The 71,179-nt window shown below is 40.9% G+C and overlaps 4 protein-coding genes across 8 annotated transcripts in view; 2 read left to right on the top strand and 2 right to left on the bottom strand.

The window, feature by feature from the left end:
• Positions 1 to 17,679: 17,679 nt before the first annotated feature.
• On the bottom strand, positions 17,680 to 29,225 carry aasdhppt (aminoadipate-semialdehyde dehydrogenase-phosphopantetheinyl transferase). The gene is made up of 7 exons (XM_015951691.3): positions 28,639 to 29,225; positions 28,445 to 28,558; positions 23,029 to 23,149; positions 22,521 to 22,642; positions 21,794 to 21,955; positions 18,811 to 18,879; positions 17,680 to 18,269 (listed from the first exon to the last, which is right to left on the bottom strand). The coding sequence occupies exons 1-7, from the start codon at positions 28,780 to 28,782 to the stop codon at positions 18,111 to 18,113; spliced, it is 891 nt and encodes a 296-aa protein (XP_015807177.1). The 5' UTR covers positions 28,783 to 29,225; the 3' UTR covers positions 17,680 to 18,110.
• A 59-nt stretch (positions 29,226 to 29,284) lies between these two features.
• msantd4 (Myb/SANT-like DNA-binding domain containing 4 with coiled-coils) lies at positions 29,285 to 41,050 on the top strand. The gene is made up of 5 exons (XM_070543508.1): positions 29,285 to 29,533; positions 30,160 to 30,770; positions 31,768 to 31,863; positions 31,950 to 32,231; positions 39,689 to 41,050. The coding sequence occupies exons 4-5, from the start codon at positions 31,983 to 31,985 to the stop codon at positions 40,415 to 40,417; spliced, it is 978 nt and encodes a 325-aa protein (XP_070399609.1). The 5' UTR covers positions 29,285 to 29,533; positions 30,160 to 30,770; positions 31,768 to 31,863; positions 31,950 to 31,982; the 3' UTR covers positions 40,418 to 41,050.
• On the top strand, positions 32,238 to 34,421 carry LOC107380441 (P2X purinoceptor 7-like). Its single transcript, XM_015951692.2, has 4 exons — positions 32,238 to 33,748; positions 33,823 to 33,889; positions 34,016 to 34,167; positions 34,236 to 34,421. The coding sequence occupies exons 1-4, from the start codon at positions 33,534 to 33,536 to the stop codon at positions 34,399 to 34,401; spliced, it is 600 nt and encodes a 199-aa protein (XP_015807178.2). The 5' UTR covers positions 32,238 to 33,533; the 3' UTR covers positions 34,402 to 34,421.
• Positions 41,051 to 63,042: 21,992 nt separating the features above from the next.
• Positions 63,043 to 71,179, bottom strand: part of gria4a (glutamate receptor, ionotropic, AMPA 4a) — a 195,887-nt gene continuing 187,750 nt past the window's right edge. For 3 of the 5 annotated variants that reach the window (XM_015951696.3, XM_015951695.3, XM_054742742.2), the window contains one exon: positions 63,043 to 69,801. In XM_015951696.3, the coding sequence (XP_015807182.1) occupies positions 69,637 to 69,801 (165 nt within the window). In that variant the 3' untranslated portion in view covers positions 63,043 to 69,636. The remainder of the gene's footprint in view (positions 69,802 to 71,179) is intronic. The other 2 variants (XM_015951698.3, XM_015951697.3) reach the window with 1 other exon arrangement.

The following is a 71,179-nucleotide window of genomic DNA, read 5'->3' as shown; positions in this document are numbered from 1 at the left end:
TTTAAGGCATATTCATTAATGAATCCTAAAGCTAGCCACTATACAGCTGAAGGGAGGAAGTGCAGGTACTGCATCTCATCTCGAAGTTGAATCATGTTTGAATTTCATTTTGTCAACCTTCTGTCACTCATCCTCTCTCGTCCACACTAACCATTTCACATAGTCTAAAACATGGTTCTGATGCAAGAAAACAACTTCAGAAATTTTCAACTATACTTTTAAAAGAATATTTTAAGATATCAGAAATATTGAATTGTGAAGAAATTCAATAACAATTTCAACCAGATTTATTCTCAGATCCACTATTGAGTCTTTTTTATTCATCACAATGTTCATTTGCACTTTAATCTGATATGCTTTTGAAGTTTCAAGTTTATCCCAGTATTATAATTTTTTTCTTTATTCGTTTATTTCATTCAAAATAAGAACAAATAAAACATAAACAATAAGATATACATAACAAAAAAATCAAATTTGAAAGAAAAGGAGCAGAATGAAGAAAAACATCTTATAATTTCTGCCCCCTTTACCAGAAGAAATGATCTACCGTGAATCCTCTAATACAGGCCTGGGCCTGTATTTGACTCAAGCTCATCAAGCTCCAGGCCTTTATTGGAAGGAGGACCAGAATTAGAGGCAGGCCTCTATTTCTATTTGAGCAAAATGAACTAATGGTTTGCTGGAGTTTTTGACAATTAAAATTGCGCCCACATTTTCAAAGTTAAACACATTTCTTTTAACAACGGTAGTTTCTGCTTCAGCCCTCTCCCCCCTCCCCCTGTGCAGCAGCCGTAAACTCACTGATGCACCTGCAGCCTCTCAGAGTTCCTGCTGCTCTAAACATTAAAATAATTATTTCATTTTCTGTTCCTCACTTCTGATTACCTTCAATGGTGTCTGTTTGTTGCAACCACCAGGTACAAAAACTAACTTGTTTTTATTTGACTATTTTTCTGTCCTGTCTCTGTTTATTATCTTCCTGCATCTCCTCTCAACCCTAAAGAAAAACTGCTACCTGGGTTCATATATATTCACCTTATGAGTTACCTTTGAACTGCAGTTCTAAAAGATCTACCGACCGCAAAAACAGCGGAGTGCTCGCTGCTTGGCGGCCGCATCAGTGATCGGAACGTCACCGGAGGACAAGGTGATGCGCCCCGCTCCACAGCAGCGAAACGCATCAGGCGCAAATAAAAGACAGAAAACATTAAAGGAAATGAGCCGACATGAACGATTGCGTGTTAAATTAGTTTTTGAGGTGGCGACACCTAATTTGATAATGTTACTGAGGCCGTGCTCAGGACGCAGATGTCTGGAGCGCGTCAACTATCAGAGCTTTGCATGCGTAAGCTGGCTAAGGTTAGGATGGGGTGAGGGGAAGGTTAAATTGCAAGAGGGAAAAGGTCACAATTTGGTTAAATGTTCGTTTTATGGCGTGTGTCAGTACCGACGCTCTGGCACAGCGCTTTGCCCCCCCCCCATCCCCCCCCCCCCCTCCTCCCCCACCCCCGATGCGCAGGAGCTTGTCACCTGCTGACAGCAGGCAGCTGTCTTTTCCGAGGGCTGCATCTTGCCGGTCATTATCACATGACAGCGACTAGTCGATGACAGGCATAAAAAGTCACTATAGTGAAGTCGACTATTCATACAACCCCTATTGCTCCCCAGTGTTCTGCAGCATAATCAGCATGTTCTCTTTGAACTTGATGTCAAATTTTCGCCTCCTCTTCGTCTCCGCACCTGCCAAATCGCGGTCTGTCACTGGCAAATCAAAAGTGAGATGGATGACACAACCGCCCCCCGTGGTAATTGCTTGTTACCACCATCAACATAATATACCACATTCCACCCGGCTACAATAAAATACCGGCCATTATTCACCTCTGCCGACATCAGCCAAAATACGATACCCGGCCGTTAATTGAATACAGGCCAATATTAGAGGATTTACGGTATTTATATAAATTTCCATTTGTCAGACACACATACAGATTCATTTTAAACTTTTTCCTGTTCTAAATTGCAGAGCGATCATGATCATTGATTTAATTTACATTTTCATAATTATTTAGTACACATTATTTAGTATTTAGTACACTCAATTTGGTACATTTTTGAATATATTAAATGACTAAGATTAACTTCCCTTTTAAGGTTATTTAATAATTTAACACCATTACCTTAATTTTTGTTCTAAATCTAGGTTTTGCAAACACATCAGTTTCTTTCAGCATGTAATTACTAGTTCTCTTTTCAAATATCCCCTGAATGTTTGTTGGCAGAGTACCTAAATTGGCTTCATACATAGTTTGTAAGATTTTCCAGTCTTTTAAATCATGAAATTTCAGTAATTTATATTTAATAAACAATGGGTTCGATGGGTCTCTACAGCCACTATAATTGATGATTCTCAGGGCGCTTTTCTGTAAAATAAATAAGGGTTGTGTATAGCTTTTGTATGTTGCTCCCCGAGATTTCTACACGATAAGTCAAGTACGGAACAATCAGTGAATTGTACAATGCCAATAAACCAGAATTAGTCAGTAAAAACTTGACTCTGTGTAATATTCCTAAGGATTTGGCAATTTTACCTTTCATGTAACTAATATGGGATTTCCATGACAAGTCTTCATCAATAAGAACTCCAAGAAATTTAGTTTCTTTTACTCTTTGAATTTCAATCCCATCTATTTCCAATGACACATAACTGTTCTTTTTATCATTAAACAGTATTAAGATTCAGTGTCAATCTATTTATATCAAACCAGTTTTTAATTTTAATCAGTTCATCATTTATCACTTTAGCCACCTCCTCCATATTTGATCCTGAGTAAAACAGTGTTGTATCATCTGCAAACAGAATGGTACCAAGTGTCTTAGATACATTTATCAAGTTGTTAATAAACAAAATTAACAGTTTCGGTCCGAGGACCGATCTTTGTGGCACTCCACAGTTAATATCACACAGTTTTGATTTATGATCCTTTATTTGAACAAACTGTTTTCTTTCACCCTTTGATGAGCCACACCTCTTATTCCTAACTGACTTAATTTTCAAAGTAATATTGAGTGATCAATGATGACAAATGCTTTTTCAAATCAATGAAAACACTAACGAAGTCATTTTTATTGTCAATTGCTGTTGATATTTTATCCGTTAATTCCATTATTGCCATTGCTGTGGAATGTTTAGTTCTAAACCCATGTTGTTCATTGTTTAAAATATTATTTTTTCCGAGGAATTTATCCAACCTTGATACAAATACTTTTTCCAATACTTTAGAAAACTGGAAGCAGTGACACCGGCCTGTATTTATTGAAATTATGTTTATTACCACTCTTAAAAAAAGGAATAACTTTCGCTGTTTTCATTGCATCAGGAACATTTCCAGTAGAAAGTGATAGATTACAAATGTAAGTGAATGGTTCAATGACAGATTCTATGATGGTTTTAACAGTTATCATTTCCAGGTCCTGATAATAATTTCATTGAGTGCTAAACATCTTCTATCCTTTCAGGATTTTTCATTCTCACTCAAGTTTTGACTTCCCAGCCTCCTGCCCCTCCTGCTGCTTCTCTCTGTCATTTGTCTCCCTTCCTGTTTCTCTCAGAGGAAACTGGAGTAATCTAGCCTGGCAAGCCAGACTAAATAAATGTATTATTTAGTCTGGCCACGCTCCATTGACGGCTCTCGGTTGTGGGGCGGGTTCTACCGTTGTCTTTCAAATGATCTCCACATTCCACTGGACAAAGAATGTGACATCCTCTTGTTTCACTCTGTTGCATCATCCCACCCACCAGGCATATAGAGTGCCCTGATTGGCCCACAAAGAAGATAAAGCTCTGTGATTTGTTCACTAAGCAGATAGAGCACCATGATTGGCCCACCATTATGGACCAATCACAGCTCTTTATGTGTTTGAAACCCCTCTAGATAGCTGTGATTGGCCAGCCAGAGTCCTGGTAGGAGCTGCAGAGGTTCCAATGGAGTGTGCCTAGACCAAACTTTGCAAAGCAAGAATTTGGTCTAGTTCACTAGGCTAGGAGTAATCCTCCTGTTGCTCTTCTCATCTCCATCACTCCCTTGTGACTGCTGAGAGAATTCTGCCTGCAGCAGAGGACCACATTGGTGCAGATGGCTGCAAGCACACAAACACACATACACACAGATTCTCATTACAGTTTTCTTCAATTGCTAAAACGCGTTTTTCAAAACTGTACGTTTCTTTCAAAACTGCACACACAAAACCCCAAACATAACACACAAATTTCTAAACCGTGGCTTCCCTTTGCAACAAAACCCTGCCACCAAATACAAAAAAAATGGAACACGTGTTTTCATTTGGTAAACACAGCCACATTTTCACATGACACAAATATACCATTCATTGCTTAAACACAAGTAGCCTTTGGGTGAACACTACCAAGCATGGAAAGAACACTGAAGAGCAAAACTGAAAGCACATTTGTCGAAAGGGAACACAATGAATTATTCACTGAATGTATGACAGTGCCCACTTTTCTCTGAGACAAACATTAGACATCACACAAATTTTGAGACAAACAGCTTATTTTTACAGTTACTCCCCCACCCCCACCCCCCACCCCCCCACCCACACATACACACACACAAATTTTGAGACAAAACATTTTATTTTTACGGTTAACACCCCCCCCCACCCCCCCCCCACCCCAAGCATAATCATGGGGCATTATGCCGCCGGTCTCTGTCTGGCCAGAGCACCTCATCAACATCACAGGCGATGTCCTCCTAGTCCAAACAGCGTTGGAAGTACCGCCTCGAATGCCTCATGAAGCCCTGACAGGCCTCAAATGCCACATCTCTACAAGCCTCCTCCATGGCTTGAAGCAGTGGGACCTGGCTCTGTGGATTCCTTTCGTACACCTTCCACCTCCAGGCTGAGAAAAACTCCTCAGTGGGATTGAGGAAGGGGAAATAAGGTGGAAGGTATGAAATGGAAAACCGTGGGTGGTCCTGAAACCACTCATACACCTGGGTAGCCTTGTGGAAACTTACTTTTATGCTGCAGTCCCTGATTGCAAATTGCTCCCCAGACCCGAAAGTTTAGAGATTTGAATATTTGTGTGTTGTTGATTGAAGCTTTGAGAATTTATGTGGAAAGTGTGTGTAAACCTCAAAATTGTGTGTTGTGTTTGACCGGCAAGGTAATGTGAAACTGACATCAGAGTGTAAAGGAGGAAAATCAGAGTTCTAATTTGATAAGGAAATCTTAAGTAGTGATAAATTGAGTCAAGCGATTGGGAACAAAAGTAGAGGTTGTGAAAATTGTGACTCATTTTTGCTTTTTGAGTTTTAGCTATCGAAAAAAACTGTAATAATACTGGCTCTGGGTGCACTGTAGGTACCCAGGCTGTAAAAAGATAAATAGGTCAGTAGTAATTGCTCTTTAGTATAAGTGTGTGCATATTCAAGCATCTTTTTCTTAGTGTTTTGCCACAGCACATTTCAAAGCTTACTCAGGAATCAGATTCAGTGTTGCTGCCATCCGTCTATCTTTGCTGAAGCAGTTTACAGAAAATCAGACAGGATTAACATCCAAAGAGGGTACAAAAAAGTTCAGAATGACCAGAGCCAAACCAGAAATGTAAGAAGTTCTTACATTTCTGGATTTGGCTTTTCTTTCATATGAAGATTATAACAAGAGTAGAGAAAAGAGAGCAATGCATGAACTTGCATGGTAAACAGATGGATTAAAAACAGAAGTGGGAATGACAGGATCTCGTATACAAACACAGGCTGACAAGAAACAGGTGGAAATGCTGAAGGGACAAGTAAGCAGAGGAAACACAGGGACAGTCATTAACGAGTTAGGACAGGAACAGACAGAAATGCAAACGTGACGATGAGTTAAAGATGTCAGTGTCACTTTATTTACATAGCACTTTAAAAACAGAAACAGCTGCACCAAAGTGCTGGACAGCAGAAGTCAACATAACAGGAAAACAAGACAAACATGAATTAAAACAGCAATATATATATATATATATATATATATATATATATATATATATATATATATATATATATATATATATATATATATATTAGGGCTGGGACTTAATTAAAAATGTTAATCTAATTAATTACAGGCTTTGTAATTAATTAATCTCAATTAATCGCATTTTAATCGTTCAGGAAAATGTGCTCTCAAAGTAAAACTTTTAGTTAAAATTATGAGACAGAGAATCAAACATTAGATATGGTTATTACTAAAGCTTTTAATAAAAACATGCATTTTAATTATTCAAATGTCACTGTGTGATATGAAACAAAACCCAAATCAACTAACATTTATAATTACAAATAGAAAACACCTGCAAAGGGTTCCCGAGCCTTTAAATAGTCTCTCTGTCTAGTTGAATGACTGAAATAAATTTGACTTTGCACCAGATTCTAATTTTTCCAGTTTCTCTTGTTTGTATAATTAGGAGTTTGTATTAGCATTTCTACTCATAATGTAGAATTTAGAATTTAGTGTTTTTTATTTAGAATTCAGTATTTTTTAATTCAGAAATTGGTGATTTTTGATTTAGAATTCAGTGTTTTTTATTTAGAAATAAATGTTTTTTTTTCAAATTCAGTGTTTTTAATTCAGAATTTAGTGTTTTTTATTTAGAATTCAGTGTATTTTATTTCGAAATTGGTGATTTTTCATTTAGAATTTAGTGTTTTTTATTTAGAATTTGGTGCTTTTTTGATAATTGTGTTTTTTATTTAGAATTCAGTGTTTTTATTTAGAATTCAGTGCATTTTATTTAGAATTTGGTGCTTTTTATTTAGAATTTAGTGTTATTTATTTAGATTTTGGTGTTTCTTATTTAGAATTCAGTGTTTTTTATTTAGAATTCAGTGTATTTTATTTTGAAATTAGTGATTTTTCATTTTGAATTCAGTGTTTTTATTTAGAATTTGGTGCTTTTTTAGAATTGTGTTTTTTATTTAGAATTCAGTGTTTTTTATTTAGAATTCAGTGCATTTTATTAAGAATTTGGTGCTTTTTATTTAGAATTTAGTGTTATTTATTCAGATTTTGGTGTTTCTTATTTAGAATTCAGTGTTTTTTATTTAGAATTTTGTGTTTTTTATTTAGAATTGAGTGGTTTTAATTAGAATTTGATGTTTTTATTTAGAATTTAGTGTTTTTTGTTTAGAACTCAGTTTAAAAACACAATTGTTAAAAAAGCACCAAATTCGAATAAAAATACACTGAATTCTAAATAAAAAACACTGAATTCTAAATACAAACACTGAATTCTAAATGAAAAAGACCAAATTCTAAATAAAAATACTGAATTCTAAAAAAAATACTGATTTCTAATTAAAAACACTGAATTCTAAATAAAAAATACTGATTTCTAAATAGAAAACACTGAATTCCAAATAGAAAACACTGAATTCTAAACAACAAACACTGAATTCTAAATAAAAACACCACATTCTAAATAAAAAACACTAAATTCTAAATAAAAATACTAAATTCTAAATAAAAAACACTGATTTCTAAATAAAAAAACACCGAATTCTAAATAAAAAAACTACTGAATACAAAAAAACCCACTCAATTCTGAATTAAAATACACTCATTTCTGAATAAATATAAACTAAATTCTAAACAAAAACACTGACTTCTAAATTAAAAACACCAAATTTTAAATAAAAAACACTGAATTCTAAATAAAAAACACTGAATTCTAAATAAAAACACTAAATTCTGAATTAAAAACACTGACTTTGAAAAAAACACCCAATGAATTCTAAATAAAAAAAAACACAATTCTAAAAAAGCACCAAATTCCAAATAAAAAACACTGAATTCTAAATAAAAACACCAAATTCCTAATAAAAAACACTGAATTCTAAATAAAAAACACTGAATTCTTAATAAAAAACCACAGAATTCTAAATTAAAAACTACTGAATACAAAACAAAAAACACCGAATTCTAAATAAAAAACCCCAAATTCTAAATAAAAAACACCATATTCTAAATAAAAAAACACTGAATTCTAAATAAAAACACCAAATTCCTAATTAAAAACACTTAATTCTAAATAAAAATAAACTAAAATCTAAATAAAAACCCCTGAATTTTAAATAAAAAACACTGAATTAAAAAACACCAAATTCTAAATAAAAAACACCAAATTCTAAATAAAAAAACCTGAATTCTAAATAAAAAACTTTGAATTTTAAATAAAAAACACTGAATTTTAAATAAAAAACACTGAATTCTAAATAAAAACACCAAATTATAAATAAAAAACACTGAATTCTTAATAAAAATAGACTAAATTCTAAATAAAAAACACTGAATTCTAAATAAAAACAATCAATTCTGAATTAAAAACACTGACTTTGAAAAAAACCCCCAATGAATTCTAAATAAAAAACACGATTCTAAAAAAGCACCAAATTCCAAATAAAAAACACTGAATTCTAAATCAAAAATCACCAATTTCTAAAAAAAACACACTGAATTATTAATAAAAAACACTGAATTCTAAATTAAAATGAACCAAATTCTAAATAAAATAACACTGAATCCAAAATAAAAACACGGAATTCTAAATAACAAACACTGAATTCTAAATAAAAAACACCAAAACATAAATAAAATACACCATAGTTTAAATAAAAAGCACTGAATTCTAAATGAAAAACACCAAATTCTAAATAAAAAACTACTGAATACAAAACAAAAAACACTGAATTCTAAATAAAAAGACACCAAATTCTAAATAAAAAACACTGAATTCTAAATTAAAAAAAACACTGAATTCTAAACAAAAAACACTGAATACATAATAAAAACACGGAATTCTAAATTAAATAACACTGAATTCTAAATTAAAATACTGAATTAAAAATGAAAACACTGAATTCTAAATAAAAAATACTGAATTTTAAATAAAAAACACTTAATTCTAAATAAAAACACTGATTTCTAAATAAAAACACCAAATTCTAAACAAAAAAAACCACTGAATTCTAAATAAAAATAGACTAAATTCTAAATAAAAAACACTGAATTTTAAATAAAAAACTCAGATTTTTCAATAAAATACACTGAATTCTAAATAAAAAAACACTGAATTCTAAACAAAAAACACTGAATTTTAAATTAAAAAACAATGAATTTTAAATAAAAAACACTGAATTCTAAATAAACAAACACTGAATCCAAAATAAAAACACGGAATTCTAAATTAAACAACACTGGATTCTAAATTAAAACACTGAATTGAAAATAAAAACACTGAGTTCTACATAAAAAACACTGAATTCTAAATACAAAACACCAAATTTAAAAAAAACCACATTCTAAATAAAAAGCAATGAATTCTAAAAAACCCCCCACCAAATTCTAAATAAAAAAACACTGAATTCTAAATAAAAAACACTGAATTCTTAATAAAAAACCACAGAATTCTAAATTAAAAACTACTGAATACAAAAAAAGCACAGAATTCTAAATAAAAATCACAAAATTCTAAATAAAAAACACTGAATTTGGAAAAAAAAAACAAAGAATTCTAAATAAAAAACACTGAATTCTAAATAAAAACACCAAATTCCTAATAAAAAAACACTGACTTCTAAATAAAAATAGACTAAAATCTAAATAAAAAACTCTGAATTTTAAATAAAAAACACTGAATTCTAAATAAAAAACACTGAATTCTTAATATAAGACCACAGAATTCTAAATTAAAAATTACTGAATACAAAACAAAAAACACCAAATTCTAAAGAAAAAACACAAAATTCTAAATAAAAAACACCATATTCTAAATAAAAAACACTAAATTCTAAATAAAAACACCAAATTCCTAATTAAAAACACTGAATTCTAAATAAAAATAGACTAAAATCTAAATGAAAAATTCTGAATTTTAAATAAAAAACACTGAATTTTAAATAAAAACACTGAATTCTAAATAAAAAACATTGAATTCTAAATAAAGAACACCAAATTCTAAATAAAAAAACACCAAATTCTAAATAAAAAACACTGAATTCTAAATAAAAAAACTTTGAATTTTAAATAATAAAACACTGAATTTTAAATAAAAAAACACTGAATTCTAAATAAAAACACCAAATTATAAATAAAAAACACTGAATTCTTAATAAAAATAGACTGAATTCTAAATAAAAAACACTGAATAAAAAACACCACTGAATTTTAAATAAAAAACACTAAATTCTAAATATAAAACACTGAATTCTAAATAAAAACACTAAATTCTGAATAAAAAACACTGACTTTGAAAAAATAACCCAATGAATTCTAAATTAAAAAAACATAATTCTAAAAAAGCACCAAATTCCAAACAAAAACACTGAATTCTAAATCAAAAATCACCAATTTCTGAATAAAAAACACTGAATTCTAAATAAAGAACACCAAATTCTAAATAAAAAAATACCAAATTCTAAACAAAAAACACTGAATTCTAAATAAAAAACTTTGAATTTTACATACAAAAACACTGGATTTTAAATAAAAAAACACTGAATTCTAAATAAAAACACCAAATTATGAATAAAAAACACTGAATTCTTAATAAAAATAGACTAAATTCTAAATAAAAAACACTGAATAAAAAACACCACTGAATTTTAAATAAAAAACACTATATTCTAAATAAAAAACACTGAATTCTAAATAAAAACACTAAATTCTGAATAAAAAACACTGACTTTGAAAAAAAAAAACCAATGAATTCTAAATAAAAAAACACAATTCTAAAAAAGCACCAAATTCCAAAAACAAAAAACACTGAACTCTTAATCAAAAATCACCAATTTCTAAATAAAAAAACACTGAATTCTAAATAAAAAAACACAGAATTCTAAATAAAAAAGAACCAAATTCTAAATAAAAAACACTGAATTCTAAATAAAAATACTGAATTCACTGAATTCTAAGTAAAATAACACTGAATCCCAAATAAAAACACGGAATTCTAAATAAAAAACACTGAATTCTAAATTAAAAAAAAACACCAAAACCTAAATAAAAAACACCATAGTTTAAATAAAAAGAACTGAATTCTAAATGAAAAACACCAAATTCTAAATAAAAAACACTGAATTCTAAATAAAAAACACTGAATTCTAAATAAAAAAAACCCACAGAATTCTAAATTAAAAACTACTGAATACAAAACAAAAAACACTGAATTCTAAATAAAAAATAAAAATTATAAAAAATATTGTTTTTTATTTAGAATTCAGTGTTTTTTATTTAGAAATTGGTGACTTTTGATTTTGAATTCAGTGTTTTTATTTAGAATTTGGTGCTTTTTCAGAATTGTGTTTTTTTTATTTGGAATTTGGTGTTTTTTATTTAGAATTTAGTGTATTTTTATTTAGAATTACGTGTATTTTTATTCAGAATGCAATGTTTTTTGTTTTGTATTCAGTAGTTTTTAATTTAGAATTAGTTGTTTTTTATTTTTAGAATTCAGTGTTTTTTATTTAGAATTCAGTGTTTTTAATTTAGAATTTGGTGTTTTTTATTTTGTAATCAGTGTATTTTGATTAGAATTCAGTGTTTTTTTATTCAGAATTCAGTGCTTTTTATTTAGAATTTGGTGTTTTTATTTAGAATTCAGTGTTTTTATTTATAATTCAGTGGTTTTTATTTAGAATTCCGTGTTTTTATTTAGAATTCAGTGTTTTATATTTAGAATTCATTGGTTTTTTTCGAATTGAGTGTTTTTTATTTAGAATTTAGTGTTTTTAATTTAGAATTCAGTGTTTTTTATTTCAAAATTTGTGATTTTTGATTTAGAGTTCAGTGTTTTTTATTTAGACTTTGGTGCTTTTTATTTAGAATTCAGTGTTTTTTTAATTAGAATTTGGTGTTTTTTTATTTAGAATTCAGTGTTTGTATTTAGAAATTGGTGTTTTTTATTTAGAATTTGGTGTTTTTATTTAGAATTCAGTGTTTTTTTATTCAGAAATCAGTGTTTTTAATTTTGTATTCATTGTTATTTATTTAGATTTCAGTGTTTTTTATTTAGTATTCAGTGTTTTTTATTTAGAATTCAGTATTTTTATTTAGAATTCAGTGTTTTTATTTAGAATTCAGTGGTTTTTTTTAGAATTCAGTGTTGTTTATTTAGAATTCATTGTTTTAATTTATAATTCGGTGTTTTTTATTTAGATTTCAGTGTATTTTATTTAGAAATCATTGAGTTTTATTCAAATTCAGTGTTTCTTAATTTAGAATTTATTGTTTTTTATTTAGAATTCAGTGTTTTTAATTTAGAAATTGGTGACTTTTGATTTTGAATTCAGTGTTTTTATTTAGAATTTGGTGCTTTTTCAGAATTGTGTTTTTTTATTTAGAATTCAGTGTTTTTTATTTAGAATTTGGTTTTTTATGTAGAATTTGGTGTTTTTTATTTAGAATTTAATTAATTTTAATTAGAATTACGTGTATTTTTATTTAGAATTCAGTGTTTTTTGTTTTGTATTCAGTAATTTTTAATTTAGAATTTGTTGTTTTTTTATTTAGAATTCAGTGTTTTTTATTTAGAATTCAGTGTTTTTAATTTAGAATGTAGTGTTTTTAGTTAGAATTTGGTGTTTTTTATTTTGTATTCAGTGTATTTTGTTTAGAATTCAGTGTTTTTAATTTAGAATTCAGTATTTTTTATTTAGAATTCAGTGTTTTTTATTTAGAATTCAGTGTTTTTTTATTTAGAATTCTTTCTTCTTGCTTCTTTCTTCTTTCTTGCTTCTTTCTTGCTTCTTGCTTGCTCCTTTCTTGCTTCTTGCTCCTTTCTTGCTTCTTTCTTTCTTCCTTCTTGCTTCGTTCTTCCTTCTTGCTTCTTTCTTTCTTCCTTCTTGCTTCTAGCTCCTTTCTTATTTCTTGCTTCTTTCTTTGTTCCTTCTTGCATCTTCCTTTGTTCCTTCTTGCATCTTTCTTTGTTCCTTCTTGCTTCTTTCTTTGTTCCTTCTTGCTGCTTTCTTTCTTCCTTCTTGCTTCCTGCTTCTTTCTTGCTTCTTGCTTCTTTCTTCTTTCTTACTTCTTTTCTGCTTCTTGCTTTCTTGCTTCTTTCTTCCTTCTTGCTTCTTTCTTCCTTCTTTCTTTCTGCCTTCCTGCTTCTTTCTTGCTTCTTTCTTGCTCCTTTCTTGCTTCTTGCTTTCTTGCTTCTTTCTTCTTGCTTTTTGCTTCTTTCTAGCTTCTAGCTTCTTACGTCTTGCTTCTTTCTTGCTTCTTGCTTCTTTCTTCTTTCTTGCTTCTTGCTTTCTTCTTGCTTCTTTCTTGCTTTCTTGCTTCTTGCTTCATTCTTGCTTTCTTGCTACTTTCTTGCTTCATTCTTGCTGTCTTGCTTCATGTCATGATGTCAGGTCATGATATGATGTCATGATATGTCATGATGTCATGTTGTGATGTCTTGTCATGATATTATGTCATGATGTCATGATGACATGATGTCATGTCATGTTGTCATGCCATGTCATGTCATCATGTCATCATGTCATGTCATGTCATGTCAGAATAGACAGAATACATTAGACTTAATTGATCCTACAGAGGGGAATTTCCCTTCTTACAGCAGCACAAACTCTTAAGAGAATAATTTGAAAAATAATAACAAAAGTACATGTATATACACATACGCTACCTCTGACCACTAAAAACCATGAATAAAAATGAAAAATGTAGATTCCAACACTATGCAGCATACTGTCATGGACACAGTCAAACTATGTAAATCTAGTATTGAACACATACTGAGTATTACATTGATGTCATTGTGTACCAGGATAAACTGAGGAGTTTTACACCCTTACTGCAGAGCGGATGAAAAAACTATGGAAGCATTATGTTTTACATCTGGGATGTCTCAGTCTGCCTCTGAAGGAGCTGTTCTCTCCACAATGGAATGCAGTGGGTGGGATATTTTTTTAAAAGATGGAAGTCATCTTCCCCAGCATCCTCTAATTTCCCAAAAAGTTATATGAATTAATCATCCATCCCTCTGCTACTTAGTTACACATTTAATCTTTCCACAGGAAAAATTGTTTGGTGTATCTGTTGCATCAATCAGAGAACTGACATCATCACTAAAGCTACCTGTTTCGTTAACTCTTATGAAAAACCTTAAAAGTATTAGAATTTCAAATTAAACTTGAAAGCGTTAACACAATTTTCTAAAAGATTCTGTAAAAACTATCCAGAGAAAGTTTTATGTAGTGTGAAATAATCTTCTACACAAGGAAAAACGCGTCAGTCATCCTCAGCAGCGAGCAGAGCCTCAGGCTACGCTGTCTGATGCCGAAAGCAATCTTGTCTTCAACTCACATTCAGAAAAGAAGGGGAAAAAAATACTTGTCTGTGTTCTCAGCTCTGGCAAGTCCGTCAGCTTGAGACAGCTGAAAAAGGCCATTTGAACCTGTGTGACTCCATCCTGACCCACGTGCTCTCTGCTTCACAGCTGCAGGAAAAACAAGGTTTAAACACTGAAGAGGGAAACTCCTCTATTCCACCTGCAGGCAGTGACTGTGGTTTTTAAAAATTATTTTAACTCTTTTTCCAGTTTGACAGAGTGTGCAGTCACAGAGGGGGTACAAGGTTGCTATTTGATTATGCTTCCACATTCAAAACAGATGTTATGTGTGGAAGTGGCTGCAAGGCTTGATGGAACTTTAAAAAAACAATATTTTCAGTGATCACAGTCAAGTGTTGCAAAAAAAACAAACAATAAAAAACATTTTAAAACCTAAAAATGCATAGTGTTTGGATACAGGCACTTTTAAAACAGAGGATAACAAGCTGGGTTTTATCTTATAGCTTATCTTTTACCTTCATCATTGTAATGTGAGGAAATATGGGTTTTCTGTGCCAAAGGTTGTACTTTGCCCGGCTGGGTCAAGAGCTGGGTCGCTGAGAACTTTCACCCACAGGTTGAGACCTTTGTCAACATGAAGTCTGCAAGAGTCTGCTGCAAACCATAACATCTGCCACCTGCAGTGCCAGAACATGTTGTTCTCATGGAAGCTAGTCATAACATAACAAAGTCTTAAACTTCCTTTTCTTTATCCATTCTTTCATTCTTTTGTAAACACAGAAACAGTTTTGTTTACCTGTTTGTAGCAATAAAACATACATAGGAGAAACCGGACGCCAACTCAACACACGAACAATAGAACACAGAAAGGAGTGCGAGAAAGAGGCAAATCGTAAACACACAAGAGCAGCAAAAGAAGAAGCAGAAAGTACAATAAAAAAGTCAGCCGTAACAGAACATTGCTTAAGAGAAAACCATATAATGGACTGGGACAACACACGGATCATAACCACCGAACAACAAAAATACAAAAGATGGATCAAGGAAGCAATAGAGATAAGGAGACGTGGATGTGGGACCATGAACAGGGACGACGGAGTTTACACGCTGGACCACGCATGGGACTGCATCGTCGGAGAGGGGAGAGCGGGCAGTAGAGGGCGACAACGTCCTCTGCTGCCCGCAGATAAACGGAGAAGGAAGTGATGCGCCACCATCAGCGTCAGCCTGAAGAAGCCGGCAGCCGTCGGCGAAACTGTAGCTACAAACAGGTCAACAAAACTGTTTCTGTGTTTAAAAAAGAATGAAAGAATGGATTTAGAAAGACACAGCAAGAACACACCTAAGAAGTTCCTTTTCTTTATATTAAATGTTGAATAATCATTATCATTTTGCTCATTATAAATGTGTTTTAATCAAATGAATGATTATTATGCTTTGGGAAATCATAATAACTAATGAATCAATGCTCAATTAAATAATGTTTGAAGATGTTTTAGTGGTGACCTTCACACACACACTCTCTCACAGTAAACTCCAAAACACATTTGCTCTGACGCACAAGTTTTGCTTTGAGAAGAGAAAGGCTTTTGGTAAGTTTTCAGTTCATGATTCAGTTGGTGTTTGACAACGAAAGAGGGAGGACTTGTGAACAACCGCCAACGGGGAACGGGGCTGCGGCTCCTTTCTCCCCCCCCCCCCCCACGCTGTTCCTGCCAAGCCAGACAGGATAGCTGAATTACAACCGCTAACGCAGACTCGTCCCGAGTCTTTTGATTTCTGAGTAAATTAAACTTAAGAAAGCGCATCTGCAAACGCTTTATCATCACGTGTACCGAAGTCAACTCTGGACCGGAGCGTCGGACACCTTCGTCTTCTCTGCCAGCCAAGGTGCCCTGGATGAAACATCCTCCTTTGACGTCCCGGATCTAAAAGAGGGTCCGAATACGGTGAGGCAGTCCACGACAGATAGCGTTTGATGCATCTTTTCCAACGAAACCTAAGTTTATTCAAACCATCACTTTTCACTCAGACACCTGTTACTTCCTGAAGCAAAATCAGACGCACACACGCATTCATCTCACCTTATTCTCAATTTTCACACATTCAACACAAGGTCTATTTGAGCAAGTTTAAAATATCAACTGTTAAAGATTGTTCAACAAGGTTGCCAATGTTGATTGTTGTTTCCTATGCTTGTCATTTCAAAATCATTAGTTTAATTTGAAGAATTAAAACTTCTAACTTTCAAACTTGTCTCTTCATTGAACTGAAACACAGACCCACGGATATTATCGACAGTTTATCGATGAAAACAACCTTTGAGTCTTCTTAATTCTATAAAATGTGGTTATTAATTTATTAAAATTAATATCTCAAATTAATATGTAGAATGGTTCCTCTTTCATAAAAGAGCATAAACCATTACTCTACATAATGGAAAGAGCCTAGCCAGGTTCTCTACATCATGAAACGATAAAATATTTCACAACCCGCAGCCTCATATGTTAGAGGAATCTATTTCTATTGGGTTTTAAAGACATTTTAGACACATTTTACTCTGTTTGGATAATAAAATCTAGTCGGGACACTGTGTAAATCTGATTTATAGTTGTTATTAGTGTTGGAACTGAGATAAAACAATAACTGTTTGTTTCAGAGTGGAGGCAACGCTGCACCAGTGTACAGGGTTATAACAACACAACATGCTGCAGTTTAAATAAAGTATTCAATCTAATCCTGATCCTAAGAATAGCAGATTAATGAGCCAACCTAAACACACAAGCTGCTAACATCAAAGTGGCATGGAAAGTGTGTAATAGTTAAATGATGGTCAAAGTTACTCTGTTATAACAATTTAAAAAAAAAATAAAGGCATGAAATGCAGCACAAGAACATTTGAATAGAATTAAATCAATGTTTTTAAGAATCCAAGCATTCTGTGAAGATGTGAACATCCACCACTGGCTCTGATGTTAGTTTTGATCTAGATAAAAAATGATGGACTCACTGTGGTTTTGGCCCAATTAAAACATTCTGCACCATGTCACATATTATCACAAGATCTCATTTGATCTGTTTGACCTCCTGACTCCCAGCAACTATCATATCACATATCTGTAACGCTGACTGAGCCACATCCAGTGGATTAGCGATGGCGGCTAACTCCAATAGCTAATTTAGTAAAGAATTTATGAGTTTCCCAGAATTCCAAACAACAGAAAGGATCCAGACACAGGCGGGTCACGAAGAAGCAGTTTGAACTTGAAACTTTGAGTACAATCTTTGGACTGAACTTAAAATTAATTACTGGAAATAAAAAATGCTTTAGCATAAACGGACACTCTTTATTTGATCAAAGACGTATTCAGGTGCCACAAAGCAAATAATGTCTTTCTCATTCACACGTCATGCAACGAGAATCAATAAAGCTCAATAATTATGTTTATTATGCTTCAGTCACAGGTGTGTGTGTGTGTGTGTGTGTGTGTGTGTGTGTGTGTGTGTGTGTGTGTGTGTGTGTGTGTGTGTGTGTGTGTGTGTGTGTGTGTAGCGAATCTAAAGATAGACCGAGCAGATTCCTGGGAGAAAGTCTGTGGATTTGAACGTTTGCAGAGAAACTTGACAGGACTTGACTGGACTTGTGTAGAATAATAGAACGGCTTCAATGTCAGGGAACTTTTGTTTCTTCTTCGCCACTTTTGAAAGGTGTGTGTGTGTGTGTGTCAGGTGAATTTCAGCATGAGACAGGCTGTCATATGGATATCTGTGCATCCCTCTGTCTCTGCGGAGCTTCATCCTTCATTTTGAACTCATCCCAGTAGGCAGGATCTTCTTCTGTCAGAGGTGAGGCCGAGGCGATGAGCTCGTCGAACGACAGCAGTGTGAACGTGGTGGTGGGAGGAGGTGGAGTCTGGGACAAGTCAGACATGAGAGTCAGTCTTTTATGGTTCATTAAGGAAGAAATGACTAACCATTTAAAAAAGAAAAATCACACAGATTTATGATCTTTGACACATGCGAACCTTGTAACTAATCAAATATCTTAAATCTGTCAAATATCAAAATGTTATAATAAATAAAACGGAGTCTTAGACTGAAGGTGTCTCAGAAGTTTGCATCCCTCTCTAGTAAGTATTCAGTCATTTTAAGCCTCATCCCCTGCAGCATGTTGAAGGGCCAAAGGCAAAAGGCTCGTCTGCCCTTTATCCTTAATATGCACCGCTATATGCACCGCTTAAGGAGTTAGAATATAAAAGAGCTGCATATCAGTGTGCATGAATGAGGAACATAAATCGCTCTACAGAAGACCAATTACCATCTTCTCAGGAACTCATCAACACGTTAATTGTTATTTTACAGCAAATAAATGCCTAATAAATCATAATGCAGCTGCATTGAAGTGCAAAACCTCTTCAACATAAAAACTGTAACTTAAATAAAATAATTCTTACTGCAGTTCCTGCTCTGTCTTCTGGTCCAAGTGCTACAGCAACATGATGTTCAGCATCCAGCAGGCTCTCCTGCAGTAACACACACACACACACACACACACACACACACACACACACACACACACACACACACACACACACACACACACACACACACACACACACACACACACACACACACACACACACACACACACACACACACACACACACACACGTCAGAAGGTGGAGATACACACATTTTAAAGTGCATGGTGGAAATGGCCATGTCAGTCGGTCCCACCTCTCCTCCTCGACCCTCTGAAGGATGAAACAAGAACAGCTGAGAGATGCATGAATGCTTCTGTCTGTAAAGCGTCAGACATATCTGTGTACCAAAGACTGAGGTGACATTTTCAAATGTCAGTCAAAAGAAATATCAAGCTGACAGTGGACGTTAAACCCCGTAAACGCTCCACACTCAGGTGGATAAAGACAATCATAGATGCAGCTGATCGTTGTGTTGGTTTCAGCCTTTTAAATCTTGTGTTCTAGAATAAATTTGAATAAAATTCATAAATCCCTTCATTTTCAGCTACTTATCATGTTGGAAGTACCTGGAAAACCTCACCAGGCAGGCATCCAGGAGGCATCCTAACTAGATGCCCGAGCCACCTCAACTGGCTCCTCTTGACGTGGAGGAGCAGCGGGTCTACTCCGAGCCCCTCCTGGATGACCGAGCTTCTCACCCTATCTCTAAGGGAGAGCCCAGCCACCCTGCTGAGAAAACAAATTTTGGCCCCTTGTATTTGCAATCTCATTCTTTCGGTCACTACCCAAAGCTCGTGACCATAGGTGAGGGTTGGAACATAGATCGATCGGTAAATCGAGAGCTTTGCCTTCCGGCTCAACTCTCTTTTCTCCACGACAGACCGGTACAACGTCCACATCACTGCAGATGAAGCACCAATCTGCCCGTCAATCTCGCGTTCCATCTTACCCTGACTCGTGAACAAGACTCCAAGATACTTAAAGTCCTCTATTTGGGGCAGGATCTCATCCCAGAAAAGGCTTTCTACCCTGTTCTTACTCAAGACCATGGTCTCAAATTTAGAGGAGCTGATTCTCATCCCTGCTGCTTCACACTCGGCTGCAAACCGCTCACGTGACATCCGGAGATCACATTCTGATGAAGCCAACATGACCACATCATCTGCACAAAGCAAAGACCTGATCCTTATGCCACCAAAACGGATCCCTTCAACACCTTGGCTGCGCCAACAGATCCTGTCTATAAAAGTTATGAACAGAATCGGTGACAAGGGGCAGCCATGGTGGAATCCAACTCTCACTGGAAACGAGCCCGACTTACTGCCGAAAATGCGGAACGAGCTCTGACACCGGTCATACAGGGACCTAACAGCCCGTATCAGAGGAACATCTTTGAAGTAATCTGCCCACCGATCCATAACGTCCAAAGAAGGGGTCAGCAGCACACGGTCACTATAAACAGTGTTGGTAGTGCACTGCTTTCCCCTCCTGAGGCATCGGATGGTGGACCAGAATCTCCTTAAAACCGTACGGAAGTTTTGCTCCATGGCCTCACTGAACTCCTCCCACACCCGGGATTTAGCCTCCGTGACCACCCGAGCCACATTCCTCTTAGACTGCCTGCACCTATCAGCTGCCTCTGGAGTCCCACAGGCCTAAAAGACCCAATAGGAGTCTTTCTTCAGCTTGACGGCATCCCTTACAGTCGGTGTCGACCAGCGGGTTCGGGGATTGCCACCACAATGGGCAGTTCTTTTGGAGGTGGGAATTGAAACTTCTTTTGACAGGAGACTCCACCAGACGTTCCCAGCAAACCCTAACAGCACATTTGCGCCTGGCAGGTCTGACCAGCATCCTCCCCCACCATCGGAGCCAACTCAACACCAGGTAGTGGTCAGTTGACAGCACCGCCCCTCTCCTCACCTGAGTGTCCAAGACATGCTGCCACAGATCAGATGAGACGACATTAAAGTCAATCATCGAGCTGCGGCCTAAGGTATCCTGGTGCCAAGAGCACATATGGACACCTTTATGTCTGAACATGGTGTTCATTATGGACAATCCATGACTGGCACAGAAGTCCAATAACAAAACACTGCTCAGATTCAGATGGGGGGGTCGTCCCCCAGCAGAATGAGGGAGTCACCAGAAGGTGCACTTTCCAGCACCCCCTCCAAGGTCTCCAAAAAAGGTGGGTAGTCTGAACTGTAGTTTGGTGCATAAGCACAGACCACAGTCAGAACCCGTCCCCCCACACGTAGGCAGAGGGAGGCTACCCTCTCGTTTACCAGGGTAAACCCCGTCTCTCAGTGGGAGCAACTCCAGAGTGGTAGAAATTCCAACCCCTCTCAAGTAAACTGGTTCCAGAGCCAGAGCCATGTGTCGAGGTGAGTCTGACTATATCTAGTCTGAACCTTTCAACCTCACACACCAACTCAGGCTCCTTCCCCACCAGAGAGGATCAGACCTCCAAGGTCCTCGCCGTCGACTACCACCCGTCACACATTTCACCTGACCCCTTTGGCCCCTCCCAGTGGTGAGCCTGTGTGAAGGGGTACCCACGTTTGCTCTTCGGGCTGTGCCTGGCCGGGCTTCATGGGTGAAAGCCTGGCCACACGCCAACGTGCCCAACCTCCAGGCCTGGCGACCCACGTCCAGGCGAGGGAACACTGTTTCCATTTGTCTTGTTCATCATAAGGGGTCTGTGGGCTGCACTTTATCTGATCCCTAACTCAGGACCCCTTTGCCATAGGTGACCCTACCAGAGGCATAAAGCCTCAGACAACTTATCTCCTATAGGATCATGGGGACACTCAAACCCCTCCACCATGGTCAGGTGGCAACCCAGGGAGGGCCCTCTATTGGAGCAAACAAACAGGAAATAAATGTATGATAGTGGATATGTCACATTACAAAAAAGACCTGTAGATGTCAAACAATCTACCAGACTCACTTCAAATAGCCACTCCCCTTCCTCCTCCTCATCCAAATGCATCTTGGTGAGGCGCAGCACCCGGCCCTGAGTGAGCGGCTCAGAGGACAGATGAAACTCCACCCTCTGCAGGTTGAAGCCCAGGCCGGTACCGATGGCCTTGATGAAGCTCTCCTTCAAAGTCTAACAGCAAAAGAGAGGAAATGTGATTACTTGTTTGCAAAAAGCTTGGAAAGATTTGAAGATAGTCTGTCTGCTTCTATAGGTGAGTGTGTCTGAGTGTGTGGTGGTAGCAAATACAAAAGATGAGCTTTGTGCCTGTAAGCAACCAGCCAATAAGCCACAATAACACCGATACAGGGCTAATCGTTATGGCAACATTGAGCTCCTTCATTTGTCAACGCTGTGGTAGTGATATCAGAGCTTGACATATCTGTGCCACCCCTCAATCTCACAGCATTTTTACTTAGCTCTGCTGTTACTTTTGGTGACCATCTGTGTGTGTGTGTGTGTCTCCAAGGACAAACTTTTATACAAGTGGAGACATGTGTCACATGTGGAATGCACAAATGTGCATTTGTCTTCAAGGATATAAATTTTTTTATTTTCTTTCTATTTATTTTATATGTATATGTATTTTCCTCTCCGTCTCTCTCTCTCTCTCACACACACATACACGCACACACCACTTGTAAGGGCCTGGTGGCAATGTGATGTGATGACAGGGTAGTAAGGTTGCTATGGTTACCCAGTGGCGGTAGAACATGGCGAGCTGCTGGTACTCTGAGCCAGCCGATTGGATGGTGCTCCACTCGTATGCTGTAAATTGTCGAGTCATGATGTGGAAAAACTCCAACACAGAGCGGCTGCCTTCAGGGAGGAAGCAGAAGGTCATAAAACAGGAAATACAAAAATATGGAACCCGCACCAGAAAATATTAATCTAAATGAGGTGGCCGCACACATGCACAAACCCAAATTTAGCAAAAACAAGCTTCTTTGAAAGCGATTGGGTTCATTATTAGGCAACAGCGGCATCTTGTGGCTGATCTGCAGAATTGCACAAGCCTTTACAAAAACTACTCAGTCATGTAGCTGGATTTATTTACATCAGAGGGAGTTTTACAGCAAACACAAACAATATTGTTTTGAATACAAACACCCAACTAAAATAAAGGCTAACAACTAGAACAAAAGGTTACTATTTTCTTTGCATGCTTCTGATACTATTTGCCGGTTATGAACTTCAGCATTCACCTGGCATTGTGGTCTTCATCACATCTACTCCAACCTGCAGCCCCTGCTCAGCAGCCAGTACAGCGTAGTCCCCTTGGTGGGAGAGGTTGAAGCTCCAGGACCGACCTGAATCTGAACTGACCTGTATTAATTTAACAATATCAATGAAAACATGATTTAGATTACCAGTCTTATGCAATCAACCAATCAAACTTTATTCCAGACCAAAACAATTTGTCCATATCATAAGACACCAAAGATAAAATAAGAAACAAAATAAGCAAAGGCAACAAATAAAACCCATTCTCATCATAAACTATATAGGTGAGGTGATTAAAAAGTCACTGTATGTTAAAGATGACAGAGCTCAGACTAAAATGTTAGTTGCACATGAATTTAACATCATCTGAGCACAAGTTAAAAGGCCAGAGTGTAAGCCTGCATGTACGGCTTACAGCACGGTCTCTTTATATCCTCATCATCAGTTCCTAGAACGAGCCCCAAGTGTTTGAATGTTCTTACCTAAACCAAGACTTGGTTTGTAAAGTAAAATGATGGAAAGTTCATCTTCTGATCCTCTTTAGTTAACTTGCAGCTATCATGATAACACTCAGGGCTCAGTGCTTGGTCCTCTACTGTTCTCTTCATGTTTGCTTCCTCTGGATGCTATCTTTTAGGAAATATGGTCTGGCCTTTAATTGTTACACAGACGACTGTCCAATTTATGCTCCAGGCAAAGGCATGGCAGTGGTTTACAGTGTCTCGAGGAAGTAAAAGTGTAGAAGGCCTCTAATTTTCTGAGCTTTAATGACAGAAAGACCGAAATTATATTTTTTAAATCTAGTGGGTCATCGGCTGTTTCTCCTTCTCTCTTGGATGCATTGTCGCCTTGTCTCAAAGATGTCACCTCAAACTTGGGGGTCAAGGTCGACTCGAAGCAGAAATTTGACAAGCAGATAAACTGTGTGGTAAAATCCTGCTTTTTCCAGATAATGAAACTGGTTAAGGTTTAGTCTGTCCTGGTAAAGAGGGACATGGAAAGACCCATTCATGCTTTTATTACCTTGAGCATGGACTACTGTAATGGTCTATATATTAGGGTGAGTCAACGATGTCTCTCAAGACTGCAGTTGGTGCAGAATACAGCAGCACGTTTGCCAACAGGCACCTGTAGGTGTGATCACATCACCATGGTGCTAGCTTCTCTTCACTGGATTCCTGTTGTTTTTAGAATTTGTTTTATGATTCTCAATCTGACATACAAATCTTAAAATGGGTTGGCACAATCATACCTCTCAGACATTATCCTGCCATACGATCCACAGCGCCTATTGAGGTCGGCTGACCAGCTGCAGTCGGTTGTTCCGAGGGCAAGGCTGAGGCAGAGAGGTGATAGGTCTTGCTGTGGCTGCTCCTAGCCTATGGAATCAGCTGCCTGTCAATATCAGGAAAGCCTCCTCGCTTGTGGAGTTTAAAACTCTTCTCAAGATGCACTTCCACTCGCTAGAGTTTAACACGATCCGATTGTTTTACATCGACTCTTGTTTGATTTTTATATAACCATGTTGGTTTTAAAGTTGTGGATTTTTAAAGTGTTTTAATCTAAAATTATTTTAGCTGTGATTTGTTTTATTGTTGGTGTGTTTTATAAGCGCTTGTCTATTTATAACTGTACAGCACTTTGGTCGACAGTGTTGTGTAGAAAGTGCTAGAAATAAAATTGGATTGGATTTTTAGGGTTAAAACGAGGTCCCACGGTTCACCATACCTAGCACAGACCCTGAGCAGCTGCTGCATGCCAGCACTGTAGGAAAGCATGAGGACTAGGCCTTCTGTATACATTAAATGATTTACAAGGATGTCGTCCACCTAGCATCCAGTCTTGCAGTTATTCAACGCAGATGACAGATCATCAAGGTAGAGGTTGAAAAGGACAAGAGACAAAATTCCACCTTGTCTGACTCCATTAGAAACAGTGGATCCATTGGTGAGAGTACCATAAGTATAGGGAGCCTAAGTCATGCCCATCTACTTTCGGACCATGGGTCCCCGGAACAACGAAAAAATGAATGAAAGTCAATGGGGCTAAAAACTCTATTTTCTAAACCTGCTTGTTATGTGCCATTGATTTCACCTATGATGTCCGTGAACCTTAAAGACGCATTTTGATACCAAGAAAGCGCTTATTTTCGAATGAGGGGAGATGTTATTTTAGGTTTTGTGTGAAAATAAGTCCAGGACTACAAATGTGCCTCATGAAAGTGACGTCAAAGCAGAGGTAAAACGGCTGTGAGTTCAGCAAACTTCAAATCCTTCATTCAGAAGGAACGACCCACCGTAAATATGGCCATTTGGTAAGTAGTAGCTATGCTAGAGGAGAGGAGATTCTGTGGTGACATCATCTATGCGACGTCTTATTTGTTGTCATGCTAATTATGAACTTTTGCAAGCTGATAAATCTCAATGTACGTGACAGGCACGGCCGAAACACACATAATTAATTTACATTTAAATTGCAGTACAGCATATGTGTGATCCAGGGCCTAAGGCAATGCAGATTAGAAAATATCTTTTTTAGCCTCATTGACTTGCATTCATTTTTTTCGTTCTTCCAGGGACCCATGAGCCGAGCGGAAGGGGAAGAGACTTAGACTCCCTATAATGCAGTATTAGAGTATGCAAAAATACAACGTTTTAAGTGTAAAAAAATGCTAAAATCACTTGAAGCACAAGCACCCCAATTATAATGTTTTTTAAATGTTTAACTTGCCACCTGCAAAACATTTTAGGCAAAGCAAGGCAGCTTTATTTGTATAGCACATTGCAAACAAAAAGGCAATTCAAAGGGCTTTACAGAAGCAAGAATAGCAAACACAGTAAATCAAACAAAGAAATGTAGATTAATTTCAGATTCACAAAACAGATAAAAGGCATAGTCACAAGGGTAGCAGTTATAGTGCAGAAAGTGCAGCATAAGAAACATTTATTCAAAGGCTAATGAGTACATGAAGGTTTTTAATTTTGATTTAAAAGTTACTAGAGTTGGGACACATCTGCGTTCATGGGGAAGCTGTTTCCATATGTGAGCAGCATAGTAACTAAATGCATCTCCACCATGTTTTGTTCTGACCCGTGGTTCTACCAGCTGATTGTTTCCAAGGGATCTCAGAGCCTTATTGGGTGTATATACGGGAATGAGATCGAACAATTATTTTGGTCCCATGCCACTGAGTGCTTTATAAACTAGTAGGAGCTCTTTGAAATATATTCTGTAGTTTACTGGTAACCAGTGTAGGGATCTAAGAACAGGAGTGATGCGCTCCGTTCTCCCAGTTCTTGTTAAGACTCTAGCAGCAGCATTCTGAACAAGCTGCAGTTGCTTCACAGCTTTTTTGGAAAGACCAGTTAAGAGACCATTGCAGTAGTCCAGCCTGCTGGAGATGAACGCAATAATTATGTTTATGTATTTAGCAGACGCTTTGTTCAAAACGATTTACAAGTTATAATCGGCATGTTGCCCTTGAGGCTAACAACAACAATAATAACAACAACAGCAACAAACAATTTTGAGTCAGTCATAGGTGGCAGTGAGGCAGCATGATGAATCAAGGAGAGGAGGGAACAAGGAGTGGACAGTAGAGAGAGGGGATGGGTGCAGGGAGGGTGCTAGTTTAGAAGATGCTCTCTGAAGTCCAGGGTCTTCAGGAGTTTATTGAAAATTGAAAAGGAAGCCCCTGTTCTGGTAGTGCTTGGTGGATCATTCCACATTTGTGGAATGATGCACGAGAAGAGTCTGGATTGTTCTGAGCGCGGTGTAGGCACTGCTAGCCGACGATCCTGTGATGACCGGAGCGGCCGGGCCGAGAAGTAAGCCTTTGCAAGAGGATTCAGGTAGATGGGAGCTGTACCATCTCGGAATTTGTATGCTAGTGTTAAAAATTTGAATTTGATGTGTGCAGCTAGCGGTAGCCAGTGGAGCTCAATGAACAGAGGGGTGACTTGTGCTCTTTTTGGCTGATTGAAGACCAGACGCACAGCTGCGTTCTGGACCATTTGAAGAGCTCTCACAGTACAGCCTGGAAGACCAGTTAATTAGTTTCTCTAGGTCTTGTTTTGACATGAGATCTCTGAGTCTTGCTAAATGATGGAGATGATAAAACGCTGATCTAGTTATGGCTTTAATGTGACTAGTGAAGCTCAAGTCTGAATCAATGGTAACACCAAGATATCTAACCAGAGTCTTTGTCTTTATTCCTTTGGAGCTAAGCTGAGAAATAACCGCCATCCTATCCTGCTTATTTCCAAAGACAATAACTTCAGTCTTGTCTTTGTTTAACTGAAGGAAGCTTGATTGCATCCAGTCATTAACTTGCTCTAGGCACTGACAGAGTGAGTCTAGGGGACCAGATTCATTAGGCGATAGAGCTAGGTAGATCTGGGTGTCATCTGCATAACTGTGGTAGGCGATGTTGTTATTGTTTATGACATGGCCCAGTGGGAGCATGTAGAGATAGAAAAGCTGTGGTCCAAGTATCAAGCCTTGGTGGACACTGCATGTCAGGGCAATTTGCTTTGATTTGTGTTCACCAATGGAAACAATATAACTCCTGTCTGCGAGGTATGACTGGAACCAACTATAAACTGTGGCTGAAAGTCCCACCCAGTTCATTAGTCTATCAAAAAGGATGTTGTAGTCCACAGTATCAAAAACTGCACTGAGATTGAGCATTATCAAAACAGATGTTTTGCCTGAATCTGTATTAATACAGATATAATTTAATACTTTAATCAGTGTAGTCTCCATGCTGTGGTGTTGTCTAAAGCCAGACTGAAAACCATCCAGGAGTTATTTTTTTGTCTCCAAGAACTTGTCCAGCTGGGTCATAACTGCTTTTTCAATAACTTTCAGTAACAGATTAGAAATTGGTCTGTAATTATTCATCACTAAGATCTAGTTTACTTTTCTTCAGAAGAGGCTTAACAGCAGCAGTTTTCAGTGAATTAGGAAAAATACCCGTCATTAAGGAGCAATTAACAATTTTCAGTATATCAGCTTTCATGCATTAAATATTCTAGTCCTCTAGTGTTTGGGCACTAATCATATAGAAAACTGGCATTCTAGCCAGAGTGTTGTTGTGTGGCTCTAGCAGTGATCTGGTTGTATTGGTTGACATGGCAAAGTGAATGGCTAATCTGATGTTTAAGATTTTATCTTTGAAAAATGATGCAAACTCATTACACTTTGATTGGGACAAGAAATCAGGAGCCATGATATCTGGCCAAAGATCTAACACATTTTAGGACAATGTAAGCTGGATAAATGCATCTGGAATATTTAAACTTGATTAATTTGGACCACCAGCTACGATTTCCTGCATCAGTTAAGTTTTACAGTGTAACAACATGGATACAGAGAAAAATAACAACCGGACTTCACCTTGACAGATGTAGCCAGGTAGGGTTTCCCTCGAGGAGATCGCTCCAGTCTGATCTCAGACCAGGGGATCCCAAACCTCTCACATACAAACTTTCTAAGCAGCAAACGTCCAGCCTGTTGAGTCACATTGAAAAACATATGGCCAAATTACTGAAGACAGCAATAAATCAAAAACAAAAGATCTTTAGGCTCACCATGGCTGACTTGGCATCCTTTGCGAAAACAAACTGCCCAACTCGATCCTTTTCCTCCCGCTGGACGCAGCGAGCAGCGAACAGCCACTCGGACCTGCTCGGTCTCCAGGTGCCACATCGGAAAGCCCAGCGGACAGAACCCATCTCCTTCTCATCTCCTCAGCCTTAAACTACTCTTGTACTGTTAGCTAATGTTAGCATCCGGTGAAAACATGCGACTTTTCTCTGACAAACCTGATAGTTTTACACCCAAGACGTGTCAGGTCGTTCCCGCATACTAACGCGGTTTTAGAGAAGTTAGAGTTTTTCATAAAAATAAACAAAATATGACACAAGGCTTACGTCTCTTTGTATTTTGGCTCTGACGGCAACGCATTTCCCGGAATAACGTCACGTGGCAAGTGGGCGCGGTGCAGAATTGACCAATACGAGTAGCGTAAACGGTAGGCTAGTAGCGATGTGTTCACATGTTCTCGAGACTGTTGTAATTACGAGCTAAATGTGATTGGGTTGCGATAAATCGGTCAATTTCTTTTAAAACATACTGCCTTTTAGAAGTAAATCAATAAATCCCACCAGCTTTAGTACGGACCTTAGTTATTTCACATAATACAAGTAAATACACATGCTTATGGTGGGTTACATCTTATAACTAATTTTATTTTGTATATATATAAATTTTATTTTGTACACATGCATTAAATGAAGCACTGCATATAATAAACAGTCCCATCGTTCGCATACAGAGTAGGTTGGCGTTAAGATAAATTAAACATTGAACCATACATTTTAAAAGGGATTTACAAATTGTGCCTTATTTTTTATCCCAGAGTCTGATTAATCCTGAAAGCACCAGTGGAATTGTAATTTCAGCGGTGTTGTGATTGCGGTAAAGGTGGGTTGCTTTTACTATGTTTTTACAGATTATGCGTTTTAGACGTGGCGGTGAGATAATATTGTAATGCTGCTGCTGATGGTGAAACAGTTTCTCTTATCTGATAAAACACCGCAAACCTAATCCCTCGATTCAAGCGTTATTTCCTCTATAAATGTATGCCAGTTATTACAAGACATTATGTACTTTTACTATATATGTTGTGTGTTTGTTGGTTATTGAAAATAAATGGCAGATTAACTTGTTCCAAATGTAAATCTGTGTGAGAAATAAGATTTTTTTTAATTTTCAAAAATTATATTCTCAAATTTTTTCCGATAAAATATTGTACGTTTGTTGCAGAAATCATAAGGATATTCGCATTTTTCATGGTTCTCAAGTAGAACGTCAACTTAACATTTTATTGATATGTGAAATTATGAAATGTAAAATTTGACTCATCTGACTAATTTGCAGCATTTCAACGTAAGATGTAAATGAACAAAAATTCCTAAAGTCTTTTACATTTTTTCCATAAAATAATCATTCAGTCAAGCTTCCAGCCCAGTCAATGCTGAGTAAAATTTTAATTCCTAACTGGATTTATGTCATCAGGTGACATGTTATTGACTCAGATTGTATTCCAGGAGCTCACCTGCAGTGAACAGGAATAAAAGTGGAGCGCCGTGCCATTCCTGTCATAACCAACACCACGTAGATGCAGCTACATCAAATCAGGACCCTATCAAGGCAAGACCCTTCCATGCAAACTGAAGGAAGCTATAGATGATGTACCCTTTCGACTGCCTGCTGAGCTTTCTGCACCCAGCACATTTCTTTCCAGCTGATTTCCTGGTATAACAGCATCTCAGAAGTTAGAAAACGTCTCACATGCTGCTTGATTCACAGAGGAAGTCCTCACTGATGGATACAGACTTGAAGGAAACCCTGTCTGCTGGGCAACCTTTGTCAGACATAGACAGTTTGACATCTGAGGATTAAACCCCTCTCTCATCCATTGTCTCTTTTCTTGCATACATTCCTGCATATCCATTTTCTTTTTTCCTGCTTGAGCCACCTTGCTTGACATCTTTAGTGTATATCTGGGGTTTTCCCCCACCTTTGTGGTGCCAAGCTGGATTTCCTGCAAGTAAAGCATCGAAGGAGGAAGAGGAAGAGCAACTACAGCGTGAGAGAAACACAGACTCTCATCAGGGAGATCGACAAAAGAAGGGACGTGTTGTTCTCCAGGAAGCAGGTTTTTAAGATCTTGCAATAAATAAGAATCTGAATCACCAAAACTATACATTTCAAACATGCATTTATATTGATTGGTAGACAGCAAGGAACATACAATCGTGATTTGTGCCAAGCCATTACATGCACTTACCACTCCACAACGAAGCACTAACTGTTTGCAATTAATTTCAGATTTTTTATTATTTTATTTAGTTTGATTGATTCAATTTAAAAGCAGGTGTTTATCTATAAATTTACTGGGTTCCTTTTTCCTTTATTCTCAAGGTCAAATTTAAATAATTTTCTTGATTTTTACCACAAGCTCAAATCAGTTTTTTTTACCCCAAATACAACTTACCATACAAGGCATTAATTCCTACTAGAAACCACTGCAAACGTACTGATTGAACGAGTGAACCAAACCTTTCATTTAAAATTTCTGCAGTTAAACAGGTTCATGAGTGAAAGTTTGGGTTCCATTCTCAACAAGGACGACTCAAAAATGCAATAATTCTTTAAGGTTTGTCTGAAATTGGATTTTTAGATAGATAAAGACAATACAATTTACTTGGGTTGATTTTGAGTGTTCCCTTGACCTCAAATAACCCAAGATGAGTGATGTTTACAAGTATACTATATCAACTTTTCTCACAGTATCAAAGGGTACAATGAGTATTATAGCATTTCAAAAAAGATCCAAACTATAGAATAAAAAAAATCCTTATTGCCTGTTTCAAAAGTTAATTTAAAGTGCTAAATTCATTTAAAAACAGATGAAAAAGGTTTAATAAATTTCCTCATTAAAAAAAACGATTCTAACAAATACAAATTAATGACTAAGACGTCTAAATTTGTAGGTTTTGATTGGACATATTTAGTTATTTTCCCAGAATCACGTGTTGTCCTGATGTTCCTTCTGCTGGCTGCCTTGTTTATTTCTAAAATAAACGGTAAGACTTAATGTTGGAACAGAGTGAACAACATTGTTTTAATTGTTTGTTCTCTTTTCTGAACAGAACACAGCAGTTAATGAGCTGAAGAGGCAGGCATGGGAGGAAGTGGCACAGGGTGTGAATGCATTAGGAGAGGGAGAGCTGCGCACCGCCACTGAGGTACGTTTGTCTCCAAAAACTAAACCAAATTTAAACTCAGCCGGTGGTGATTTCTAATAATCACTTTTTTGGATCTTCTCATGCAGGTGAAGCGTCGTTATCTGGACTGGCGCGCGCTGATGAAGAAAAAACAGCTGACGTTTGAGCTCTCCCCGTCCTCCTCCTCCTCTCTGACGGTGAAAACCGAGTATGATCAGTCCTCGCCGGAGCACGAGGCCGCTCCTCAAGGAGCCAGCGAACAGCTGGGCGACCTCTCGGGCTTCCCGCGGGAATGTCAGAGCAACTGGCCGGAGCTGGTTGCCCTGGATGAGTCGTCAGTGATGGCCCACCCAGGTGTGAAGATGGAGGACAACATCAGCGAATACAAAGTATGAAACACACTCACCTAAATGTTTCCCTTGAAGAAAAATATTCTAAATGATGTTTATTTGCATGTAAATAAAATCTAAATTATACTGCAACAGTAATTGTGTTTGAAAACATTTGTCTAGTGTTGACACACAAGTAGGTTTAAGGTGTTAATCAACTGAATTAATACCCTCATCAGCATTATGTTTGAAACATCTCAGTGATTATGCAGCAGGTTGAGTAGATTAAGTGGCTCTTGATCCAGACAATTGACTGGGACCTTTTTGCTCCCCAAGGCAGCAACTGAATTATATAAATATTGAGCTAATTACGGTTTGATTGGCATTTAAATGGTATTTATTCTGTAAATTATTCATTTCAAAGTCCTATCTGTTGATTTGATTCCTGTGGAAAAATCCCTTCTCTGGACTCTGAGTTGTCCTTCAGTTAATTCCATTGAGAGAATGAAATGCTGATTGTAGTTTTCTGGCGCATCTGCTCAGGGTCTTGCTTCTGCCGATTATGTCATCATGCTATGGTAATACCACTCAGCCAAAATATACTGTATCTCTTTTTCAATTCTGTTCTTTCACATAGGTTTTTTGAAATAGTTCAGCAATTTTGTTATTAGATTCATGTTTCTTACTGGCTTAATGTTTTCAAATGTGGTAATGTCATAAAGTCATACATTCAGCCAGTCATCTAGTGTGACATCATCGACAGGTGCAGGACCCCAAGCCAAGAAACATGGCGTCCCCTAAAGACACTAGACCCCCGCCCTATGCACTTTAGACCTTATTTTTATGGTTATAAGGTACAAAGCCGCCAACATTTTTCAACAACTGGACACTGGACATCATTTTGCTCATTTTCAACAACATTTTGATGGATATCTCCATAAATGAAAGGTAAAAACTACACATTGTCACTTTAATTGCTAAAGTGTCTCCTCAGCATTCATTAGTGTCTACAGGAGTGGTTCATTACTAAATCAAACAAATCAGCTGTGTTCATCATCTAAAACAGGGGTCACCAACACCGGTCCTTGAGGGCTACCATCCTGCACACGTTAGCTGTTTCTTTGTTCCTACACTGATTGAAATTAATAAGTAATTAACAGGCCTGTGCAGAGTTAAGGAGAGGATCAATTCTCTGGAGGCAGGCTTTGCACATTTGAAACGTTAAAGAAGTGGTAATGACCCCCTCAGAGTCTTACGCCACCAACATTTCATTTTTGAAAAATGCGGCACAAAGAGGCGTTTCCTGTAAGACCGAGAAGGCGGAGCTACAACCGTGATTGACATACACAAATTTGAAGCCAGATGGCGACGGAGAGCGACACTAGCTCAGAGCAGTCATTCGAGGTGGAGGACTTTTCTCCACCTTCTTCCCCAGAGGATAGGGAGGAGGGCTTTTGGGGGGAAGCAAGCGGTCCTGAACCGTATCTTTTTGAGCCACTAGCTCGTGAGTTGTCCGAGTCCCCTGGAGCCGAGCCAGCAGGAGTATCAAGGCATCGAATGGGTCCAGTCTCTGAGTGGTAAGTAGCTTTTTGCCACAGCTAAAGCTGTATTTAGCTTAGCTAAAAGTAACATTGTATGACTGCCTCAACAGGTGCACCTGTGGCCACTGTACATCATTGTCTGCCAGAGAAAATGTGTGCTGCAGAGAAACGCCCAAGGTATAAAAATAAAAGTACCCCACCATGGGAAAAGCATTCTGTAATGTACACATTTGTTACACAATCACTAACATCATGCTAATATTGAACTCTTATAGCCCTGATATCAGTTGTTCTTTGTCGTAGGTAATGCTCAGGTGTCAGCAGGTGGGTGTAACCTCCTGCATAACTGAGCATCCTGGTTTTGAGCCTGTTGCTCTGAATCCCTACGTGTTGCAGGCAGTTTATGGCACCTTTCTGCAACTCTATGGGGAGATGCAGGAGACTATGCTCAACAGGTAAGACAATTGTCAAATTACTTGATTTATGAATACTTTATTTATAACTCATACCACCTCTTTCTCAGGTGTTACAGACATCTGGCGTACCGGAATGTGGTCAGGTGGTGTTGGGGTTACCTGGGACAGCACATTCGTGTTGTCATCCCGTCATGTGCTGTCTCCAGAATAAGGCAGGAGTTCCCAGAAGACGGTGCATACAAAGGATTCCTCCCTCCTCTGAACTTGAATTAAAAATTTTTTTTTATTAAATATATGTCATATGTTTTGATTCCTGTCCATAAAAAGCTGCATAAATCACTAAACGGTAAATGCACTTCTTTACACTTTGACATTATTTATATATATACACACGTATAGCCACACACTTTCAAATGAGCTCTTACAACAGAAAGGTTCTAATTAGTGGTTAATTAGTGCTGCTGTAACAAGTGAATTTACACCCTGTGTGATTATGAAGTCTTTTCTAGAGCAGGTTCAATTAGGTTAAAATGAATGATAATTTAATAAATGTGATATATGTATTTATACACATCAAAATATCAATATAATTGTATTTAAAATGACACAATTGTGTTGCAAAGATAACATTTATTATAGCTACTACTAAGACAATGTTAGATTACAATCTGATCATAACTTTCATGATTTTTGACAAAACTCTAAACCACAAGCAGAGATTCTGGAGCCATGTGAGGAGAGTTTGGGCCAACAGTGATGTTTCATAGGTTCCTTAGACTGGAGGTAGCTTTCACTGTGATGACAAACGTGGAGATGGATCCCGGGAGCACAGGTTTTTCTGTTACAAGATGAGGAGGCTCTGAGGAGAAAAGGAATATTAGTATGACTGTAGTATGACTTACAAAAGTAAGACTGGTGAGTTTTGTTATGTTACATACGGCCAAGATTTTCAAGTTGTATGGGAGCCACAGAGCAGAAAGGTGTAGAGATCAATAGACATCTGGGAGGTGGACAGCATGAGTCACGAGTGGATGAGCATAAAGATCCATAACGACAACAGGTAACTCCTCTGTCGTACAGTGGTGAGCAGCCTGGCTGAGGAGGAGAAAAGGAAAAACCACACAAAGTAGAATACTAACTAATAATTACAATCTCTTGTTGTGTAGCTCACCTTACGTGCACTTTAAAACCTGGACCTGTGCCTGCTCACAGCATCCCGTTTGTCTGGTCTTTGGAACTGGGCACAGAGAGGTTCTGGAACCGGAATTTTGTCCGAGTACTCCTGATATGGGAGAGGATCCACCACCACAGAGTCGAACAGCAGGTCCATAAGCTTGTGCACATATACCGGAAAAGGGTTTTCAGTATTACAATAGCTCTCCATGACCATCATTTTGGTTTTATCTTACAATATATGACATACATGAGGTTGGATTGGTCTTCAGGGCTCTCACTGTGTAGTCTCCATGTTTGTACTTTGGGTACACTACAGCATATCTCAGCTCACCAGATGCTGTTGCTGCATGTGAGCGTGCTGCATTTTCATTGTAGTGCATTGCAGCAATTTGTAATCTGAAATAATCAAAGAAACAAACCATATAGATTTTAGGCAAAATTCTACAGTTCATGCTAAAATTTAAACAATTACCTAGACAGCATTCCTTTGAAGGAGAAGACCTGACTTTTTGGAGTAAATCTGATGATGAGGCTCTGGAAAGCCTCCAAGGTGGATGTGTGGTACTGAGGGCTTATCTTCTCTACGTCCTTCACAAACCGTGGAGCTAACAGAATGGCAGTGAGCTTCTCACATGATTCTGTGCCTACGTTGAAAATGTTAATTACATAAATTACAATTTGATCAACTTTAGAACGTTGCTATTATTTCATTGAGAGAAAGTTACCCATAGCTGACATTTTTAGATGACAAATGCATGAAAGAGTGACTAATAGTGCTGTAGACAGGTGTGGTAATTACTTACGGTATTTTAGTACATACTATTTCAATTAAGGCTGTTCTGCCTAAAACCATGAGTTGTGTGGTGCCCTCTTGTGAAATTTCTGCACAGCATTTTATTCTTAGTAATTATTTGCTGTTGGCCAAATGGTGGTGTGTGACCTTAGCAGCTACATGTGACATCTGTAACTCTCATGCTCCAAAAATATTTCTCCATGTTGAAGGAGGTGACGACAAATATTCTGTTGTGGGGTGACGTGTTCTAAATGTAAATAAACCAAACAGTAAAGGCTCAGCTGTAATGAGTACATGCTACACTTACTTGGTTTGAGCCACTGTCTTGCCTGTTCTCCATCCAGAGGTGCATGCAGACAGCTAGGGAACAGGGCGTTGTCATGGCTGTGCACATTTTGGATGTGGTTGGCAACTGAAGTCCACTTTGCTACTGCCTCCTTTCCTGATGAGGAACTGGATGCTGACCAGTAGAAGTGGTTCACCACACTTTGCTTCCACAGTCTCACATCCTGGGTCGTCTTTCTCTTCCCCAGCTCTTCGATTTTCTTACCAGTTCATGGAGAGCCAAACAGACCCACATTTAAAATAGGAAAAAAAAAAATCCTGTAATATTCACTATATACATCCCCAAAGATTACCTTTTCCCATGTGCCAGGGGTCAACGTAGTGACTGATTTCCTTTTTTTCCTCCCACAAATACTTCTGCACCCCTGTGTGGCGGTCTGTCACAACTTGCTGCACATCGACCCCCCTCTCCAAAAGTGTGCTCAGACTTCGCACAAATCCCTTCTTCATTCGCACACTATTTCCAACTTCATTGCTCTGAAAATAAACACAATTCTCCATTGATCTGTGAATAATTAACCATGAAATGCATTGGAATCATCAGGTAATGTTGTACCTGTACGAGTTGGATATCAATAACTTTGTTTCTTTTGAGATCCATCATGGTGTAGCTGCCATATTTGGCTGAGTGTCCTTCAGAAATGCAAGTTATTACTTAATTTACATTTGATAACAAAGAAATAAAATAATTAAATTTAAACGTATTCACCAGGTGAATCAGCTCGCATGTCACCACCAAGAGTCACAGGTCCAGATTCAGTAGCCTCCTGGATGAAATCAGCTTGCTCTAGATGCCACTGCCAGCTCACTGTTGGAATTAACAGCTTTGCCTGATGTAGACAGAATGTCTGCTTGGACAGTCCCTGCACAATGAAGGCACCCAGGAACTAAAATATGAAAAGTTACATCATGAAATGAGAGATGCACAGACCTTATCAAAACTAACCTAAACTGTTTTGGCCTATACCTTAGAAATCTGGCTAAATGATGAGCCTGTGAAAAGGACAGCAGCACAGAGCTGGAGGTTTCCTGCTGGGATGCTGTTCACCATGGGCTGACTGGACCACTCATTGTAGTGCTCACAGCATGAACACCGTTGTGTCACACGGAGCAGTGTGCCGATTGTCGTCGTGTTCACAACACAACTACCGGTACAAACGGGACACCTTCTGAACAGCCCCAGCAACTGTTCCTCATGAACAATGTACTTCTTCTCCTTTTGTGGATGGACCTCAGTGAAAGAGCTGTATAGAACACATACATTTATATATATGGTAATATCTTAAAAATTCTAAAATGTTATAATTTTTTTAACCCTGAACAGTTCACTGAGCTTGCACTGTCATTGAGGTGGAAGCTGGGATCTACAGCAGACACCTCACATCTTGGTCTTTTCAGGGGTGTGGACGCTGCTCTGGGACTTTCTGGAAGATGAATTTCCATCATGGTCTCTGTGTCACAAGACACACAGCGGCTGGGAATGCTGTGCTGTGTCAGTTAGAGCCACTGTTAGCAGAATTACCGACTGACGCAAAACAACCCGAATTTTCTCTGAGCCTGACAGTAATAGTCACGTGGACCATTTTGTCGGCCAGGGCTTCGAGATATGTTCTGATTCGCTGCTGATTCTAACCTTACATCCCGTTCCACATTTTGTGAACTTGACAAATCAGCCCGAAGGCAGTGCAGGCTGATATTAGCTAAATGAAATGAACCACGTCTCTCAATCTTTGCATTTAGGTAGGGAATTGTCTTTAGAGGATGTTAAAACTTTTATTTAGCTTACTCACCTCAGACTGGAGCCCGCCATGGTGGGGGAACAGAGTCGGTGGGCTAAATCGTGGAAGAGCCACGGTGGGCATGGCCTCTCTCTTCAAACGGAGACGCGCAGAATAACCCAGTTCAAACTCCATCATGTTGGCGAAGGAATCGCGGGTAAAATGCTGGTTGCAGACTACAGCACCAGGCGGGAGCTGACTGTTTTCCAGACACATATTGCGCGCAACCACTGGCGCCTAATTTCCAAGTCCAGCGGAAAGTAGTGCAACCCCACAGAGCCACCGCAACCACACTACACTACACCTTCTCATCATACTAACACGATATGGAACACTAAACCCGAACTACTTTCCTAATAACACTAACAGCCAAACACTAACTGAACTACACAATCCAACAGCCATCTAACACTAAATAAGTATTTATAACACTAAAAGCTATGCTAAAGACTAGGATATGCTAATGCTATATGCTAATACTGAACTACGGCTAACCTCCTACACTCGCTTGCAAATCCAACTCCCAACTCACCACAAGGCGTGGCCGAGACTCTCAATGCTTTTATAACCTTGACACAGAGCTGCTACGTAGTACTCTACTGGTTTACGTAGTATCTTACTCTTTAGCCATTGGCTAAAGTGTATTCAAAATGACTCAAATGTTTTAAGCTGAAGGTGGCGCTATACTGTGGTATTTAGGCAGAATTTTTAATTTAAAAAAAAAATGCCCCAAAATGCTAAAATAATGAATACACACATTTAAAACACTCATTTATACAGTTCATCAGCAAAAAAAAATAGTTAATTTAGACGTTACTTGCTCTTTAAAACCCACCTACCTGGTTACTCCACATACGTATTTCATGAGCATTTTTAAACTCAGAAGTACCCCTGAAGGACTTAGTTGTTCGTCCTTTTATCAAAACTTATTTTGAGCCTGAGAGGGTTAAATTACTCCATCTGAGGACTGGAGTTGGTGATACCTGATCTAAAACATGCTGGAAGCAGACTCCAGCTCCACATTGTCAGCTCCGCTCCAATCCACAGCTCCCTCTACCAGCAGGGAGCAGCCTGGCACTACTGAAGTGGCATTTGTGATATTCTGGCCGCAGGGGGTGGTGGGGTCTGAGCGATATATCATTAAACCTGTAAAGGGTCATTTCAGCACATACTGACTCAAGAAAAGGATTAAAAATATTTAAAAAGTTGCTTAAAGATGGACTGTTGGGTTCAGGTGACTCAGAACTGAAGCAGCCTTCGGATGAGAGATGAAAGTTCATTTGCCCATTTTTAAAGAGCTCTTAGGAGAGTCAGCTTGAAAGGCCTGATAGAGTCATAAACATGACAGGATTAGAAATGTAGCTAAGGCACTTGTCTTCTCAGGTTTCAACGTCCTTCTGCATCACCCAGCGTTTGTGCTTCTTGTGGCAAATAATAAGAATTTTACTCCTTTTGTTTCTTCCTTCAGGTAGGAGGTGATGTTGGAGATGGAGACATAGACGAAGATGATATTCCCTCCCTCCTCAGTGGCATTGAGTCATGTGGAGAGGGCCCCGTCGGAGACATGTATTCCCACAATGATCTGGACCTGCTCAGCTCCTCTGAGGATCCCATCTCCACCACTAACAGAGATCTGCTGCCAACAGAAAGCTTGATGGGAATTCATGGACTCTGCTGTGATCGTAAGAACATGGACGCAGGATTTCTTTTTGCTGTCGAGAAACAACGACTGGAGCTGGAAAAGCAGCGGCTGACTGTGGAGACCGAACGCCTAGCTGTGGAGAAAGAGCGCCTGATGGTGGAGAAGGGTCGACTGCGTCAGGCGGAGGTGGAAAAAGAGCGGCTGCACGTGGAGAAGGAGCGGCTACAGGTGGAGCGGGAGAGGCTGAGGCTCCTGCTTCTCAGCCAATCAGAGCACGTCGACTCACCTTTTCTCCTGCTGCCACAAGACCGTCCGTCCTCCTCCACCTGTTCTCTGTCCTCCACCCCGGATGAACAGGAGGAGAAAAGCTGGATTTCCTTGGTGAACCTGGAGACAGAGAAGATGAATCTGGAGAGGGAGAGGCTGCAGCTGGAGAAGCAGAGGCTGCAGCTGTTTAAGTTTGAGGCAGGTCGACTGCAAATTGGGAGAGAGCGCCTGCAAGTGGAGAAAGAGAGAATGCATCTGCACAAAGACCATCAGCCTATTAAAGCATGAGGAAGAGGAGGAGGATCAGATTTAACAAAGGTGTAAGGTAGCTGGATTAATTCCAGATTAGGATAATTTGAGAGTTAAAAAAATGTTCACGATCACTGAAATAAAAAGGTGCCTTTTGACGTTCAAACAAACCAAGTAACAGAACAGAGAGGATTCCAGAGTCATCACATTGTTTCAGATGAAATTTCCAGTTCAACAACTTATTGCTGTGTTTAAAATGTATATATATATAAAAAGATTTATGTTAAAGTTTATGGAAATATGAGCAGAGTTGCACGAAAACTGTGTGTTCCAGTGTATGGGTGCTGGTGTGTGTTACAACACAGAACAAACAAAAGGGCACAAGTTTTCGATTCAAGCATTTTACTGTCAAGTGCTTGAGTCATTAATAATATTAGTAATAATTGTGACTAAATAATCTATTTACACACTTTTACCTGAAACTTTACAAACACTGATGCTGATCATTAACGAACAGAGGCAGCTAAGGTGGTTCACACTCTCATTTTGCTTAAGTTTTGACAACACACACACACACACACACACACACACACACACACACACACACACACACACACACACACACACACACACACACACACACACACACACACACACACACACAAACACACACACACACACACACATACACACACAAAGAGCATTTTAAAATAACTTATTACTGATAAGTGTTTTCTGTTACTGCATTGTTGTTTGTTTATTTATTTCAAAATTATTAAATAAAAAGTTTTGTTATCATAATGCCATCTTCCCTGGTGGGAACTTTCTCATATTTTATTTCTATTCTGTATTTGTACCCTTTGGATGCGTTTTCACTTAGTTCTGTTTCCTTTTATAATGGTAACAAGTGAATAAAAGATTTTTCTAAAACATTCTTCTGTCTGAATAACCTTTTTTCAGTATTATTTTCTTTCTACCAACTTGAAACCGTCACTGTCGTCTTGCAACATGCAGCTACTAATCCTAACCACTCAGTCACGACACAAGGGATTGAAATGAAAACAATAATTTATCAATGAGAACTTAAGGAGCGCCACAACGTGTGGCGAGATGGACGGGGTCTCAGGCTCGAGAGGCTCTGAAAGACATGTTGCTAGGCTGAGAGATGGTGCAAACCTAGAGCTGGGGCTTACGATTCTGAAGGTAGCTTGAGGGGGGAGAGAGCCAGATCTGAGGAGGAGGTTGTAGAGGAGGACTCGAAAGCAAGGAGACTTGAAAAGGGGATGCCAGAGAGTTCAGGCCGGGTGAGCGGTGGGAGAGGAGGACAGACGGGTTGCAGGCAGACGCTGACTCGGATGTGATCTGGAAGGTAAGATGGAAATGGTCAGGATACCTGGAAAATGTGAACAAAGATAGGGAACTCAAAAACAGGGTTAAAGGGCTCGAACAAGGAGGCTTGTGACTCCCAGCTTGGTTGTACCCAAAGTGAGCAATAATCCGGTGCCGTGGTGTCGTCTGTCAGCTTCTTAAATAGACCACTCCCCTCAGATTGTGACATCTTGCCTCTTATTGGCTAACAGTAATGTGACTTTTCCACTGCAACATTGATGTTTTATCTCCACAAATAACACAAGCCTGAAGGAGGTCTGCTGTGGAGATGCTAGTGCTAATGCTAATGCGTAGCTTCTGTAAACGTGCGAGCTGTAATGGCTCGGCTCGTAGTCTCAGGACCAAAAGAAGAGAAAGAAGAGGCGAAATGTCTTTGGAGTACGGGAACACGTCTCCGTTTATTTATTACCGAACCGGTTAGCTCAACTCCCTGCGCGCGAATGACCCACGGGAGAGAGAGACTGGTGACTCCACCCTTCAGTCCAGGAGTTCAAAGTTCGCCGCACATGCGCACAACACATCACCCGCTTACAGTCGTCCCCCCTTCACAAAAGAAATGACCCCATTTCTGAACAACATCGTGAACAAACAGTGTAGAAAAAAAATAAAAGTATCAAATACAACATGGTGCTACCTGTACAAAACAAAAGAAAATACAAACTCCAAACCATTACCCCATCACAAAATCAGCAAAACGTGCTGGTGGTTTGGCACACCGCCCAGCACGAGAAACCTGTACTGGAGTACCCATAGGAAAAGAGGACCCCTCCAAACTAAGGCCGGAACTAACACCAAACTCAGGTGGGGGAATCGAGGTCCCTGAATCATAACCATCTGGTGACAGAGCAAGGCCTGGAGGCCCGAGAGATGGTAAACACACAGATGGAGCCCGGGACGGGCCAGTCAGTGGAAAGGTCACAGGAAGGCAGTAGCGCCGCAGTCGGTCATAGTGTACAGTTTGGATGGGAGCCTCATCTCCAAATGGGCTACTGATCACATAGGTAACCCCAACCACGTTGTCCCTGTCCAGTCTCCGCTGCACACTGTAAGGACCTTTCCAATGGGGAGCCAGTTTACGACGGCTCTCCGTCGGATCATTTAACCACACCAGGTCCCCGGGCTCATATGGCTGATGTCGTTGTCCTCTGTCGTAGAATGCTCTCTGTTTGTCACTGGCAGTTACGCTGTTGTCCCTACACTGCCGAAAAGCAGTCTGTAGGCGTCTCTGCAGGGAAAGAACAAACTCATTCGAAGAATCCTGCCCGGGACCACATTGCAGGCTCGGGCCCAGCACCATGTCCACTGGAGTGCGAGCCTCTCGCCCATGGGTGAGAAAATAAGGAGTAAACCCAGTACTGGAGTGCACGCTAGTGTTGTAAGCAAATGCTACATGTGCCAGGAAAGAGTCCCACTCACCCTCACATGCCAGTAGAATCTTAGCAAGCTGATCAATAAGGGTTCTATTCAGTCTTTCCACCATGCCATCTGATTTGGGGTTGTAGGGTGTGGTATGTGTTTTTTTTACCCCCAACCTTTCACACAAAAGTTTAACAACCTCAGATTCAAACTGTCGGCCCATGTCCGTATGAAGAGTTTCCATCACCCCATGCTCGAGAATATGCCTATTAAAGAGGCATTCAGCCACGGTGGAGGCTCTCTGGTCAGTTATGGCATAAAGATTAACGAACTTCGTGAAGTAGTCTTCAACGACCAAAACATAACGGTTGCCCTTTGAAGTGATGGGCAACTCCAGTATGTCGGCCGCAACACGTTGGAAAGGACGCTGTGCTAAAGAGGACTTCATAGGGGCTTGCTGATGGGGAACTGGGGACTTGCGTCTCTGGCAAGCATAACACTGGTCACACCACGCACGGATGTCCGCATACATACTGGGCCAGTAGCACACGCTGCGTGCCCGAGCCAAGGTTCGCTCAACCGCGAGGTGGGCAGACAATGGACCACCATGCAGATGGCGCAAAACCTCGGGAACCATGGCGCCTGGTACGACAATCTGCCGAGTCTGCTCCACATCTGACAATGCAACCACCCTGCACAAAATCCCGTCGACCAGAGCCATCCGTGGAAACTCATGCCACAAAATCCTAATTCCCCGGCCAGCACCTTTTATTCTCCCTCGTGGTGGTCTTTGGCCTACTTTAAGCCAGTTTAGGACACAGGCAATATCTGGGTCCCTCACCTGGAGCTGCTTAACGTCAGAGCCATCATGAGACAGGGATTGAATCATGACCTGATCAGCCTGAACATCAGGCTCAATAGGTCTGGGCATGTCAGAGGCCGACACATTCTGGGGGGACTCCTCTGGGGCTCCAACAGAGCACACCATGCTGGCAGAAAAATCAGCGGTTTGTGTCCCCGAACTTGCCGCTGCTACAGGCAAGACAGGACACCGAGATAAAGCATCAGCATTGGTATGATGCACTCCGTTCTTATGAACAATCACCCAGTCGTATGGGTCCAACTCAAGAGCCCAGCGACTACGGCGACCTGTATGGTCATTGTCAACAGGGAGCCGCCTTAGACCAAGTAAGGGTCTGTGGTCAGTAACGATGGTAAAAGGCCGTAGGCCTAGGTAATGTCTAAAGTTTCGGACCGACCACACTATTGCCCACAGCTCCCTATCATACGTGGACCACTTGCGCTCCGCTGCAGTGAGAGCATGGCTGGCGTATGCAACAACTCTCTCCAGACCATCACAGGTCTGCGCGAGCACAGCTCCAACTGCAGTCTGGGACGCGTCTGTGTATAAAACAAAAGGTTGTGCAAAGTCAGGGTGACACATTACAGGTTCAGAACACAGCGTGTTCCGTAGGAACTCGAAAGCCTCATAGCATTCTGCTGTCCACAGAAGAGGGGCATTTTTCCCAGTGAGGCGGACAAGAGGTGAGGCTCTTTGCGCAAAATCCTTCACAAACCTCCGATAATATGAACAGAGGCCAAGGAAAGCACGCACCTCCGTCGCGGAACGAGGGATGGGCCAGTTCTCCACCTTGCATGTGTTCCGGGGATCCGGACGTAGCCCCTCCGCCGAGATGACGTGACCCAAAAACACTACACGGTCACGTGCCAACTGACATTTCGTTGCCTTCAGTCGCAAGCCTGCAGACCTAATCCTTGACAGCACCTCGTCCAGCGCCACCACATGCTCACTAAAGGACTTACTGTAAATAAGTATGTCATCAAGGTATACCATACAGATCTGCCAGGGGAGGCCTTTAAGCACTAGCTCCATGACTCTTTGGAAGGTTGCTGGAGCATTGGTCAGACCCATTGGCATTGACCTAAACTGGTACAGCCCACGTCCGGTAGTGAATGCAGTCTTTTCACGGTCTTCTTCAGCTACCTCAACTTGCCAGTAGCCATCTGAGAAATCTAATGTACTGAACCATGTGGCCCCAGCGAGAGCATCCAATGTGTCATCCACCCGTGGAAGGGGGTGCGAATCCTTCACCGTAATGGCATTTAGGCCCCTGTAGTCAACACAGAACCTCCACGTATTATCCTTTTTCCTAACCAGAACTACAGGAGAGGACCATGGGCTACAACTTTCCCCAATGACACCGTCAGCCAAAAGCTGCTGCACCTGTTTGTCCATCTCCCTACGCTTGTCTGGAGAGGTACGGTAAGCTCGTTGCTTAACTGGGGAATGGTTGCTGGTATTAATCCTGTGTTTGATCCTGCCGTCATTTTTGGAAAAACCCCGCCCAGAACGGAAAACTTCCTGATGTTTGTACAACACAGCATGCAGCTGTTCTTTCTGGGTGTCCGACAAACGGCAGCCAGATAGATCCGGCAAGGTTATTTGCTGATGACCAGAGTCCACACAGTCCGTAGGTTCAAAAACATCACACTTGTCAACCTGATAGAGAACCCCTAAGTGTGACCCAGTGTGCATGTGTAGCTCATGGTCAGTTGGATTAAGCAGCCGCGCAACAGTGAGCCCATCCTTCACCGGCGCCACTGTACGCGCAACCACAAACTCCACACTGTCACGAGCCTCTGGCTCAAGGTACCCCATGTAAGAGTCAATGTGTGGACCCGTGGGTCGGGGGAGTTCTACCTGCACGGGAACAACCATTTCACAGTATGGCGGAACACTGACATCTGTGGACATAGTTACGTTGCAACATTTTGGGATAAAATCTGCAGCATGCAACAGAGGAATGTCTATCCCTTTAAGGTGAACAAACCCCCCAGCCACATCTAGAACAGCCTGATATGCAATCATGAAATCAAGACCCAAAAGAACTTTTTGTGTAGCCCCCCTGACAATATGTACAGTCTGTTCTACGTAAACCTCGCTCAGACAGATTGCAACAGTCATAGTTCCGAGCGTGTCCAAAAGTTGTCCATTAACAGCATGAGCAAATGTGTACTCGGCACCAAGTACGCGTTTGCGTAGGGCCGGGATCGAGGTTCTGAAGTCCTCCGAAAATAATGAAATGTTCGAACCAGAGTCAAGTAGAACAGCAACCTCTACCCCCTCAATCAGTCCTTTTACATAGGATGTATGTTTGAACTCACCCATCGGTCTGTAGTCCATTGACGCGACATCAGCCACAACTGATGAGCGTCCACTGTGACCCTCAGCGGGAAAAACTGGTGTCCGGGTCTCAACACCAGTTACCGGTAGTTTCCCTGGTTCCGTCCAGCTGGAGAAGGTGAACGCTGAGAGGGAGATCGAAATCTCACACTCCTCCTCCACTGAGGTCCCTCACTGGGGTGCGATCTCTGGGGGCTCCTGCTCCCCAAACGGTTTGCCGGGTCATCTGGTGAACCTTCCTTGGACCCCCTCGAAGGAGCAAGCCATTCCTCGTCGCGTCCATCCGAACATCCTCCTCGGGAAAAGCGTCCCCCTCCGTGAAACCCCGGTTGGTGCACCCTCGCAGCGGATCGGCAGCCATCTCCACCACAGTCGCACGAACACGGACGACGCTGGTCCATGTGCGCTCCACGGTTCGACAGACGAGCCCGTCTGTCATCCCCCACGTCGCGGCTACTCGCCTTCATATCCATCACATCCATCTGTAATTTGTCCATCCTTGCCGTCAGCCGCTCCACAGCACCAAGGAGAATCTCTGTGTCCTTATTATCACAGCCCCTATCAGCGGTACCAGCAGGAGAAAGTGTAGCCACGGTCACCGGGCCATTCGCGAAGTTGCCGGTCTGCGTCCCTGCGGCCAAGGCCAGCCTAGCCCGCTCACAACGTCCAGCTATAATCAGGGCCTCGTCCAGATCAGTAGCCCCCTGTTCGTGACATTTAGCACGGAGGCCCGGGTCCAGACCGGCGAGGAAACGCCTAAACTTTTCTCCATTTTGCGCCCTGGCGTCGTACTCAGGAAAAGCCTCCGTGACAAGCCTCGAAATATCAGCCGCATATATCTCCAAACTCTCATTAGCCAGCCTAGGCCGAGCAGAAACACAGGTCTGGAAGTACAATATGAACTGTTTCTGTCCAAATGCCTCATTTAGCTTCTCCTTTACACGGTCAAAGTCACCTTGCGTAGCTGCAGGAAGGCTTTCCCACAGAAGAAAAGCGGCTCCGTCCAGTCTAGTGGGCAAAAGAGCAGCCAAATTGGCGGTGTAACTCCGTCTTCCCGCCCCTCGGGTTTGGGCGCGAACCGCAGCCTCAAACTGTTTAATCCACGTAGCGAAGAGTTTACGCCCGTCGCCACAAAATGGCGCGGGCAGCTCCACTCTGATGTTACACACATCCTCAGTCCAACCTGCGCCAAGCTTGTCCTCGTCCAAACCGGTACAAGAGCCTCCGAACATTGTCCTGCGGTCCTGCGTAGCCTTCTCACGAGCCACGTCCCGGGGGTGAACGTCGCCAAACACCGCTGCCACCAATGTAAACGTGCGAGCTGTAATGGCTCGGCTCGTAGTCTCAGGACCAAAAGAAGAGAAAGAAGAGGCGAAATGTCTTTGGAGTACGGGAACACGTCTCCGTTTATTTATTACCGAACCGGTTAGCTCAACTCCCTGCGCGCGAATGACCCACGGGAGAGAGAGACTGGTGACTCCACCCTTCAGTCCAGGAGTTCAAAGTTCGCCGCACATGCGCACAACACATCACCCGCTTACACTTCTACTAACAGGGATCCTCTCTCCTGGATGCCAAACCAACAACAGCCTTCCTTGTCGTGAGTCAAGATGGGTGAGTCCATGAATGTTAAGTGACAGTGTGACATAGATCTGTCAGGCTTTTCTGAACTGAGTGTTTTTACATCTATTTTCTACCAGAACCTAATGGAGGAGATTCGTAGGTGTAGGAGACTTTTTCATGTTCAGCCTGCCTGTTAAGTCAGAGTGACTGATTGTATTTAAAAACAAAAGGTTTCTCAGTGAACCTGCTCTTTAACATAAAACATCTAAATCCATGTAACTATGTAAAGAAATGAAAGCAAACTACAAAGCTGGGTCTGTTGTGTATTAATGTTTACTCTAACTTTCATCAGGACTTTCCAAATAAATATAGAATTAGGAAAAATTATTTAAAAATGAGCTGTTGATAAGCCATGCAAGTTTATTCCATAAGGACTTTGCAGATTTTACTAAAAGTGATATTTTTCTCTGCAGAACATCATTTTACAAACTGGTAACTAGAGGCTAAGAGGCTAGCAGTCAAAGGAGACACTATTAGAATTTATCAGTGAGATTTGTTTCTAATCTCTGAAACCCTCCAGCTTTCACAAAAATACACATAAACTCACATTTAAACTGTCAACATTTCCCATTTTTTTTATCTTTAGCCTTGTTTAAAAGACTCTGGAAAGGCTAAAGCTGCTCCGAAAATCAGCTCAGCACATTTTGTGAGCGTTTGTGCATGTATTATATGACACAGATGTGTGTGTGTCAGAAGTCAGAAGAGGCAATGTTACATTTTAGAGCAATAAAGTCAAAATAAAATAAAACATGTTTCCTGTGCAAAATATTGCTAAGAGACTGAGTTGCCCCAAGGTCTTCCAGCAATAGATTGCTGCTGAAGTAAAATACGCCTGCAAAGATAAAAGTTGAAAGGTTAAACAGCTCACGGACAGAAGATGGAGAAGCAATCTGCTTCAAGGACTTAAATAAATCCCTTTCAAGCATCAATGGAATATTTGGTGTTCTGAGACATCCTACATTTTTAAGTTTAAACTTTGAAGGCGATTGAAAGTAGATTATTTTTGAGAGGTTCTGACATTAAAATTTCAAATTGCTCATCTTTCTTTCAAAAGTGTTACACTTTAAAAGTTACATTTGGTGCTTTGGTTTATCAGAACCTCAAAAGGTTAAAAGGACAGATTCAGATGAAGAAATATTAGATATTATTTGGTTGTTAAAAGTGCAGTATATGTCTTAAGATACTTTTTTAATACCTAGAGAAACTAGATGCTTATGTAAAATATGAGTATTTAGTGCTACATTATGGGATGATAGCAAAGCAAAAACATTTTTTTCCATATTGGGTTATTTAGGATTTTCTTTCCTTTTTTATTTCTAAAGATGACATAATCAGTTTCATTACCTGGATTAATGCAACTTTTACTCGTAAGCAACACTGAAAGTTTTAATTTTATTCTTTATTCTTGTACATAAGTGAGCTATTAAAATTGTCACGTTCAGATTAGGAGGAGTATGACCCAATATGCAGAGCACCAGACGACATGAGGCAGGAGTAATTGAAAAAAGGGTAGAATCCTTTATTTGGAAGTCTTTATCCAAAAAACGATGGACAGGAAGTCAAGCCAGGTATCCAGAAAACAGGAACAAGTTCAGGAGTCACAAAAACAGGTAGGAGTCACAGATTTTACACGGGGGAACAAAACACGCTGACAACAACAGTGGACCGACAAGACAGAGTGACAAGACAAGGTTTTTATAAACAGAGAGGAACAATTAGGGAAATAGGCAGCAGGTGTGTGGAGTGAGGGCTGGAGGGAAAGCAGGTAAATACAATTATCTAAATGGGGAACAGAACCAGAGGAGGGCAGATAAACCTAAAACTAAAACACGGATGACTAAACTCAAAGAGTGAGGGATGTCTACAGAGGGCTGGGGATAATAATGGGACACAAAAGGAAAACCTGGAGTGGGAACTGGAGGGGCTGGGGAACAAAGGGACACAGAACATGCCAAAAATATAAATGATAGAAATTAGGAATGGGCGTTAATGATCAGATTTGATTTTACAAATACTAACTTAAAATGTGAATTATGAACCAGAATCCAGCATTAAAATGATGCAAGGCCCTGTAGCTTATTGTTGCACATTTGCATGGCCATAATATGGAAGCCTGTCCCCGCCACGCTGATAAAAAACAAACAAAAAAACTTTAATCTCATAATTATGACTTACTGTGGGTATTTCACAATTATGGGACAGGTAAGCCATAATTATAAGATGGAAATTTTTATTATTTTAACCAGAGTTGTGGGAATAGGCTTGCATACCTTAAAGAGCAAATCACCCCTCACCAGAGTCTTACTCCACTCCCATTTCCTGCTTGAACAATGTGCCACAGCCTGGCAGACTGAGAGGGCGGAGTCTCTAACAAACACACACACACACAGAGACTCACAACGACATTGTGCCATCGTATCGTACCAGCTAACGTCATGGCGTATCTCTTAGCCCAGGGGTTGGCAACCTTTTCCCATCAAAGAGCCATTATTCCCCGTCTACCACAGTAAAGAAAACACCGGGAGCCACAGCATCTAGGCCTGTGCAGGTGCTGCTTTTTGACACGTCTCACACGTCTCCTTTTAAAATATGTTTTAACTGTTGAGAATACAAATCCAGTTTATGTTTTGTTGAACTGTTGTAATTAAACTTTGTAAAGAATGAAACTTTACATTAAACAATGTTGAAAAGGAAAGAAAAGGGTCAGATAAATTCCTTCTTAAAGAAGACGTTACAGGTCTGTGAGAGCTAGAGATTTTCCTTGTTTGAAGTGACCAAATACTTATTTTCCACCCTGATTTACAAATAAATTCTTTAAAAATCCTGCCATGTGAATTCATGGATTTTTTTCACATTCTGTCTCTCACAGTTGAAGTGTACCTATGATGAATATTACTGACCTCTGTCATCATTTTAAGTGGGAGAACTTGCACAATCGGTGGCTGACTAAAAACTTTTTTGCCCCACTGTAAAATACGGTAAAATAATTACTAGGGCATATGTCGATGGGTAAAAGGGTAAAACCCAGTGCATTTAACATAAAAATGGGTTGAAATATGACGGAGCTCTTGGAGGGACACTTCTGTGTTCCATTCTTCCACCCGGTTCTCCCCGGCGGTCAGCCCGGTGCATGTCTGACCGATGCGACGCCAACTAGCTGCTGCGCGGGCTGACCGCTCGTGGAGCTCTCGGACTCGTAGAGAGACCTGACCACAGAAATACTGCAGCTCAATTCCCTACCTGAATGCAAAGTTTGAGAGACGTGGTTCACTTAGGTCTGCACTGCCTTCGGGCTAATTTGTCAAGTTCACAAAATGTGGAACGGGATGTAAGGTTAGAATCAGCGGCGAATCGGAACATATCTCGAAGCCCTGGCCGACGAAACGGTCCACATGATTATTACTGTCAGGCTCGGAGAAAATTCGGGTTGTTTTCGTGTCAGTCGATTCTGCAACAGTGACTCTAACTAACGAAGCACTAGTTGACAGACATCATTACAGCGTGAAATCCAGCACAGCGTGACACGGTTCTGTAAGGAATTCTGTTCAGGAGGTCGCATTTCAGGCTCTCCACATCATATGTGACTGACTTTTACTTTATAATAACGATCACACACTAGGAATGTTATAAAGTGCCTATATAGGACAGTTTCTTTTGTATATTATCTGACTTTATAAACTCCCAACAACAATGTGCTTCTATTTTTTTTTCAGGTTAAATCTACCCAAGACATTGGCTGTCAGACTGATTTAGTAGTCTGCAAGAATGCACTTGTCCAGGCTGACGTGAAGCCTTAAGCCTGGTTTATGCTTCTCTGTCAGCTCCACAAGGGACAGACACGCACGGATTGACAGAAGCATTTTGCTCTCACAGTTCTCCGTCACTTCTCCGTCTCCTGGAGAGTGTTGCAAAGCAATTGCCCGGCAAGACCACAGAGGGCGTAGCGCTGTTCTGTGGTATCCTGTCATGTATCGGTCCAAGATCGTTTGTTTATATTGTGTTTTTTGTGTATATAAGAGACTTTTAACACGGACATATTTGTCTCTCATTCTCCCACCGCTTCATGCGCTCCCCACCTCTAAACCCAAGTTTCCTGTCATTTCCGTCCACAAATAAAACGTTTGCTGCGCATCTTTTCACTCCTCCAGTCACGGGAGGATGAAACGTTCATATTTTTAGAGTTTTTTTCGCGAGGTATTCTTCAAGCTTCTCCGTGTCTGCCGCTAGTTAAACTCGGCTCTCTTTGCAATGGCGGCGCTGTAAACAACAGCGGCGTCCTGACCAATCACAAGCTTGCGTAATCCGTTTCGTTCGACGGATGTTTAAAAAAGTGGGCTCGACTCCGTATGTACTTGCGTGCCTGCCGGATCCCTACGCAAGGACGTATAATGGCGTTGCGTCTGCTCCATAATGACGCAGACGGCATAGGCGTCATTTTAACCGGGGACGCCGGGGACATGTCCCCGGCAAAATTTGTGATTGGCAGCTGTGTCCCCCCCACTTTCAAAAAAGCCTGCTGATGAGGATTTTTGTTTTACCAGCTCAGATCTTATACCAGGGGTCGGCAACCTGTTCCCATCAAAGAGCCATTATTACCCATTTCCCACATTTTGGACGGACCTTAATAAGCAGTGACTTAAGTGAAGCAGGCAGGTCGTGCTAGAAATTTTAGTTTAAAAAGGCGTCATAAATGTGTTCCATCATTTTTATTTATAAAATATGAAGTAAAAACTCACAATTTAATTTTCATTCATTTGTCATTAATATTTAGTCCACACCCGTGCGTCAAGTGGACCATCTTCCAGTAAACGCAAAGCGTCCAGCCCACCTCTCCAAATGCGTAAAATGTGCATCAGCCGCTAGTTAGGCGCGCCGCTTGCACCATCAGCTGATCAGCCCAGACAAGAGCAGAGCAAATAGAGAAAGAATAGAGGATAATTCTGTCTGGATGTGGATGGAGATTACATTTTACAGCACCCTGATCTAAACCATCACCTGGCTTCTAGTCCATGCTATCAGCATTATTTTAATTGGTGTGTGTGTGTGTATGTGTGTGTGTGTGTTTTCCACTTCAAACACTGGTCTAACCAACCAGACCAGCGTGTCCAGTAACACATTAATGTTACAATTAAACAGTTTCACTTCATGTAGGCTAGGAACGTTTCACCTGCCGTGGCCCGACTGCTTCTGCTCCACATAAACTTTGTGCGTGATCAAATGTCTCTACGCGTCATGCGTCTCCATATTAGAGACGGGAACAAGCGCTGTTCAGCCAAAGTTTCATAATTTCATAAAAAGAACATTTTTCCAAGTGACACATCCCTCAGAGAGACCGGGTTTCCAGACTGTTTCAGTGGGAGGAAATCTTATCGCATGCGGCGTGGTTCTGCACTGCGCTGCGAACCCCAGATCTTCAGCTCACTGTCCACCGTGTGCGCTCCGAGCCACACTGAACACAGTGTCCAGTATAAAGCTCTGATGTTCTGATGGGAATATTTTACCTCCACGATGTGCATTAACGATTAAAATGTCAGCTCATCCATGCGCATCAGTGTGCGTCGGGGTAATTCTTTCAAACCAAGCAACATCCTTGAGTTCATCTGTCAAAATAAACAGTCAAATGGAAATATATGTAACCTGCCGTTTAACTGTTTTGCCTTCCTGTGAAGATTGTTGCAAAGAGAAACAACTAAACTTGATTAACCCCAGAGCCACCCAGACAACCACAGCGCATGCGGGAAGATTCCTCCCACTGAAGCGAGTGTTTTCCAAACCCTGTCTCTCAGAGACTTGTCACTTAGAAAATGTTCCCTGATTATGAAACTTTGGCTGAATAGTGCTTGTTCCTGTCTCCAATGTGGCGACGCATCCAGGAGCCGTCTGAGGAGAATCCCAGAATCTCACATCCTCTTCAGCTCAGAAAGCGCCTATGATTACGCACAAGCATGACCCATCAACCCGGTCTCACAGTAAGACCGGGTTGGACCTGTTCAGGTTTACGCAGACAATCTTTACATTTAGAATTGGCATACAGATGTAAAATTAATGCAGTAAAATATAAAGCATTTTATTCAAATATCCATTCATTATTTTACAAGCACAGAGAGCCGCATCAGATGGATGGAAGAGCCGCAAGCGGCTCCAGAGCCGCGGGTTGCCGACCCCTGTGCTAGCCTACTTTATTGTCCCCAGCAATTTTTAAACCCCACTCAAGTGTATGGTTATTGTCCCCAGCAATTCTGAAAACAAACTGACGCCCTTGATTGGATCCACCAGACGACGACGCCGGCCTTGGAGGTTCCTTGGTTGAGAGCTCAGCAGGGCCGGACTGGACCGCCTTGTCCCTTGGGGCCCTGCGCACACTCAATTGAAAGCTTTTTTTTCCATGGCGTCATCATCAGGGTTTTGTAATAAATGTCCCTTTTTAATTTGCTGTCGCACTGCTTGACTTGTTTTTTTTAGAACTTATTTTAATCCTTTTAACATTAGTGGCACCTTCCATTCCACCTGGATCGTGTCACAGATACATAACCCAAACCAATATTACAATAACATAAACTCTTACACAAAGCGTTCCTCTTTATAGAGCAAATCTGTCCAGCACATTCTGACAGACAGACCACCTTTCTTCTGTCATGTTGCTGTACAGGACATTTTTAGAGTTTCTTTTTAAAGATAAATAGTATTACATTTAAAGAGCAATACTTTCACATGATCAATTTTCCCACACTTTCTGTATACCTGTATTTTGTTGTTTTTCAATAAAGAATGATAAATTATTTAAGTTTATGGTTTTTTTAGCACACAAATATCTATCTGTAAAAATCTACAAAGCTAATATTTACATAACAAGTATGATTGGGTTTTGAAATACAGCACTCTATTTTAGTAAGATTTTTAAACCAAGTAAAGTTAGCAAAGAACACATTTCTATTGGCTGCTAAGAAACTGTTGGACTTAAAACAGGCCTGTTGTAGAAACAACTTGGCATAAATGATTCTTCCTTTTTTGTCTTAACCAAAGAAATTCCAGTAATTGAGCAAAAACATTTTTTTACATCACTTTTTATAAAATAACAGGACACAGTGTCGGGACATTAAAAAAATACTTAAAATAATAAAAGGGGCCCAGAGAGCTGCAGAGTGAGTGGAACATTGGGTTGTGAAGGAAGAACAGTTCTCAACAGTGTGATATGAGGGTGTAGAACAGGGGTGTCAAAGATGCGGCTCGCGGGCCGGATCCGGCCTGCAAGCGGGTTTAATCCGGCCCATGAGATGGTTGTGTAAGCTTTATTTTCATACTTTACAATGTAGAGTGAAAATAAACTTCTTTGTGAGCAAGTTTTCTCTGAACACAGAGCAGGGCGGGACGAGGGGGACCGAGGGGCCGATGGAGAGGAGGCAAGGACCAGCAGGGTCGGGGGGCCTGCGTCTAGGGCAGAGGAGGCAACGACGACGGGCTCTTGGGGGCCTGCATCTGTGGCAGAGGAGGCGGCGACTATGGGCTCTTGGGGACTTGCGTCTGTGGCAGAGGAGGTGGCGATGGGCTCTTGGGGGCCTGCATATGTGGCAGAGGAGGAGGCGACGACGGGCTTTTGGGGGCCTGCGTCTGCGGCAGAGGAGGAGGTGAGGATAGGACACAGGAGACTGAAACACATGGGGCACTGGAGACTCTTGAGAGGACGTAGACAGGGACGAAGACTCTTGAGACTGGAACTCTCGAGAGGAGGGGAAGACGTCATCTTCTTGGACTGGAGACGTCGACCCTTTGGATGGATCCATGGGCATTGTCTCTGTAGGCTGGACCGGGGACAAAGTCTCTGTAGGCTGGACCGGGGACAAAGTCTCTGCAGGCTGGAACGGGGACAAAGTCTCTGTAGGCTGGACCGGGGACAAAGTCTCTGCAGGCTGGACCGGGGACAAAGTCTCTGCAGGCTGGACCGGGGACAAAGTCTCTTGGACAGGGGACAAAGTCTCATGGACAGGCTGGACCGGGGACAAAGCCTCTTGGACAGGGGACAAAGTCTCTTGGACAGGCTGGACTGGGGACAAAGCCTCTTGGACAGGGGACAAAGTCTCTTGGACGGGCTGGACCGGAGACAAAGCCTCTTGGACGGGCTGGACCAGAGCCTCGTGGGAGGGCTGGACTGGATACGGTGCGACCTCCGGAACCACCGCTGGAACTGGACACGGTGCAACCTCGGGGACCACTGCTGGAACTGGACACGGAGCGACCTCCGGGACCACCGCTGGAACTGGACACGGAGCGACCTCCGGGACCACCGTTGGAGCTGGACACTGTGCAACCTCTGGGACCACCGCTGGAACTGGAGACGGCGTCGACCATGGGACTGGAGACGTCGGACTAGAGGGGACGTCGACCTCTGGACACGAGGGAGCGTCGACCTCTGGACACGAGGGAGCGTCGACCTCTGGACATGAGGGAGTGTCGACCTCTGGACACGAGGGAGGGTCGACCTCTGGACACGAGGGAGCATCGACCTCTGGACTGGAAAGAGCGTCGACCTCTGGACTGGAAAGAGCGTCGACCTCTGGACTGGAAAGAGAGCCGACCTCTGGACTGGAAAGAGCGCCAACCTCTGGACTGGAAAGAGCATCGACCTCTGGACTGGAAAGAGCGTCGACCTCTGGACTGGAAAGAGAGCCGACCTCTGGACTGGAAAGAGCGCCAACCTCTGGACTGGAAAGAGCATCGACCTCTGGACTGGAAAGAGCGTCGACCTCTGGACTGGAAAGAGCGTCGACCTCTGGACTGGAAAGAGCATCGACCTCTGGACTGGAAAGGGCATCGACCTCTGGACTGGAAAGGGCGTCGACCTCTGGACATGAGGGAGCATCGACCTCTGGACACGAAGGAGCGTCGACCTCTGGACACGAAGGAGCGTCGACCTCTGGACACGAAGGAGCGTCGACCTCTGGACACAAGGGAGGGTCGACTTCTGGACTGGAAAGGGCGTCGACCTCTGGACTGGAAAGAGCACCGACCACGGGACTGGAGAGAGCGTCGCCCTCTGGACTGGAAAGAGCGTCGACCTCTGGACTGGAGAGAGCGCCGACCTCTGGACTGGAGAGAGCGTCGACCTCTGGACTGGAGAGAGCGTCGACCTCTGGACTAGAGAGAGCGTCGACATCTGGACTGGAGAGAGCGTCGACCTCTGGACTGGAGAGAGCGTCGACCTCTGGACTGGAGAGAGCGTCGACCTCTGGACTAGAGAGAGCGTCGACATCTGGACTGGAGAGAGCGTCGACCTCTGGACTGGAGAGAGCGTCGACCTCTGGACTGGAGAGAGCGTCGACCTCTGGACTGGAGAGAGAGTCGACCTCTGGACTGGAAAGGGCGTCGACCTCTGGACACAAGGGAGTGTCGACATCTGGACACGAGGGGGCGTCGACCTCTGGACATGAAGGAGTGTCGACCTCTGGACACGAAGGAGTGTCGACCTCTGGACACGAAGGAGCGTCGACCTCTGGACTGGAGAGAGTGCCCACCTCTGGACTGGAGAGAGCGTCGACCTCTGGACTGGAGAGAGTGTCAACCTCTGGACTAGAGAGAGCGTTGACCTCTGGACTGGAGAGAGAGTCGACCTCTGGACTGGAAAGAGCGTCGACCTCTGGACTGGAGAGAGCGTCAACCTCTGGACTAGAGAGAGCGTTGACCTCTGGACTGGAGAGAGAGTCGACCTCTGGACTGGAAAGAGAGTCGACCTCTGGACTGGAAAGAGCGTCAACCTCTGGACTGGAGAGAGCGTCGACCTCTGGACTGGAAAGAGCGTCAACTTCTGGCCTGGGGGCGTCGACTTCTGGCCTGGGGGCATTGACTTCTGGCCTGGAGGCGTCGACTTCTGGTCCGGGGGCGTCGACTTCTGGCCTGGGGGCGTCGACTTCTGGCCTAGGGGAGTCGACTTCTGGCCTGGGGCGTCGACTTCTGGGCTGGGGGCATCGGCTTCCATCGACTTCTAGTCCGTCGGCTCCTGGACCGCCGGCTTCTGGACCGCCGGCTTCTGGACTGCCGGCTTTTGGACCACCGGCTTCTAGAGCGCCGGCTTCTGGACCGCCGGCTTTTGGACCGCCGGCTTCTAGAGCGCCGGCTTCTGGACCATCGGTTTCTGGAGTGGAGGAGGAGTTGCTTTAGACGAGACCGCTTGAACAGGCTGGACCGGACGCGGTGCGACCTCCGGGACCACCGTCGGAACTGGACGCAGTGCGACCTCCGGGACCACCGCTGGAACTGGCGCTGACTGGACTGGTGGCGCGGGACCTGGTGGAGCCAGTAACTGGAAAAGCAGGGAGGATAGATTGTCCAACTGGAACTCCTGGAGACTGGGGATCTTATGGAGTCGGTCCAGCTCAGCTTGGAGACCGGCGAGCTCTGTTGGATGGACTGCAAGCTCAGTCCTTTGGCCTGGAGACGAGAGAGCTGCCGACTGGACCAGAGGTGGGGCCGCTGGCTGGACAGAAACCCTCCCCTGTAGATACGGGGAGGACAGGGTGTCCAGCTGGAACTCCCGGAGGCTGACGAGCTGACGGATCCGGCCAAGCTCCGCCCGGAGACAGGTGCGATCTGTCAGCTGGGCTGTAGGTGTGGTTCCTCCGCCTGCAGACGACAGAGGCGCTGATTGGACCGGAGACGGGACAGCTGATCCAACTGGGGGCGGGTCCAAGCCAGTGCGCCGAGCCGGGGCAGCTGCGAGCTAGTGGCTCCGTCCGGGGACAAGGGGTGACCGTGGAGCCCAGCATCCTTCCAAACGCCATGGGCCAACTCCGGGGGAGCACACAGCCAGTCTGGTGCCCACATAGCAGGAGCGGTCCGTCTGCGCCTCGCCGTCCAACTCTCCTTCCAGCTCCGGGAGGGTGGAGAGGATCGCCGAAGCCCGGGCTCGTCGGCGGCATCTGCGGCGAGGCGATACCGGAGGAAGAGGAGCTTGCCGGTGGTCCGCAGTTAAAAACTGGGACAAGCACTCCCGAGGGAGAACCTCCCCACTGGATCCTTTACTGGTTGCCTCATTCTGTCACGACGCGCTGGTGAGTATAGCAGAGGTGAGGATCCAAACGCTGTGGAGGGATCAGGCAGGCAGACAAACTGGAAAACTTAAAAGGTTTTTAATGATCACAAGACACAGGACATGGAAATAATGAGGCAACAAGAGACACAGAACTGGAGGGGATTAAGTACAGGAGGGCTGGGAGCTTGGGTGATTGGGAAACGAGAGGCAGGTGGGAGCAATCAACAGAGACACAGGCTGAACCAAATGGGAAGACAGGACAGGGTGTGACAGCTACATCCGTCAGCTCGGCTCCCACCTCCGCGTTAGCTTTGGGTTAGCTTGTAGCTAGTTTGACCGGGTGTCATCAGTTGATCCCAGCCTTACAGCCCCACCCTCAGCTCCTCCTCTTTTCCCTTTTATGGAATTGTCTGGGCTTGACGGAACCTGTGACACGGTCAAAATGACGGTGGTGGCCACCTCCCATTTTAGCACAAAAACTTGTTATTGGAGCCTATAGAAACCCATTGTCCATATATTAATGTCGATGGGGTAGCTACATCAATCAAGAAATGATTGCCATCAGAACATCTGAGCATTATTGGACACCTCCCAGCGCAGCTCACTGTCAGCACATGCGTAACGTGGATGAGCTGAAGAGGCAGTTTGGAGCACGTCGGTCACCGACAGCAACAGAACCAGAGCGCATGTGGGAAGATTCCTCTCACTGAAGCAGTGTTTTCCAAACCATGTCTCTCAGAGAGACATGTCACTTGGAAAAGGTTCCCGGATTATGAAACTTTGGCTGAATAGCGCTTGTTCCTGTCTCCAATGTGGCGATGCTGCGATGCATCCAGGAGCCTGTCTGAGGCAAAAGTCCAGAATCTCATATCCTCTTCAGCTCTGAAAGCGCCTTTAGAGACATTTGCTAACGCACAAGCAGGTGACCTGTCATTTCAGGTCTTTATCATTTTTGTTTAGATTTTAAAAGATGACAATCTTTACATTTAGAATTAGCATACAGAAAAAAATTGATGCAGAAAAAGTATTTTTATTTATTAATTAAATATTCATTCATTATTTTACAAGCGCAGACAGCTGCGTCAGCTGGATGAAAGAGCCGCATACGGCTCTAGAGTCGCGGGTTGCCGACCCCGGTCTTAGCCAATAGCGATGGCAGATTTAAATTGAAATGCAGTGCAGAGTTTTTACCTGAAGAGGGCACAACACTGACCATTTTAAGCAGAATATTGAAATTTTAATGAAGAAGCACTCAAGTGCCAAATTGTTGACTACACATGTAGCATGATTAGACATTCGTTTATATAATCTTTCAGGAAGAAAAAGTTTATTTGAGGGTGACTTGCTCTTTAAATCATCCAGATGCAGTATTAGGATTAGTACCGGTACTTTTATCAAAAACCTGCCACATTCAGTCTGATACATCCGTCTTCTGCCCTGCATGATCTACAGGATGCAGTTTAATTTTTTTGTTTCTTAATTGCTGATTTATTATTATATTTTTACATAGTAATATAAAAAGAAGATTGTTGTATAATTGTTGAAAGAACACTAATCAATCATTAGTTCAGTTTTATAAACTAGACATTTTTATTATGATTAATTTACAATTTCTGGCTCGACAGGGTGAATTATGTGTAAAGCAAACAGGTCAACACAGAATAAAGAAAAGTTTCCATCATGAATGCATTGTGTACTTGCTATCAGTCATCTGAATGTGCAAACCATTTCTTCAATGTTTCTTCTCCAATTGTTGATTTACTATTCAGTCGTTTAACATGCTGGATCTCCTACAAGAGTCACATGTTGTTTTTAGTCATGAATATCTACTTAGATCACAAAATTGGCATTTTAATCTGTTATTTGCAGAAAGACTTGGAAACTTGAACAAACAGACCTTTTATTAGCTTCTGTAATTAGTCTTTAATTGATGATTCTGACTCTTGAAGCTTGAAGGGAACATTCAGCAGCAAAGCAACAAATGTTTACTTTAGCTGTCTGTGAGACGAGTCTGAATAATTACTTAGAAACTAGATCTTTGTGTTTTAATTATCTTTCCATCAGATTTACTTGAATTAATCTTGAATCTATGCATCTAAAATATTTCACACTTTGCAGATATTAATAAATGGAAAGAAAAGCAAACAAAACAATTAGCTTGTTTAATTAAATTTCCATTCAGTTGGAAAATAAAGTGAAGTTAATTAGTTCCTGCTGAAACCCAGTTTTATCTGTTGTCATCTAATGTTGTATCTAATTTACTGAAGGCGTGGAAGTGCAGATCTCCTCACTGGTTCTGAAACATCAAAGCAGTCTGCTGCTGCAGCACAAGCAGCTGTTGTCAGGTGCTGGGAGGTGGGATTTCATTTTCTGTCATGAGACTGAAAACAGAAAAGAGTGAGGGCTTATGATAGGATTGGGATCTGTGCATGAGAAATCAGGGTTTGAGATCTGCTCTCCAGAGAGCGAGAGATGCAGAGATGCCAAAATTAAATATGGCAGGAGAAGGGAGAATAAAGAAAATGGGCAGAGAGAAAAACGTGTTGGTGCCAGTGGTCTCTTTTTCTCTCTATTCTTGTGAGATCTGGAACTGATAAGTGGGAGGCCTCTGGTAACTGAACAGGAAGGATAGAGGGCCTGGCCCGAGAAATAAGGGAGGTCTGGTGAGAAAAGACAGATGGATGAGATCAACCAGGACAATAAAACTTAAAAGGTGAAAAGTTGTTTTCACTTTGGAGATGTAATAAAAGACTTGACCGAAGGTTTGTGTGTGTGTGTGTGTGTGTGTGTGTGTGTGTGTGTGTGTGCGTGCGTACGTGTGTGTGCGCGCGTGTGTGTGTGTGTGCATGCATGCGCGTGTGCACATGCATTTGCGTGTAAGGTGTGAGGTTAAATGGGTGGCAGGATGTCCCCAAATTGGTTACTTTGCTTCCTCCTTGGGTGAATGGGAAACATTTGTCAATACTAGCCATGCATGAAGTGAGTGCATGTAGTGTGTGTGTGTGTGTGTGTGTGTGTGTGTGTGTGTGTGTGGTAGATGGGAAATACTTGTCACTGATGGCTCTGCATTAGGAGTGTTGGGTCCCCAAAGAATTGGAAACTGAGCCCAAATGACAAAGTCACAGCAGGGGATTTTCAGCCTGATAACATCCTGCAGAGATCATTAGCTCAGGGGCGGCGCTTCAGTTGTTTGTTTGGGGGGGGGGGGGGGGGGGGGGGGGGTTGCAGCGGGCCCCCGGCCCAGCTCTGTTTTGTTCTCCAAGTGCATCAGCTGTTTGTGTTCATACAAAACACTTCCGTAAATCCACCTTCATTTATTTCTAAACAATTAATGACAAAATTTTCATAATACAATGAAAACCTTCATTAAAGTCCCATTTTAATCATCGTTTTTAGCTGTTTTAAATTGTTCTCAGTGGCTTTTAAACTATGATTGCTGTTTTTAGCCAAAATAACAGGACTTGTGCAGTTTTCTGGTACTTACAAGCAGAGTACCCGGGTTGGAATCCAGGCTGGGTAAGATTTCTTCAAATTTGTTTAGAATGTTAGATGGGGCTTGCTTGCAAACAAGTAAAACAGTAAATTTAGCTTTTATTCAAAATGTTCCATATTTTTGAGATTTTGTTTATTTTCCTTTTACTTAGCTATGTTCCACATTCCTAAATACCAAATGGCTCACCAAATTTAAGCTTATTTAGCATTAATTGTGGCTTAAATGACAAAAATGTCTTTGATTTTCAATATTTAGAGAAATTGCTTTATTGTTTGCATGTTTTTCGGAAGATAATTATCTCCTTAATCCTGCATTATGAGTTGTTGATAAACTAAATCCTCTTTTTAGGTACTTTTAATCCATAAAATTATTTTTATGTGGAAAAAACAAACAAATAGAACTCTTTTTTTTAATTATTCAACGACGGCCTGCCTTGTTACCCATACTGGTATGATTTTTACTTCTTTGAGCAGCACCAAACATGCCTGTTTCTTCTTTGTGTAATTATACAGCATTTCTAGACCAATTAAACCACATTTGAGTTCAGTAAGAAAAAAAACACAGAGTCGGTAAAATTCAGCATCGATGTTTTACTAGAAAAAACAAAATGGGAGAAAAGACATTAAGAAAGAAAGAAACAATGTTAAAGCCAGTGGTTTGACAGCGTGGCTGTCAACTTACTGCTGTCTACAACTCAAAATGTGTGTGGTGGAGATGAAAGGAAGAAATGAAAATCCTGTAGAAATGCAGTATTTCCAGTTTTTCCTCTTAAATGTCCACAGTGCTGCTGTACTAATGATAATCCCCTGGGCTAAGAGGAGCATTTGTTCAATTCATTCAGACTTCTGCACATTTGAAACTGACTGAAAAAGATTTAATGCAGAATTAAAGCAGGATGAGGTGAAACCAGTCAGCTACAGCATTAAATCACAAGTCAGAAGAAAACCAGCTGATTTTGTAGAAAGTTGACAATCTGCCTCCTGGCATTCACATACCATTGTCTTGTGCCACCCACCTAAACATCGCAGCAGTCTCAACCAACCCTTCCACGGTAACAAAACTTCCTGATGGCTGCAGCCTTCCAAGCTGGGCAACACCTTTATGAGTGGTTAGGAGTGAGAAGACCTATCACTGAAGACGTTTTGTTGTTAAAGTTGATTGGTGAATGTGTTAAGGAGGTATGCCAAGTTAGATTAATAATAAACTGCTTCAATGACCTCAGATTGTGAGATGAATAATGTCATCAGCCTAGAATCTTTTTTTGCTGAATTACAAGGATATTTTCACATGGATGGCTTACCAGGCTAATGTAATAACAGCTAATGAAACAAAGCTAATTTAACAAAGGGGTGCTAGAGCTATGAAGAACTTGGACCCAAACTTGGTATAAATTAACCATTTTTAATTTGAGTTTAGTATGTCTTTAAGTTATGTGGCTAGGTATTTGATGTAATCTGTCAGAGGACATTTTCTGTCGAAATATCTTTAAAAATAAAACATGCTCTTACAGTTAGCATTTCCAAGTCTGTGTGCATTTTGAAGTTCCCACGTTTCTACAGCTCTTCTTTCACCATTTAAACTCCCTCTTGCTGCTGGCTCAAAACTGCATGGCTGTGCACCTTCAATATTATAAATAACAGTAAATTCGATTTCAAATTCTGACACCTCGTCCTGCTGCTGTGAATCCATTGCTTAGTAGAGTCGGAAATGTTTTCCTCCGTGTGCATCACTTCCGGTTTCCAGCTAGAGGTACCGTTTTAAACCGGATTAGCTAGGTAAGCAGAGTTGCATCATTAATAACTCGTTTTATTTTCATATATCTTCCTTTTATTCAATGAAAATATTAAGTTTAGGCATATTACTATATAAGCACTTCAACATGTGTTTAAAATGAAAGATGGCCTTTAAAGGTGCATGAAGTAAGAATTACATCAGGTGGTCAAATTTGGGTACTGCAGTCCATGCATCAAAACCAATGAGTTCGATCTGAGCAGCTGTTGTCGTTTACGGATCCCCACAAAAAATCTTCTAGATGATAAGCAAAGACAAGTCATGCTCCGTAAATCGATAAGTAGATAAAATACACTTCCCTAATATCAAGTTGTTTACACCTGAAATGAGTAGCTGGAGATATTTTTTTGAGCTGACTACTTTTTTCTAATTCACAATTAGCATTGTTAGCTCAACGTTAGCCTCAAGCCTTCCTTACTCGATATTAAAGTAAAACAAAAATCGTTTTACTTTCTTGCTGCTGCTTTTCTTCTTTTAGTGGCTTAAATCTGTCCACAAAGATGCCAGCCGGTGTGTAACTACATATAACGGTACAGCAATGTTTACAGAACTGGTAACTTTGAGGGCTCACGTATGACTGGCTCTGGAACCAGGAAGTATGGAGGTGGGACAGATTATAAACAATGACTAATACCTGGAAACCACTCAGAAGGTTGAGTAGGAAATCTGCTTTAATGCAAATTGCAACATGGTTGAGACATTGGATTCTGATTTACTATAAAACTCTTCCTTATTGCACCTTTAAGGTCTCACGTTGTCCATTCATCTATGTTTTCCAGAGAACTGAATCAAATAATAAAGTCACTTGTCATTTGTTAGGGTGTATGCATGGATATTTCTGTTGTAAATGAGTCAAAAGGAAAAGGACAACAAAGATATGAATGGAGAGGTCCGAAAAGCAAACATCTCACTCACTTACAGTATCAGAGTGTAAAACAACACAATCCTGATGCAGGTATCCACTACCATGCGGTACTACCGCAGTAAGACAAATCCATTCATACACACAGTACTGGGAAAAAAGTGTTGGGTTGGGTTTCATGCCACCTTCATATATTTCAGATCAGATGAGAAATTTGACCTAAAAACCTAAGTGGTTGGAACACGCTTGACAGTAAATCAAGATTTTATGAAAACCGGTGACCGATATCCCACAGCGTTGTAGAAGAATTTGATCTCACTTTCCTTGACAAAATTTTCATAATTCAGTCATACTGGTGAGTTTTCTAGGGTGTATGGTCTGTTTAAGGTCAAATGTCACACAGGGAATGCTGATAGGATTTTTTAATGGAGAGCAGAATTCATAATTCCATCTGCTGCAAGTGGTAAAGAGCCTGAAGCAACCCTAAATCATCACACTACCACCACCTTGTTTGACTGTTATGATGTTCTTTATCTGAAATGAAGTGTTACTTTTACACCTGATGTAATGGAACACACACGCTGTTCAAAGTTCACCTTTTAGTCTCATCAGGCCACAAAATGCATTTTTTGAAAAACGTTGAAGGTTTCTTTTGGTCAGAAGAGGTTCAGGCTTTGTAAGGACAATGTTGCTGTGCCTTTCTTGTTGAACTCTGACCTTAACATGAACCAAGTGGGTTCTTGTTTGTTTTATTCTTGAATTTCATTAGAATAGGAATGCTGTGCTGTTTTTGAGATCTTACTGCATCTTCCCTTCCAAATGAATTTTTCCATCTCAGGTGCATTTGGTTTAGCTTTGCTCCTGAAGTTAATCGTTTTGTAAAATCAGCATTTTGTTTTCACTTAGGTTATCGTGTCTGATATTAAAATGTATTTGCTGATCTGAAACAATTAAGAGCAACAAAAATAATTTTGTTTTGTAGTTTCTGTAAGTAATTGGGCCAAAAAAGTTTAATCACTAGTATTATTATGAAGACAAAGCTTGTTTAATCTGAACACAACCATGATTTCAATCTGCAGCTGACACACACCTGACAAAAACACACAAAAGAATGAACAATTCACTTTGAAATGCTGCAACAAGTGTTACACTCCTGAAATGTCAGATCATTGTTTCCCAGACGGCACAACTCATCCTCACAAGAGACCAACTTGTTACACTTGTTTTGTCACAAACACTGGCACCTCGGCGTGTTGTTTCAGACCGCTTTAACACACACACACACACACGTACGCACGCACGCACGCATGCGCGCGCACACACACACACACACACACACACACACACACACACACACACACACACACACACACAGAGAGACTCGGGTAAAAATAGAAAGAAAAACAGTGAATGATGCTTGAGTGATGCCTCTGAGCTGACCCTGTGTATGCAACAATGTGTGTGTAAGCTTGATTGTGTGTCCGTGTGAGTGCCAGATGGACATTCAGTGTGGAGCTGGACACACAACAACTGTGGCATACTAATATTCTCAAGTATTTAAAAAAAGAAACAACAGCCATATAACAGAAGGTATGCCATGGCCTCTGACAATTAGTGATCAATGTTTTCTATAGCTCTCTATAGACGTATAGATATATATTTATATATATATATATATATAGATTCATTTGCATTATATATAGTATGTAGATTTATATAAAAAAGTTTTCATTTAATTACAAGTTGTGGCATTTTCTTTTTATATTCATTATTGCAATGAATTGTTATCTAAGAGGATTTTTATTTTTTAGAAAAAGGCTAGTGAGCTCTGTTTTGCTACAGTTATTTACAACTGTTCTACAAAGCAAGCTTTCTGATGTCACACCTCTCCTCTGCAGCCACCGGAAACATCAGGTTTTAGGATAACTGAGAAATGTAGCAGAAAAGCTTCAGAGTTAAGGTGAAGTCAAGAGCACACAGCATCTCAACCTAATGAGAGCCAGCAAAAAAAAACCACCACTTTTTACTCTATTAAAGGCAAACCTGCAAATAAATATTTAAATGTGTCATATTTCAGCTGCTAGAATGTCTAGGTTTTTAATTCATAAGGACCTGGACACTAAGGTCATGTACACACGTAGCCGGGCTTTGGTCAGACCAAATATCGTCTCCTGCTTCTCTAGGGGGGAAAAAAAACAGGTCGTTTTGAGCAAAAAATTGAGTGCATTGTGAAGCACATTCAAAAGCCTCTTAGAAAACAATGCCGCCAGTTTGCCTCAACCCTGAGCAGTCATCAGGGAAACATAGGTTGTTTATATATGGTCAGACCGTGGCAGTACAAAAATTATGCAGTGGTGGTATAAAGGTGGTATGGAGGCGATCTCTGCACTGCAGCGGCCTTCTGTTTATCTTTGACATTACTTGCTTTTTATTTCAATCACTTGCTTTTATTGCGATTGAAGCTACGCTTAAGTCTTTTTACATGCCACTCCTTAAAGTGTCTGTCCGCCACAGTCCCTGTTCAGCCTCTGGCGATCTGATCTCCAGCTCTAACTAGAAGCTCCTGGAGCTCTGCATCGCTCCAGTTCATCATCTCAGCTGGTTCCGTTTACAAAAACAAAATTTATTGCCGGTGTTTACTTTCATTTGCAATATACGAAACTGCATCTCTGCCATACTTTCATCTTGAAAATTACCAGGGATTTTACACTGATTTCCTGTCTAGACCTATGTTAACTGCGGTAATTGATGCATCCCAAAAGTGGCTTGAGGAAAAATAAAACCCGACCCTATCTTGAATAGTCAAGTGGTCACACAGAACGCACTGTGCCGCTGAGCGCTTCTTGGAAAGTCGTGCAAAAGTCACCACATCATGCTGGACTTGAGAACAGAAACCGGGAAGTGACTCTATTGTTTATACGTGATCAGACTTGCCGTCGTGTTTTGTGAGACTCTAATTAATTAAGAATGGGTAAGTACGCTATTTAATAGGATATTTTAAGATGAATTGTACTTAAGTTATCAAAACTGCGGCTGGGTTTGTGCCGGCGGCTGGGTTTGTGCCGTAAAGCCATTCCTCGTCATAATGTCTGTTGTAAAGTACTCCACAATGTTGTAAACCGCCATGTGTGCCCACTCCCATTAACTATAATGGCTTCTATTTAAAATGCTTCCAGCGTGCCCCAGGCTTTACGCTTATTTTCCGGCACGGTGTGTCTTCCAAAAAGGACTATATGCATGCCAAGTCTGGAGGAGGCAGTAGTTCCCCGAATCTTCTGTGACTTTGCTGTAAAACATCCCTTGGATGTGGAATAACTACGTGGTGAAAATAACGGTCATTAATGCCATTCTTCTCCTATGCTCTTCTACATAGAGCATTACACATGAGTGCAAACATAGGTTGCACATGTCATGTCAGAAAATGTTGTCACGGGAAGTGACGTTGCGAAACCTAAAACCTAGTTATTTACATCCACAAGCAAAGGCTGACAACGGAGAATTTGCAAATATAGTCAGACTTTTTAAAATAATAGTTTTTGATGCCATTTATCTTCGTTTTGTGGGATACCCAGCTACGCGTGCCCAGGACCTAAGATAACTCCTCTAGTTATTCTACAAACTTCTCTGAGGTCTCAGTGGTCTGGTGGAGAATTATTAGAAAATTGTCCACGTCTTTTCTTTATGAGAAGCTTAAAAAAATGTCATGACCAGTTTTTTTTTATTTATTTTTTAAGTTCTACTGTTTTGATGCTGATGAAGGACTCCTGTGTTTTGAGGTTATTTCTGTTTTGCTCTGATTAGATTGCATTGCTGACTAAGAAATCTTTCTCTACGTGTAGTACGAAAGTAGATATTTCAGTCCGTTTGTGGGAAAGTAGCAGGTTTGCACAGTCTTTTCGTTCAAGCGTTACAGTTTTCTGGTCTCCTAATGATTATAATATCTGGCACGTTGTCTTTGTAGGCAAGTAGAGATGATGATGATGATCCATGTTGAAGATGAGGAAAGCAAAGTTCGCCGTCTTCGTAAGGCCTCGTCAGAAGGGAGTGGGCGTGGCTTATAGGCCATTGTTGTCACATGAAGACAGAACAAGTCATTTGGTTGACTTTTCTCCCTTTTTTCACCATCTGATACCATCACCATGATACGTTTTCTGGTTGTCTTCTGGAATAATTATTCATGTTTTGAAGATCTGTGCTGGCTTTTATGTTGCCTCAATGGTGTTCTCTTCAAAAATAATAAAACTACTAATAAAAAAAAAACTTTAACGCTGCAGTGTGATGTTTAGTTGTCCATCGTTCTCCCAGTGTTCACTCTACAGCAGAAAAATGGATCAGCAGGTAGGTGGAATGAAGAGTTTTTGTTTTTATGAATTCAAGTGTGTAATCATAAAATGTCTCTGTATCTGAGTAGTTTCATTAGGGTTTTCTGTAACTATGTGTGTGGATATGGTTTTGTTTAGTTTCTGTCTGTGTTTCTTGTTGAAGTCTTTAAGGCACGGCAGGTGTTTTTGGTTTTTCAGGCCAGTCCGGAGGAGACCACTGCAAGGCCGGGGTGTCGGAGGGAGGCGTGGCCAGCATGCACAGCTTTGGGGCAGTCTGGAGTCAGGACGCGGCCATTCTCCCCCACACTTCCTGTGATGGACAGACGGGCCTTATTCCGCATGGCTTCAGAAAAAGATAGCTGCATGACAAGACAGAAGTAGGAAACAGAAGAAAAGACATGTTTAACTCCAGAAACATCTCAGAAACATGGAAACTCCATAGCAAATGCAACCATTCACTGCAAAACAGTGTTTCTAAACACATGCATGCACATGCATGTGCTTGAGCACACACGGAATGCCTGAGGGTGCAATCACACACAAACAAGGACAATCCTAAGAAAATATTACTTTTTTCAATCCTTATTAGTTGTTCATGAAAAAAAGTAACGCACACACACACACACACACACACACACACACACACACACACACACACACACACACACACACACACACACACACACACACACACACAACCACACAAAAAGAATAATACGATCAACCATTTTCAGACCTGGGTATTGTCTAAAATCAATTTTTGTACAAAAGTACCTTGAAAAATCTGCTGCTTCATAATGAATAATTATTTGGTTAAAATGTTTTAGTTTTCTTAAATGCAAAAATGTTGGTAGAAACAGAGAAAGTACCACAAAAAATAATCTGATTTAATTTTCTATAATTAATTTTTACAGGTGCTTAATCCACATTGTTAAGTGTTGATTAAAAATATTATTCCAAATTTGCATTAAATTTCCTATACATTTTACATATAATTTGATTAAAATGTTGTTTTCCTATTGGTGTACACTGAATTGGATTTGTGGTCTTCATTAGTTTGGGCTTTTAGAAACAGCAGGGGTTTTGCTTTGGCACCAGAACATTTATGGTTTCCCGAAAAGGTTATTAGAACATTACAGCTTGCTATTGATAAGAAAAAGAATCCTGCTTTTATATAGGGATAAATATAAAGTAAATATGTAGGAATTTGGTTTTAACATGTTTTTATGCATACTTTTTCTGTTTTATTATTAAAATCTGTACTAATATAAATGGAAACTTCTATATACTAAACATAAAATGACCTGGCAGCAAATTAAAAGAACTGCATCTGTTTTTTGTTTGTTTTACTGTGCTTCGTTATGTTACATTCATGTTGGCAAACACATTTTACAATTTCTAAATGCAATGCGACTAACAGTCCTCCACTGCGATGGTCATCACCAATATCATTTATTTACATCCTTGCGGATTTTGTGAATTTTTGCATTCTCATCTGTTTTTCTGAGAACCTTAAACCAGTAGAGGTGTGAATGCACCCTAAACTACACATTCAAATCATACAGTGTAACATCAACATACAGTGTTTTAAAAAGACAAAGCAGGCAAACGGTCAGCAAACACATATGACACGATTTGGGTTGTAGACATCTGCATTAGAGGAAACCATGCATTTCTGGGTTGTGGGTTTTAGTACGCTGACAGATTCAGTTGGGGATTTGAAAAAATAGGATTAGG

The sequence above is a fragment of the Nothobranchius furzeri genome, chromosome 13 (assembly GCF_043380555.1).
Source record: "Nothobranchius furzeri strain GRZ-AD chromosome 13, NfurGRZ-RIMD1, whole genome shotgun sequence".
Taxonomy (NCBI): Eukaryota; Metazoa; Chordata; class Actinopteri; order Cyprinodontiformes; family Nothobranchiidae; genus Nothobranchius; species Nothobranchius furzeri.
The sequence above is the reverse complement of the archived record's forward strand: the minus strand, read 5'-3'. Positions and strand labels throughout refer to the sequence as shown.

Excerpts from the sequence above, each read along its gene's own strand:
- aasdhppt (XM_015951691.3), bottom strand. The coding sequence starts at position 28,782 with ATGGGTTCTGTCCGCTGGGCTTTCCGATGTGGCACCTGGAGACCGAGC. Across the intron at positions 28,559-28,638 it reads AGGATGCCAAGTCAGCCATG|GCTGGACGTTTGCTGCTTAG; the intron begins GTGAGCCTAAAG and ends GTGACTCAACAG. Across the intron at positions 22,643-23,028 it reads GATGAAGACCACAATGCCAG|GCAGCCGCTCTGTGTTGGAG; the intron begins GTGAATGCTGAA and ends TCCTCCCTGAAG.
- LOC107380441 (XM_015951692.2), top strand. The coding sequence starts at position 33,534 with ATGGCGACGGAGAGCGACACTAGCTCAGAGCAGTCATTCGAGGTGGAG. Across the intron at positions 33,890-34,015 it reads GCTGCAGAGAAACGCCCAAG|GTAATGCTCAGGTGTCAGCA; the intron begins GTATAAAAATAA and ends TCTTTGTCGTAG. Across the intron at positions 34,168-34,235 it reads CAGGAGACTATGCTCAACAG|GTGTTACAGACATCTGGCGT; the intron begins GTAAGACAATTG and ends CCTCTTTCTCAG.
- msantd4 (XM_070543508.1), top strand. The coding sequence starts at position 31,983 with ATGAAGAAAAAACAGCTGACGTTTGAGCTCTCCCCGTCCTCCTCCTCC. Across the intron at positions 32,232-39,688 it reads ACAACATCAGCGAATACAAA|GTAGGAGGTGATGTTGGAGA; the intron begins GTATGAAACACA and ends TTCTTCCTTCAG.